General features: G+C 40.7%; 1 protein-coding gene across 2 annotated transcripts; it reads left to right on the top strand.

Annotated features, from left to right (window-relative positions):
* The first annotated feature begins 12,516 nt into the window (after positions 1-12,516).
* Positions 12,517-52,736, top strand: RASGEF1A (RasGEF domain family member 1A). 2 transcript variants are annotated; one of them, XM_044665800.1, is made up of 13 exons: positions 12,517-12,674; positions 19,196-19,378; positions 27,806-27,928; positions 35,725-35,862; positions 41,330-41,551; positions 42,436-42,510; positions 44,207-44,299; positions 45,978-46,080; positions 46,380-46,459; positions 47,517-47,708; positions 48,696-48,819; positions 49,641-49,713; positions 50,673-52,736. In XM_044665800.1, exons 1-13 carry the CDS (start codon positions 12,648-12,650, stop codon positions 50,695-50,697), a joined length of 1,458 nt encoding a protein of 485 aa, XP_044521735.1. In that variant the 5' UTR covers positions 12,517-12,647; the 3' UTR covers positions 50,698-52,736. The 2 variants fall into 2 exon arrangements, with proteins under 2 accessions (XP_044521735.1, XP_044521736.1); XM_044665801.1 differs by having other exon boundaries at positions 41,333-41,551.
* The last annotated feature ends 9,009 nt before the right edge of the window (positions 52,737-61,745 follow it).

A 61,745-nucleotide genomic window follows, 5' to 3' on the forward strand; every position in this document is an offset into this window, starting at 1 on the left:
ATTTTAATGGGGGAAGACAACATGCAAACAGCTCTGTGCAAATAAAATTTACACTGAATGAATGGGAGATTATCCCAGAAAGAAGACACCAGCAATGAAGGGAGAGAGGGATAAAGAGGAGGGAGATTCAGAAAAGCCTCTTGGAAAAGGTGGGATTGGAGCTGAGGCTTGAAGGAAGCCAGGAGGGAGAGGTGAAGGAGAGGATTCCAACCATGAGAGTCAGCCAGTACAAAGGCAATGTGACCAGGAGATTGAGGAGCGGCAAGGACATCTGTGTAGCTGAATAATAGATTACAGGGAAGGGAGTAAAGAAGTAAACTGGAAAGATAGGGACAGGTTGTGAAAGGTTTTCAAAGACAAACAGAAAGGATTTTATATTTGATCCTGGAAGTAAAAAGAAACCACTGGAGTTTGTGAGTAGGGGGATGATGACAAGGTCAGACCTGCTCTTTAGGAAAATTGCTTTAGTTGCTGACTAAAGGACGAACTGGAGGGGGGAAAGATTTGAGGCAGGAAAACCCACCAGATACTATTGCAATAATCCTGGCATGACATGATGAAGGTCTTTACCAGGGGGGTGGCAGAGACCAAGGAGAGAAACGGACTCATAGAGATGTTGTTCAGTCGTGTCTAACTCTTCATGATCCCATTTGGAGTTTTCTTGACAAAGATCCTGGAATGTTTGCCCTTTCATTCTCCTGCTAATTTTACAGATGGGGGAACTGAGGTCAATAGGGTTAAGTGACTTGTCCAGGATCACACAGCTGGTAAATGTCTGAGCCAAGATTTGAACTTGCAAAGGTGAGTCTTCCTGATTCCAGGCTTGGTCCTCTGTCCACTTCATGTCCAGCTGCCCTTTTGAGATAAGAAGGTAGAAAAGACAAGACTTCTCAAATTCAGCCTGTATCTTCTTAACTACAAGGGTTACTTAACTGTTGTCTCTCTTCACTCCCCAACTATACTATGAGCTCCAGTGGTTGCTTATGTGAATCTTCCACTTGTTAGATTATAAATTACTTGGAAAAAGAAACTATGTCCCATTCATTTTTGTATCCCTCACATGCCTAACAAGCAGACTTACACATAGTAGTTGTTAAATATCTACTGAAGAAATATAGTCTTCTGCTTCAGCACCTAACACAATACTATAAACATGGAAGACTATTAATAAGTACTTGGTAAATGAACGAATTAATAATGAATGAATGAATTCCTTGACTAAGCTAGATGGTACATTGAACAGAGTGCTAGGCTTGGGGTCAGGAAGATCTGAGTTCAAATCTGACCTCAGATATACACTAGCTTTGTGACTCTGGGCAAGTCACTTAATTCTGTTAACCTCAGTTTCCTCATCTGTAAAATGGGGACAACAAAAGAACCTATTTCCCAAGGTTGGTGTGAGGCTGAAATGAGATAATAATTGTAATGTTTATCACAGGGCATAGAGTAAGCATTCTATAAATGTTAACTATGTGTGTGCGTCTCGTCCATAGATGAAGTCTGATTTCCTGGACTCAGAAACACAGTTATAAAATGTTAGAGTTTGAATAGGCTGAGCACAACTCCGCCACTTGGATCTTGTTACCAGACATCATAGGTAGTAAATGACCAAAGAGTAATCCTGGGCTGTGTCTGTTTAGGACAAGAGGATAGGGACTGAAGCCAGAGGCAGGCGTACAAGGCAGCGTTTTCTTCTCCAACCTCAACTGGTAAATCAATCCAAAGCCTTGGAGCTCCAGGGCTGATGGGAAAGTTGTGGGAGCAGCTTCTTTGGCTCTCATCCCAACACTCCATTCAGGCCTTTTCTTCAACCAGCGTGTCTGACTCAGTGCTGAAGCCCTTGTAAAAGCAGGAGGTCCTGTGTTTGGGAACCAGATCATCTTTTACAAGGAGATTGAGAAAACTGCTTTGTGGCTCTCTTAGGAAAGATTTCAAAGACATGCAGAGTTTTTGTTGTCGTTCAGTCATTTTTCAGTTGTGTCTGACTCTTTGTGACTCTATTTGGGGTTTTCTTGGCAAAGATACTGGAGTGGCTTGCCATTTCCTTCTCCAGCTCATTTTACAGAAGAGGAAATGGAGGCAAACAGGACAAAGTGACTTGTCTAGAGTCACACAACTAAGTGTTCGAGACCAAAGTCAAACTCAGAAAGAAGGGTCTTCCTGACTCCAGGTCTGGCACTCTATACACTGTGCCACCTAACTACCCAAGTTTTTATAAATATATAGATAATGCACATTCCTAAGGCATGGAGGTCTTTAGGAAGTCTCTCTAGGTTAGCCTTCTCTAGATCCTGAGATGAGAGTGTATGTTACAGTCAAGTACAGAAAGACTTGGGAGATATGCAAAAGCACATCAATGAGATCTAGAGAAACACACAAACTTAGCTCTCACCTTGAGCTTTTTTTTCCTGCTGGAAGCCTATGGAAAAGAGAAAAATCTATGCTACCAGTGAACAGAAGCCCTTTTCTTACAGGGATGTACTCAAATGAGATCATACCAATTCATACAAGATGCTATTTTTCAACATGAACTTTCATACCTTGAAAATCGGAAAACTGCTGATTTTTTTTAGCTTTAAAGTGATGGAGAAAATGTTAATAATGCAAATAAATGAGAACTTATTGTTAATTATTTGCCATCTTCCATCTATAGCAATACTCTAATTTTCTAAGGCAAAAAAATCAAGACTCAAGACTCAATGGCATTGTTTCTTAACAAAGATTGGGTGATGTTCTACATGGCTAATAAAACAATATTATAAATGCATGAGACTCAACACTCTACTTTTCCTTAAAAAAAACTTCATTAGCTCCCTATTACCTATAAGCAGATGTCTTAAAACTATAGGTCTATAGAACACTGACCTTGGAAATCAGAGAATCATAGAGTTGGAAGAAATAAAAATCAATCAAATAATCATTTATTGAACCCCTACTATGTGCCAGACACTGTGCTAAGTGCTAAGGATGCAATGAATACAAAGAAAGACAGCATCTACCTTCAAGGAGCTTATTAACTAAAGGAGCTTATTAACTAAAATTAAACTATTAAATAAAAAAAGAGTCAAGAAGTGGGGGTGGGGTGGGGAGATGCTGTGCGGTTAATAGCAGGATGTATCTTGTTTCATGGAAATGAAACCAGGCAGAACAACAGAAGCAGAATGGAGTAATCTGAAAGTCTAGTTTCTGTCCATAAAGGAAGGTATTGGGAGGAGTTTGGGTTACATTCTCCAGCCCACCAATCAGAGAGGAGAAAAGGCAGAGGGAGGTGATATCTATCAAGGCTTGAGTTAGCAGGATGGTGGTAAAGTTAGAAGTATTTACGATATCCTTGTAAGAACATCTTGTGAAGTTGAAACCAGGCAGGCCAGCAGATGCCAAGTGGACATATCAGAGTAATTCCTTCTTTTAACATTTTCAGTGATTAGCCAATCAGCCTCCACTTTTGAGACCTTTAGTTTTTGAAAACTATAATTTCTCAGAATAGCTTATTCATCATAAAAAAGAATAAATCTTCCTTTCTATAAATTCAACCATTTCCCCCTAGATCTTTAGTCTGGGATTATGCAAAAGAAGCCTAATCTCTTTTTCATATGATAGCCCTACCAAAAAGTAAAGACATAGCATGTCCCCCTGGGTTTTTTCTTCTCCTCATTAAACACCTTTGATTTCTTCAATTGGTACTCTCATGGGAGGACTCCCAGTGCCCACACCATTCTTGTTGCCCCACCACACACACCTTAGCCTTGTGCAGAACTGAACACGATATTCCAAATTTTGGCTAACCGGGGCACAGTGCAATGGGATTGTTGCCTCTCTTATTGTGGACTCTATGCCTTATCAATAGAGACTAAGATCATGTGAGTTTTATGGAAACTCTGATGGGATATTGAGTTTACAATATGATAGAAACTTTTAGCTCTTTCTCTCACAAAGTATAACTATACTTCCTCTATCATTATCTTATTCTCATGATTTGTTGAACCCAAATGAAGGACTTTACATTTATCACAATTAAATGGCATTTCATTAGATTCAGTTCATTAAAGCTCTGATGAATTATTTTTTATCCAAATGCTACCACTCAGCATATTAGCTATTCTTTCCATCTTAATGTCAGAATTGGATAAGGATGCCATCTATTCCACCATCCAAGTCATTGATAAAAATTCAAACCAGCACAGACTACATATCTTTTAAATACTGACTCAGAGGTTCATAGACTTTAGAGGTAGAAGGAAAATTAGAAACCATTTAGTTCAAACTGCCATGCTTCACACATAAGGATCTTAGTGTCTGGAGAAAAAGAAGTTTGTCCATGACCATATAGCTATTAACTACAAGATTTAAATTGAGTTTAAAAATTCCAAATCTGATATTCTTCTTATAAATCAACATTTCACTTTGAGCAATTAACTGGTATACTTTGGGCTCAATCACTCACCCAATTTTGAATCCACTTAACTATATTATTGTTTAGTCAATATTTCTTTATATTATGCACAAGGATAATTTTCCTGATCTACTAGTCCAATAAATCAGTCAAAAAAGAAGTGAGATCAGTCTAGAATATCTTCCTTTTGGTGAAGTCATTCTGGATCATTGTAATAAGTTTCATTTTCTAAATCTTCATCATCTGAATAATGTGGTCAATAATTTTTCAAGGAATCAAAAAGTCAAATTCACTGGAGTGTAGGTTTCAAATCTCACTCTCTTCATTAAAAATAAGGACGATATTTGCCTGTCCACAAACCTGTGGCTCTTCTCCTGTTAAACATGACCTTCCAAAAATCTCCTAGAGAATATTCATCATCATCCTCATTTCTTTTAGGACCCTGTGAGGTAGTATATTCAGGACTGATGACTTGAATTCATTAAGGGCAACTAGATGTTCCTTGGCCATATCTTCAACTTGTCTTTTGTTTCTACTTTGCATTAGTAATTTTATTCTGTTGTTTTCATTCCAAAGACCATTCTTCTTAACATAAAAAATCATGAGGAAAATAAAAATTGAGTATAGCGGCTTCCTCTCCATCATTCATTATCATTGCCCAATTCATCTCAAGCAATGGCTTTGTCTTTTCTTTGATCTTCCTATTTATTGTAGTTGTTCAGTCACATCAGACTCTTCATGACCCCATTTTAAGTTTCCTTGGCAAACATCCTGGAGTCATTTTCTATTTCCTTCTCCAGCTCATTTTACAGATACGGGAACTGAGGCAAACAGGATTAAGGGACCTGCCCTGGGCCACACAGCTAGTATCTGAGGCCAGATTTGAACAGGAGATAAATCTTCCTGACTCCAGCTCTGGCACTCTATCCATTGTGGCACTTAACTGTCCGATCTGCCTATTGGTTCCTAAATTAAAGAGGCCCTTTTTGCTCTTCTATAGTCCTGATTAGCCTAAATTCATTCTGAGCTTTAGCCTTCCTGACCCTATTATTACAGGACCCTGCCTCTCTTTTTTTATTCATTCTCCTTTATTTGACATTGCTTCCATCTTCTCTGTATTCCTCTCTATGATCTGTTTGTTCCCAAATTATCTGTATATTCTTGGATGGCCCTCCTTTTCTTACCCATGAGAATCATTTGTATTTATGTTGTTAGTTCAAGAAATCTGGTAAGTTCCCTAGGACTAAATTCTTATTTCCCCTACAGAATTTTAGGCCACAAAATCCTATTTTCCCTTTCTTGAAACTATGAAATAAGGGTTCTCCAAATTTAGAATGTATATCACACTATTTATAGCTTTCTTTTCTTTCTCTAAGTCAAATTCTATCATGGATTGGCCATCATTTCAACTTAATCATGGAGTTCTTCTAGACGGATTGGAACTGCAACTAGAGTAGCCACTGTTTTCATCATTTTATCCACCTTTTTTGAGATTGGGAGCATCATTAGACCATCAGTCATTATCAGCTGCTGTAATTATAACTGAGACAGTCAGGATATATCCATGAAGTAGAAGATACCACCTACTCCCATCACTACCATACTCTACCTTCTTTTTAAGATTTTTTTTAAACCCCTACCTTCCGTCTTAGAGTCAATACTGTCTATTGGTTCCAAGGCAGAAGAGTGGTAAGGGCTAGGCAATGGGGGTTAAGTGACTTGCCCAGGGTCACACAGCTGGGAAGTGTCTGAGGCCAGATTTGAACCTAGGACCTCCCATCTCTAGGCTTGACTCTTAATCCACTGAGCTACCCAGCTGCCTCCATACTCTACCTTCTTGATAGGTCTATGATCTGTTTTCCAAACTCCTAACCTATTTACTCTTCCTATCCATTCCCAAAATATTTCTGTTTGTCCCTTTGTTAATACCCACCCAAATATTCTCTATCCTAGTTCCAGGATCTCTTTGCGAGAGTATATATTCTTAATATTTAATGCTACTACATTACCCCTTTTATCTAATTTATTCCTTTAAAAACATTATACCCTCCCAATGCCATAGTCTAGGCATGAGACTCACTCTACTACATTGATTCAGAGTCAAATTTGCCTCCTTACATCAGGATTTCTATTTGACCTTAATTACCCATTTTTTTTGCATTTGTGTATAAACCTCCAAGATGAAGCCTTTTTTCTGTCCAATGCTCTCTTTGTAATTTTTTGGTATGAATTACTCTTAGTTTTTACTGATCACCTTCTCGTTATCATGTACATTCTCCAAGATATGTGTCTTAGTAGAAACATGGGCAGTTTTCTTTTTTCTTTTGCAGTTTATAACATTCACTCTGTTGTATAAAACTGCATGCAAACAGATGTTACCTGAACTTTTTCTGGACCTCCTCTAGCTCTAGATAAGAGCCAGGGAGTATTGTATTCTAATCTGTGATCCAGGAACCCAATCACTATCAGACACCATCTTTGTTTTTTCATTTACCATTTTTTCTTTTTCATGGATTTTTATTGCTAGATTTTCTTTTTATATTTTCTAGAGTTGTCCCCTATATCCCTCTCCCTCTTTTCTACTAGATAAAATGAAATATATATATATAATATTCATGTATGTATGTATTAATTGATAATTTATATTATATATTTTTAATTTATATGTATAATACATATTACATATATTAAATATATAATTTATAATATATTATCAATTGAAAATTGATAATATATTAATTGACACAATATAATATATATAATATAATTTTGAAAAATAAAAGAGGAGAAAGGGAAACAAATTAGTAAAGCATATAGTATGCCCCTCCAAAAATCTGACCTTATATGCAATGTCTCACACTTGTGGACCACCCTGAACTCCAAGGAAAAGACAGAACCATCTTCTTAAATACTTCTCATATCTTCCCTTCTCTTTTGAGAAGTCCTTAACTTCGATAAATGTGTCATGTGAACAACACGTGTGTGCCTTACAGTTTCTTGCCTTGGAATGCCAAGGATGTCATCCAATACCTTCCAAGTGGCTGCTGACATTATCATTTTTTTCCTTATGAATCATCAGAAGTGGGTAGGGGTGTCGGATTTGAAGAGCCTCAACAGGCTGTCCGTTGTAGTCCAGATAGATACACATCCAAGGAAAATCACAGCCATCTCTAGTAACTGTGACAGTTGACAAGCATGGGTGTCTCTCAGCAGAGGCGTCTCTTCTTGTCACAAGTACTTGCCTCTTCTTTCTTTGATCGTGTCCAGTTGAACTTTCTCCTAGGAGCAACTTCTGAATCCACAATATCATTCTTTTGAACTCAAGAAGCGGTTTCCTCTCTATACTGTCCAGAACTACCCTCTATAAGGAGATGGAAGGAAGGAAGGGAATATTCATTTATAAAGTGCCTACTATATACTAGGCATTGTGCTAAGAAAGTGCTTTAGAAATATCTCATTTGATATTCGTAACCTTTTGAGGTAGGTGCTGTTACTCTTTTTCTTTTATAGATATGTAAACAGAAGCTTACAGAAGTTAAATGACTTGCCCACAGTCACACATGTAAGTGTCTAGGGCTGGATTTAAAATTAGGTTTTCCTGACACCAGAATTCTATCCACTGTACTTCCTAGCTCCCTTGGGGATAATAAGATGGCACAGGAGAGAGCCTCCAAGTATTTCTTCTTCTTCTTCCTTTCCTTCACTGAGTCACATTTCTTCTACTCTCCGCCATAAGAGGCAGGATGGTACAGTGGAAATAATACTAGATTGGGAGTCAGGGATCTGGTTTTTGAATCCTATTTTTCTACTTATTCTCTATATACTCTTGAAGAAGTCAAATAAAATCTCTAGGCTTCAGGTTTCTATAATGTGAAGTTGGGGTTGGGGTTGGAGAGGGATGACATAAAGGATATTCAGGATTTCTTCCATCTCTAAAACTGTGATCCTATAATTTGAAGCAGAATTCCTCTTTAGATTCTTTTTCTTCATTATTTCCTCTTAAAAGAACATCCATTTAAAAAAAACCATTGCCTTATATCTTAGAATTAATACTAAGTATCACCAATACCAAGGTAGAAGAGCTGTAAGAGCTTGGCAGCTGGGGTTAAGTGACTTCCCCAGGGTCACATAGCTAGGAAGTATCTGAGGATAGATTTGAACTCAGGACCTCCAGGTCTCATGGTCTATCCACTGAGAATGTCCACTCTTTTTTTTTTTTTTTGGCAGGGGGGAACTTCTTTTTTTTGGAAGGAATTTGCCATTCTCCCTAAGAACCTGGAGAGTTGGATAGGAATGCCTTCTGCCCTCTCACCTTTTCTGCTCTGAGAGAGATCAACTTGACTTTGTTCTTATATAGCTCTTTCTTCCCTCTGGCAAAAACATAAACATAGCACACTTTCATCAGATCCCTATAAAATCTCCTGTTGCATTCCAGACACACCAGCAATGTCAATCCCTTGTCATTCCTGTTAGTAGCTCTTGTGACTAATTCAGAGCCAACAAGCTTTTTTGGCATACCTATTAAGGCTGGCATTCATGGGGGGGGGGTGTTCTGAGTGAAGCCTTATATTTACTGATTTAAAGAAGGCTTCCTGCCTTTTCTCCTGATATGACTACTTTGTTCAGTTACCTTTGATGGGCAATTAGCATGTTTCTGCCAAGCCCTTATACAAACAGAAGCCACTTAGCCATATTCAAAGAGAAAGTTGAAGCAGAAACTCAATTATCAGTGGGAAGAAGATAGAACAGAGGGAGGTAATTAGGTTTGAACAAATAAAGCATACCAGCAGACTTGAAACAATACTTTGCCAGTTCTCTGGCCTTTGTCCCTGTTAACTATAAGGTCTGTGCTGTTCCCTAGATGTGTGACCTGTGTGCCAGTGAGACAAGAAACACAACCATCACCAAAGACTCAAATAAATATCACACAGAGAGCAAAGGAGACTTTGGGCATAGTGGGTCTGAACAGACTACAACATAGAGCCTATAAGGAACTTGTGAGGAAATGGATTAACAAAAACTATTGGCTGGTCATTTGGAAAGGGTGAAGAATGACAGGTGGAAAAATGGAGTGTTCCATTGATCACCTCACCAAGTTAGTAAAATTGGAAGATTCCTTATGGAGAACTTATTGGAGGACAGTGGACAGAGTCCTACAAGTTGTACAGGAATGGGTGGGTTATGATCCCCATTGTTGGAGTAATTTTGATCAAGATTTAACTGCTTTGGGTCTCTGTTTCCTTTTCTGTAAAAAGTGGTTGGATTAGTTGTAATCTAACACTGAATGCTATGATATGAGAAGTAGTATACCCTGAGGATCCAGTGCTAAAGGTCTAAAGCTCCTTCCACATCCAACCAGAGCACAAGGTGGAAAAATTGCTGGCTCTGGAGACAGAAGACCTGGGTTATTCAAACCCCACCTCTGGTGATTAATAGCTGTATGGCCTTAGTTAAATCTCTTATCTTCCCTTGGCTTCATTTTCCTTATCTGCAAAAGGAGGGAGTTGAACTAGATTGCCTCTGAGATTCTTTACAGCTCTAGACCTATAATCTTATTGTTCCACTTTCCTAGCTTTATTTCACACATTCTACAAATGAGCTAAACTGGGTGGTATAATGGATAGTGTACTGAACTTTGAAGCAGGATATAATGAAGGTCTTCCTGACTTTAGCATCTACAGATTTACCCTGGGAAAGCCATTTAACTGCTTTGGTACCTCAGTTTCCTTATCTGTAGACTTCTAGTTAACTTGAATGGTCTCTTCACTTCCTTCGAGGTCTAAATCTATGTTCTTATTCCTTGACTTCATCCCAGCTTCTCATACATTTATACAAATCATTCCCCTATTACTAGGATATATTTCCTTTTTATCCATGCCCTTTGAAGTCTCCTTTCAAAGCTAAGCTCAAGTGCCACTTTCTTCCATGAAGCTTTCCCTAATCACCTTTCTCCTGTCATCAACTAAAATGTGTTTTCTCCTTCCATAAATTTTTAATGTCTTTCTCTATCCTACTCTACTTTGTTTTATATATGTATGTATGTATGTCCGTACATACATACATGTATCATAACCAGGAGTGTGTTGTAAATGTGTAACAACTGGTTCTCTGAAGAAATTTTCTCTACATCGTATTTTCTCCATCACTTTCCAAATAAGCAATAAAGCAAGCCTTGTTTTGGAACTTTTGTGGATATCCAAGATGTAAATCATCACATGGAAAATTTAATCTCTCCTGAGTTGGTTCCTGCTCCCTTTAGCCCACCCCAGGTTGTATCCCTTCCAGTAGATTTCAGGCTCCAAGAGGGAGTGAATATTTCCCTTTTTTTATTTTTGATCCCTAGCTTAGAGGGAAGCATGATGCCTTATACTTTCTGTGATTTCATCCATGTAGGAAATCCCCAGTGAGGAATCTCCCACTAGCAAAGCAGATAGGCAGCTTTTCTCCTTATATTTTGACAGTTATTGAGGCACAGAAAATGTAAGTGACACTCCCCACGCTTGCACAGATCATCAGTGTCACAGGGAGCACCTGAACTCAGGTAATTTCAAATCCAAATCCAGCTTTCTATCTCCTACAGAAGCTCTCGTTCACGTTGCACACTATATATAGGTGCTTATTAAGTGTTTGTTAAATTGAAGTAAATGAAAGGTGTACTGGCTGCGGTTACTGAGTCAGGAGTGGGGGAGGTTACATCAGGCTCCAAAAGGCCTGGGGTTGAGATAATGAGAGTAAAAAACAATATTACTTAGAGACGTGGGAGGGGAGGGAATGTGTCAGATGTTTGGCTGCAGGGAACATACTACCTAGGCATATAGTCCAAAGAACTGGGCTCACTCCTCCAAGAGTCCAGCTATAGAATGAACCATACCAGTGGCTTCAGTTGTCTGGCCTGATGTTGGTATATCAGAGTGAGGGTAACCTTTGTACAGAGCAGAGGCAAAGCAGTAAAGCACCTGGAGGGCAAGGAAGGCAGATAAGAGAGAGCTCTCTTTCTGAGGGCTCAGAACTGAAGTCTGGTGGCTCAAGGGTTCCTTGTGAAGGGTCCCCCTTGCTCCTCCGTGGTGCCTCTGCTCTAGAAGGGGAAAAGCTTTCCCTAGTCTTTATTTCCTCTGGACTAGAAACATCTGAGAGAGAGGTGAGGACGGATAAACACTCTAGAGAAGCAGAGATGTGTATTGAGGGAGGAGGTGGGGCTTGAGCCAAGCTGTGGGTGCACTTGGACTTGGTTCAGTGAAGGATGACATTTTGAGATGCTGGCAGAAGGAAGGGGTGAGTATGCCTGCTAGAAGGGCAGGGAAAGGGGATAAGAATTCTTTCTCCTTTATGGAGTAAGTCTGGCATGGAGAAATTAGAGATGGAGGGATGAAGACTGGACTCTCCATTAAATTTGAAATGCCTTCTGGGCCATAATATCTGAAGGAAACAAGAGGAGGGGAAATGGAAATTTCCCTCTGGCTTTGGACAACCCTGAGGCAACCTTTTGGCTCAAGGTTCCTAGGTATAGTTGTGGGGAATTCATCTTATCCCCAGACTAAAAGTCCTGGGCTTTTTGTTACCATAGACAGCCTGAGATCAAAGCAGAGAAGGCGCTTGCTCTCCCTCTCTCTCTCTCCCTCTTTTTCTCTCTCCCTCTCTCTCTCTCCCTCTCTCTCTCCCTCTCTCTTTCTTTTCTTTTATGTTTCCTGATGATTGTTCTTGAGCCATATAAGGAATGTGGAAATGCCCTTTATTCTTTAAGGGGAAGTGGGGGGAGGCTCATGGGAGCTGCCTAACCTGATGCACAGGTTCCGGTTGCCAAAAAGAGGAGAGAAAACCAGGGCTCCCCCAGCTTCCCTCCCCCAGCATCATTAGCAGCAGCAGCATCCCCACCAAGCGGAGGCATGTGCCTGCAGCCCACGGACCCCACAGAGCTAGGCTAGGGCTGCTTTTGAATCAGGCAGCCCTCCCCTCAGCCAACCACAGGCCTGGGCAGGACCTGACGTCAGCTTCGGGCTCTCTGTTCTCTAGCCTAAAGAGCCTGGGGCGCTTCAGAGCCGAGCTGGCGGGAAGCAGAGAAGGCAGGCAGGCAGGCAAGCAGAAGGACGGGCAGGAGAACCACCACAACAAACAAGGAGAAAGAACCTGGGTTGGGATGGAATGAGGGGATGATTCTGGCCAGCTGGAGCTGGGGAACCCAGTGCTGACAGCCTAAAGCTCCCTCTCTGTCCCCGGTCACCACTCAGAGTTTCTTGCTGCCTGATCCCAGGCTTTTATGTACATACTGCAGAAGACAATGAGGGTAAGTTTTCTTGTCCTTCAGGGCACTGGGCAATGAGTCTAAGTTAAGGGGGCTGGGGTTTTGGCTAAAGGCATACTTCAGGTGTGGAAGCCTCCCAAGGAAAACAAAAGGATGGGGGCAGCCAGAGATCCCTCTGATCTTTCTAAAAATCCACACAGTGCTCAGGATGGATTTTCCCCCTGGTGTTTGGTCAGGGAGACGGTGAGACAGTAAGGGGCAGAATTTGCCTGGAAAAGACCTTGGCTCGAAGGTACACCTGCTTCTTTGGCATTTGAAGATGGTGCACTTTTTGCTCTGACTGCTTAGAGAATCATTAAGACCCTAGAATGATGGTTGGAAGGGACCTTGGGGGCCAACTAGTGCCACACTCTGACCCTCAGTTTTCTCATCTGTAAAATGCAAGTGACTGAGTGAATCAGCCATAGTTATAGGTAATACTGAGTGAAGATCGGAATCCTGGAATCCAAGTCCAGTGCTCTATCCAGTAGTCTGCTGTCCTCAGTCCAGGGGAATCTGCCTGGGTCAAGGAGGGGGTGTCACAGGCGGGCAGAACTTCTATTTCCTGGTCAGATGGATCTGTTGGGTTGCAGGGAGCTCAGGAGGTCAGCCAGAGCAGCTGGTCGGAGCAGAATGAGGGAGAACCTGAAGTTGGTGGGGAGAGAGGATCCTGCTCCATTCAGTGTCTTTGGGACAGAGGGAAATTATTCAATCCTAGTCAGGGATACTTAGGTTCTTGATTGAAAATGTTTATGTATATATTATGATAACCATATTTCAATGCAGTTTTCCTTTGTGATCCCATGTACAGTATTTTATTTTAGACGTTTAAAAATCTGATTCTGAGAAGGATTTCCAAGGCTCGGGATTTATAGCCTGCCAAAGGAGCATATGACACAAAAAGGATTAAGAAATCCTAATCTTGGGCAGATCTGGTTAAATTCAAGTGTGTTCATTTACATGTCTCTTTATTTGGGGATGAAGCAAATAGAAGAATACACCTTTAAGTAAAGGGTAACCCTGTAAACGAACCTTCTTCTGTGAATCCAGGAAGGGGTCCTTCTTGGTGGCTGGTTTGGGTGAGGGAAAATCTACCAGGGAGCAAGGAGTTAAGTAGGAAAGGGGACAGGAGTGATGAAATAGGCAGTGTATGCCCTAGAAAGCCACCGTTTATAGTAACAGATGCAGTATTCTCTGGGCTGGGAGAGAAGAGTTTTTGTTTGTTTGCTTCCAAGAATATAGTCACCAGAGTCACATTAGTATGTTGACAGTGTTATTTGTGTTTTGCGTTTTTGCTGGGAAGCCCCATGCTCAATAAGCCCCAGGGGCTTCTAACTCCTAGTTGACTGGGACCCCTGGGATCTGCAGGATTGAGAGACAGGCACAGCCTCTCCCACCTCCTCTCACCCTCCACTTTGTTGCTCCTCCTTCCAGATTCCAGCCAGAGCAAATAGCCTGAGTTCTGTTTAAAATTTCCAGGAAGCTGGCTTATTACCCAGTAATACCTGGGTAGCCTTGGACTGGACTTCATTAGCCTTGACTGCACCATTAGCACTCATTCATTTCCTGTCAGGGCTGATCATGAAGCATTGGGTTAGCCTACAATGTGGTGGTGGATTTGGATTAATGACTGTGCAAACCCTAATTATAGCCCAATTACCCAAGAGTCAAGGAGTAGGTGTCTGGGTCTCCTGTCCTAACAGGGACTTAATGCCACACGTGGCCCACGGAGACAGACACACCTGTGTTAATACAACAAGGAAGTACTTAGCTCTTTCGTTCTATTTCCTGCTCACATTCCATATCATTAGGTGGCATTTGCCACATTCTCTGCATTTTGATTTTACTCTGAAAGACTTCTTAGTCATGTTGTCTTGGAGTAAAAGCAAGCTGAGGAAGAAGTTCTCTGGAGGTGAAGAGATTAGTACTTACCTGTTCTGTAGGTGACAAAGAGCAAAACTATCAGCTGATGCCCCTGTACCCGTGTCCATGAATTTATGACCATCTCTTTGCTTTGGGGGAGGTCTAGATGCCAGGAGATCTGAAAGCATTTGTTCTTCTTTCCCCTCTTCCTACTCGAATGAAGCTGTTAAGGCAGGTGTTTAGGGGGAGTGGACAAGAGAATCCTTTGACTGGTATTTCATGGCCTTGGCATTGACTCCTTATTTCCTATGTAGGTGTGCCCTTTTGATCAGAGCATGACTGGGCTGTACAGTGTGTACACTGACCAAAAAGCACAGAGGAACAAACTATCCTCATCTTTCTAAATGTGGGTGGGCTTAAAAGATAACTTCCAGACCTTCCAGTATGCTCCTTAGACTGTTCTGACCCATGCATTCCGCTTGTTTAAATAATAATAATAGTAATAATAATAATAATAATAAAAATCCAACCAAAATGTTGGGGAATTTTCACATGAGTGGTTGCCATTATTGTAGTTATATTTTTAAATAGTAAATTTCATACTTTTTAATGTTTAATTTAATGTATAATTAATGTTTAATGTTGATTTTTTAATGTTTACATTAATTTAATGTATAATTAATGTTTAATGTTGATTGAAACCTCTGGGGAAGGTGAACTTTAAAACACCCACACGTATTTATGTTTGTGTGATTTCCTCATATTTTTGACCAATCAGAAGGAAGACCACACTTAAGGAACTTTGAAAAAGAACCATGGCCCCTCTAGCCCACAAATAAATGAAGTCTAGAATATTCCATTTTCTCTTTCACTTCTGTGGGACTCTCTCCAGTGCCAGGGTTGGGGAGACACAACAGTCAGGTTCCACCATCAACCAGTTTCTGCCTTTTCTGAATCTGGTTACCACAGGAGCAGGTAGGACTGGAATCAGAACAGGAATAAGTGTGGGCAGAGAGAATATTCATTCTCTGATGACCCAGGAAAATATTTACAGCTTTGAACACTTTCATTGTTTTTCTAGGGCTATCAGAAGGCTCAGATTCAGGTCCTGATGGTGACTGGGAGCTCCCTGTGCCTAGTCTGTTGGGAGTTTTTTTCCTCCCAACATTTACAGTCCTGCCACATCTTTACATTCTTAATTGGCAGGCGACATACAGTTGTTTATAAGCTTTTTAGAATCCAACATTTATAATCGGTAGAGGTGAAAAATTACACCCATCAAGGGAATCAGAAAGAAAAGGACAAGACTTCAGGTGTCACAGTGCTAACCACATAGTAGGTAATCAATAACTAATTGTTGAATTAAATAAGTGTCTAATGAGGCTTAAGGAGGGCTTTAGCCTGAGTAGAGGGCTGGTACACTGACTGCAGTGCTGGACTTGGCAGCAAGAAGACCAGGGGCTCTATCCATCCCACTTCTGCTATCTATTTGTTTTGTGGCCATGGGCAAATCACTCCAGTGGAATTGCCTGCGGGTGCATAAGGAGAAATAACCCAGGGCTACATTGGTGGAAGGATTCCCTTATCATGCTGAGGAAATCACTGCCTGGCTGATGTCTTTCAGGTGAGCCAGACAAAAGCCACCAAGAAATGGACAGTGTCTGTGTTACTTAGAATAACTCAAGCTCTGCCAAACTGAACTGCTTGATCCCTTCTAGGTACATTCCATACCATCCTGACTCCATGCTTTTGTTGTTCTTTATAGCTGGCATGAACTCAATTGGACATTCCCTTACCTTATCCATCCTTCTATTTATGGCCCTTCCTGGTAGCCCCCAACTACTCTTAGGAAGTGCCTTCTCCTCGGACATTACTTTATATTTGCTTTGTATGAATCTGTATGTGTGCCTGCTGTCTTCCTTGTTTGAATATAATCTCCTTGATGTTAAAGGCTTGTTCGAGTTTTGTCACTGAGCTTAACCCAGTTCCTGGAATATAGTAAGAAAAATTTAAAAATATTTATTTTTTAGTTTGTTTCTTACATTCAATACCCAGATAACTCCCTCCCTTCTTCTTAGAGAAGGCATCATTTGACAAAAAGATATAAGTAGATATAAAACTATGTCTTGCTTATTTCTATTTATCATTTCTTTCTCTGCGGGTGGACATATACAAGTCATTCTTCAAGAGGTATTTCTGTTGCTCAATATAATGTTCTGTTTATTCTGCTCTTTTCACTCTTCATTATTTCATGTAGGTCTTTCCATCGATTTTTTAAATTAACCTGATCATAATTTCTTACGGTACGATAGTATTCCATCACAATCACATGCCACAACTTGTCTAGCCATTCCCCAGCTGAAGGGTATTCTCTCGATTTCCAGTTCTTTGCCACCACAAAGGGAGCTACTATAAATATTTTAGAACATATAAGTTCATTTCCTTTTTCCTTGATCACCTACTTTAATAATTGTTGGTTTCTGGATTCCCAAGGCACAGGTAGAAAGTATTTATTTCATGCATAGGCAGATGGAAAAATAATATGGCACAGACTCATTAAGATCCCTAAGGAGGTGAATAAGAAAGCTTGGTAGTCGGTTCTTCCAGTTTCAGGTGCCTTATCATCCCTTGAATATATTTTATATTAAGGATTTTGAGGAAATAACACTTTGGTTTGGTATCTGAGTTTTAGTTTTTATGGTTTTGCCGTTTGGGTCCAAGGATTGAATGCCATTTTTATTTTTATTTTTTATTTTTTAAGGCTTTTTAATTTTTAATTTCTTAAATCTTTAATTAATTAAGAATATTTTCCCATGGTTACAAGATTCATATTCTTTCCCTCCCCTGTCCCACCCCCTCCCATAGCCAACACGTAATTCCACTGGGTTTTACATGTGAACACCATTTTAAAAAAAATCACATGGGGTAAAGTAAAAATGTGAATTCTCATGGGGCAGCTTAAAGGAATAGACAAGACTATGGGCTCTTCAAATATGTAGTGAGTTCTTCTGACCCATTACTAGTTGGATCCACTCATGTGCTCCAACAGTCCTGAATCTCCTTGATAGTGAACTTCACGGATTGAGGCAAGGAAACAATGTGGTCTAGAAGAGAGGGGGGACGATGGGGTGGGGAGGGGATAGCCTTGAAGGAAAATGGAGCCAAGAATATTGCTGAAATCCCGGCCTAGTTGGTGGTGGCAGTGAAATTTAGAGCCCACTTTGTTTTTAGTTTCTGGTCTTCACTTATACTGTCTAGAGTCTTAGCTGAAGAGGAGCCCACCAGGGCAAGCAAAGCTGAAATCCCAGCTTGAGTTGGGGCTGTGGACAGCTCAACTTGGCCAGCCAGGTTACCCATTTAACTGGGGGGGGGGGAGAATACCTCCACTCTTTCCTCTGAGAAATGGGGCAAAAGGAATGGGAAGGGCAGGATGAGAAGGGCAAGCATGCCCACATACTGGAAAAGAGAGCAAAGGAGGCAGAGTGTGGTAGTGAACGGGTCTATTGTCTAGTCCATAAATGCCATATTTAGAATGCTATATTTATGCTCACATACAGAGGCGGGATTGGAGGCAGGGGCTGGGCACGTGCCTGGGAAGTAAGAATGCCCAAGTTTTCATCTCCACTCTGACCCAGCCTAGCATGTGACTCCGAGCCTACCATCTTCCCCTTTCTGCATTTCTATGGAAACAAAGAAGGGTAACTTTCAGTCTGATGAAAGGAGTCTTTTTTTAATGATAAATATTAGAATCATTAGAATGCCTCTTTCTCACCAAAAGCCAAATGACCACTTGTCAGTGATCATGTAAAGGGGATTCTTTTTGGACTCGATGGTCTTGGAGGTCCCTTTCAATTTTGAAATTGTGTGAAGGTCCTCCTTGAACCGTGGTCCTGTGTTGCCTGTTTGAGTAGGGACCTCTGGTTTTCTGACCACACTGGCCTGCCAAGAGCTCCCCAGCTGAACACAGTCGGGGTGCACACAGTGGGTTCCCTTAAGAGGAAATGCAGTAGTAGCTTTCCAGGAAAATCCAACCCAAGAAAGCTTTGCTAGGGTTTTCTTCTGTTGGGTTTTTCAAAGGAAAATAAGCCACAGATATGAACTTGACCTGGCCCTCTCCCCTGGGATTAGCCCTCCCTCTCAGGCATGACAGATAGGGGCACATTCTGTCTACATCTGGTCTTGAGCTCAAAGAGTGGCAGTTATCACTTGCACAATAAACAGCAGAGGCCAGCGATCTCTCCCATGGTGCTGTTTGCACGGTCAATCTGCAAATTTCAAAGGAGCTGAAGTCCCAGACTGTGGGGTTTTTAGCTTTAAAAACAATCCCAGGGAGGTAAAAAATTTACCAATTGTTTGAAAGGAGAAAAGGAGAGCCTAACAGTTGAGAGAGAGAGAGAAAGAGAGAGAGAGAGAGAGAGAGAGAGAGAGAGAGAGAGAGAGAGAGAGAGAGAAACGAGAACACTGGCATTTCACTTCAGCCACAAAGGCATCTTGTAGGTGGGTGGTGGGATGCATATTTTCTTCCCTCCCCTAGCCCTTCTGAGATCACTCAAATATGTAGCTTCTGTACAATGCCCACATGCAGCCAACCTGAGGAGGAGGGAGCTCACATAAAGGGAGTCTTTGAGATGTCTTATGGCCTCTTATTCCCCCCCATCTAGGAAACTATGCCCCAGACACCAATCTTCTCCAGTATGCTCGGGTCTAGTTGTAGCGGACAGGTGCAGCCAGACATGGGTGAGCGGAGTGGTGGAGACCTCGTTTTCCAGGATGGGAATCTGATCTCCGGATCCCTAGAAGCCTTGATTGAGCACCTAGTCCCCACCGTGGACTATTATCCAGATGTAAGTAGACTGCTGGATGGGGGTGGGGGAGAAGGGATTGGGTTTCTCTGTACTTGGCGTGCCAGTCACTTTAGCACAACCCAACTTGAAGATTTGCTTGAGATTAGCTAGTATAGTTTAATCACTCTTCTGTTCCTAAAGTACAGGTAGGTAGAACCTGGCCACCTCCTTGGGATTAACAAGGGTGCTACCAAATCCTGTTATAAGGCAAAACTTAGAAAGAGAAGGACGTGGCTTCAGGGAGCACTCGGACTTAAGATGAAGGTGAAGCTGATTCCTAGCCAGGGCAGGAATCCAGGAGACCCATTCACATTAGAATTCTGGTGCCCCCTGGAGCTTTCCTTCAGTCAGTCAATCCACCTGAGAGGCAGAAGCAAGTTCACCTTCCATAAAACCTCCTGAAGGGCCAGCACTCACTGGAGCAACTCTCTGACTCAGCCCAATAACAGCTGCTCCTTCTTGACTTCAGAAGCAATCCATGGAAGGAGAGAAGCTTTTTGACCTAGAATGCTGGAGAGAGGTAGCTGGTGATCAAACAAAATGAACATACTCACCTTGGCCCTAATACTCCACCTGTCCTCCAAGAGCTTAAAAGCCTTCAGAGCCCTAAAGGAGGCTCTCTTTGCCTCCCTCTCTCCCCAGTTATTAGCATTCTCTTTCCTCCTGCCTGTGTCTGTGCTATTCTGTATACATGGCTGTTTCCCAAGAAACACACATTTATACACACATATGTCCCCCCACACAAACTGGTCTCCCTGCATTTAGCCTCTCTCCTCTCTCTAAACTACCCTGTACACACATCTGAAAAAAACTGATATTCCTAAAACCTGGATATATGATTTCAGAAATGCCATCTATCAATGTAGATCAGCACCGGCTCTACAGGGAAGGGAACAAGTGTTTCTAAAGTACCTACTGTGTGCCAGGCAATGCACCAAACATTTTATTAAAATGTTTTCATTTGATCCTCACAACAACTCTGAGAGGAAGGTGCCATTACTATCCTCATTTTACTGTTAAGAAAACTAAGGGGGGCAGCTGGGTAGCTCAGTGGATTGAGAGTCAGGCCTAGAGACGGGAGGTCCTAGGTTCAAATCCAGCCTCAGACACTTCCCAGATGAGTGACCCTGAGCAAGTCACTTGACCCACATTGCCCACTCTTACCACTCTTCCATCTAGGAGCCAATACACAGAAGTTAAGGGTTAAAAAAAAAAGAAAACTAAGGCAGACAGTAGCTACGTGACGTGAGGTCAGCTCTATGTTTACTAGATTGCACTGCCTCTCTACCAATGAAATCCATTTTTTAAAAAGAATAGCACTGGCCTCATCAAGCCCTAATTTAGCAGGTACTAGTGGCTCCCTCTTGTCTCTAGATGGGGGAAAAAACCCAAAAAACTCTTCTATTTGGTTTTTGAAAGCAAATACAATCTGGCTTCGGCTTACCTTTTTCAGGCTTCCTGAATGCAAATCTTCTCCTTTACTCCCTCTGTATTTCAGTCAAACTGGCTTAATTGCCATTCCCAATTCATGACATACCATCTCCTACCTCCACACTTTTGCATAGGCTGTGCCCTAGGCCAGGAGTACACTCCTCACTTCCACCTTATAGAAATCCTCTCTTCCTTTGAAGCTTAACTTAGGTGACATGTACAGGAGCCTATCTAGATTTCATATCTAATAAGCTGCTCTTCCTCTGCTGGAGGCAACTAGGTCATGCATTCAGTAGAGTATTGGTTCTGAAGTCCAAAAGACCACAGATATTTACAAACTATATGACCCTGAGGAAACCACTTAATCTGTCTGCCTCAGTTTCCTCAACTATAAATTAGGAATCATAATAGCACCCACCTCCTAGGGTTGTTGTTCAGATCAAATGGGATAGTATTTATAAAGCTATTAGCACAATGCTTGGCATATAGTAGGTGCTTAATAAACGTTCATTCCCTTCCTTCCTATAAATTCCTTTTTTATTTACTTTGTACATATTTTGTATATAACTTTATACATATATTCCTCCCTCATAGAATGTAAACTCCTTGAAGTTATAGACTGGATCATTTTTTACTTTGTGTCCCTTAATACATCACCTAGCATAGACATAATTGGTGCTGAAACCCTATCAAACTGGAGAATATATTATGGAGATGAGGAAATCAAGGCTGAAAGGGTAAATGACCCACAGCTCAGGTCACTGAGCTCACCCTGGACACTCAGCTCAGAACTATAAAAGGCAATGATTCAACCCAAGCAAGGACTCCAATTCCAGCCCACTTTCCTGCCAGGCAATAAGAGCTGGAGGAATGCAGAAGAATGCCATTTACTCCCTAATCCTGTTACCAGCCAAGGTCATTGAGCACCAGAACAATACTTGACCCTGAGGAACCCCCCAATTTTCCAGGAATGGTAGAGCTGTAAAAGATTTCAACCTTTTCTTAATTATCTTTGATCCTAGAAATGATAGAGCCTATAGATAAGCAAAATCTTCAACAGACTCACTTTAGCTCAATAATTTTATAGAAACATCTGCTAAGAGGACCGGTCAATCTATGTGGCATTTCTTTTTCCTTCTTGAGTTCACTACCTGTTTAGAGGTGAACCCAAAGACTAAATAACAGTCATGAGGAATAGAAACAAAGATGGACAAGTTAGATCTTTGATCTCTGGGTAATTGAGAGAGAGCTAAACTCTTCAGGGAAGTCTTAGACCAAAAGAATGGATAAGAGAACCATGTGGGGATGGTAGATGGATGTGTTATCAGCTCAGAGCTCAGGGAAGTTGGTCTGAGCAGATGGGAAACAGGCATAACATATGAGCTTGTATCTAAATTGGGAGGTTTGTTTTGTACATGGAATCCTCTGTGCTGGAGTGTAGGAATGGAATGTACTGGTCCCTGCCACCATCATGTCTGAAGACGCATGGCAGACGGATCCCTTACAATACAGACTGGGCAAAGGGAGCAAAAACAAAACTTTTTTTCCCCATTTCCCTCCCTCTTCATCTCAAAACAACATTGGTACATTCTTCGAACATAAAGTAATAGCTCCCTCTTTGGTCCTGGGCTTTACTTCCCCACCCCCTCCTCCTTCTCTTAATTAATGATGTCTCTTAGCAACCCATGTAGGCATCAGTGGTATTTGCCTGCCTTTTCACTCAGGAAGCACTAACTCCTTTTGTGTTGGGTTGAACAGTTCTGAGTGCAGAGTATTTATATAGGTTCATTCTCTCTCTCTGTGTCTCTCTCTCTCTCTCTCTCTTTCTCTCTCTCTCTCTGTCTCTCTCTCTCTCTGTCTCTCTTTCTCTCTGTCTCTCTCTCTTTCTCTCTCTCTCTCTCTCTCTCTCTCTCTCTCTCTCTCTCTCTCTCTCTCTTTCTTCCTCCTCTTCTACCTTCTCTTTCTCCTCCTCCTCCCTCTCCCTCTCCCTTTCCTCCCCCTTCCTAGATCTCCCCTCTGCCACCTCCTTCCACAAATACCTGTTGGCTTTTGTGAGTGATAAGTGGGGCCACAACTTCACCCTCACTGTGGGGAAGGAAGCAGTAAATAACTACAGATTCTCTTCCATTTAACTCTTTGCAGTACACAGGGCTTTGTATTTCAACTCTATTGATGCCTCTTTCACCAAGAAGAGAGTAGGAAGAAGCTAAATTACATGAGCAAATCAGACACTGACAGCTCCCAAAGGCTTTCAAACTACTTAGCTTCCAGTAGGGATGACCCAAATTATTCTGCTCCATTCCTTCCTTGGGGACCAGGACCTCATACTCTTGGCCAAGGCCCTATTAGGTCAGCATTGGAGTGGGCACAAGTTTGACTCAGCTGAGGGTTACAAATATGCTTGGAAAACTGAAGTCAAACACTAATAAAGAAATCCTGGGTATATCCAAGGTCAGAAAAAATGTTTCAAATCTACCAAATTGGATGCATTTTCCTAAACTACTGAACCCCTGCCTAGGAGAGGTGGGGGACAGGGGCTCAGAGAAAAGAAGAGTCAGGCCAAAGGTTTTAGGAGAATTTAGGAGATAGCTTTATGGAGGGTTAGCTTTTATTTTATTTTATTGTATTGTATTTTATTTTGTTTCTAATAGTCATTAGAAAGCAAGAAATACCTCACGAGGAAGGAGAGCCCATCAGTCAACCCTGCTCTAGTGATTAGTATTTCATGGTGAATAATGACTAGTATTGCAGACGTGCAGTGACTAAACACTCTCCATCTTCCGTATTCCTATGGGAGTCACTCAAATATGTGCCCTCTGTAGAATGGGCAAGTTCTTTCTTCTTGTTCCCGTAGGAACGAAGACCTTTTGCTAGGAAAAACAAACAGATGATCTAGACCAGCTGGCCATTTCCAAAAAGTAGGGCTTTGCTACTTCACTCCTCACCCCAAACCCAGCCTCCAAAAAGTTCCATCCATGCAGGCGCCCCCGTCAGCCCCTGGGCAAATGCCCTTTGAATTTGGGAGAGAAGGAGGTGGAGTCTCAGAATGAATAGACCCAGAATGACCTCTTGCCTTTCTTTGAATTCATCCTATCACAGGATTTCCTTCTAACTCTTAACTTTGCTTATGTCCCTCCCTAATAAGCTCGGTGATTTCTCAGCTAAATTCTCAAGGAGATGGTCATAGGAGAACATTAAAGGGATGATTCTAAGTAATTAATAGGGTGGGGCTCAAGACCAGGAAAAGGACCTATTTCAGGGCTATAATAATAAATAAATGAATCTATATTATTTATATAGTACACATTTTGGTTTATAAAATGCTTTGCCTATATTTTCTCATCTGATCCTCACAATAAGATTGGGAAGTAACTGCTATTATTATCCCAGTTTTACAGATAAGGAAACTGTGACTTGTTCAGGATCACATAGCTAGGAACATAAAGTACCATTTGAATTCAGGTTTTCCTGACTCCAAATCCAGCACTATATCCACTATGTACTATGCCACCTAGCTGCCACATGCTAGTGTGAAAAAATGAGGCAGAGGTTGCTACCTCCTGATATCCCATGTGGCCTCTTTTTTTTCTCCAAAGGACATGGAAGACACAACTTTTCCCTGTGACCACTAAGGGTTTCTTTCTGACCAAAGGCTGGTGAGATTTCTCAGGTGTAGCTTAAGCAAACAGGACTATACTTCAACCCTCCCTCTAGGGCAGTGGTTCCCAAACTTTTTTGGCCCTACCGCCCCCTTTCCAGAAAAAAAAATATTACTTAGCCCCCTGGAAATTAATTTTTTTAATTTTAATAGCAATTAATAAGAAAGATAAATGCACCTGTGGCCATCACCACACCCCTGGATTGCTGCAGCACCCACCAGGGGGCGGTGGCGCCCACTTTGGGAATCACTGCTCTAGGGGAACAAAATATTTTGCGTGGGGGAGTCATTCCCATTTTCAAGTTGTACAAACATACCCAGTGCTTCAGAGAAGGAGGAATCACCTCAATAGCCCTTCATCCTCTCAATTAAGCTACTTCCATAATCAATTGGAAATATTAAAGTCCATAAAAAGTTTCTAGATATTAGTCATTCTGCAATTATAGTAATCTTGTGTAAGAGATGACACTTCTTTAGGAATTTAATATTTACAAAGTTTTTTTCTTGTGTGTGATCTGATCCTCACTAAAACCTTGAAAGGCATCTACTATAGGTATTACTATCTTCATTTGACAGATAAGGAAACTGAGATTCAGAGAAATTAAATTATTTCCTTATGATAACATAGATAGTAAGTGGGGAAGTCAAGATTTGAACTCAGATCTCCCCTGCTCCAAGGCCAAGATTCTTTCTACTATGGTACACTGCCTTTCATCTGCAATTTAACTCAACCAGTTTTAATCACTGGAGCATTTATAAAAATTTCACCAGAGTGATTCTTGAATCTTTTTCTCTGCTCCACCTAGCCTTGTCCTTTCTAATCTGTTGTTCTTCCTTACTCCTAGCAATGTTCTGGTCAGGTTGTTTTAGCATCATCTTTCCTCTGTTCAATAACAAAGAATCTTGGTTTAGACCAGTGATGATGAACCTTTTGAAGATCAAGTGCCTTAAGTGCAACCCCTCACATGTACGTGAGCTGCCCCCTTACCCCAGACAAGGGAGGGAGAAAGTGCTCCTGTTGGATTGCTGAGCAGAGGGGTGGGTGAAGTGGAAAATGTCCTGAATTGAATATAATAAAAGCATGTGGGATGATAGCAGTGGAGAGGGGGAGCAGAACAACCCCCTCTGGCACATGTACCATAGGTTTGCCAACATGGGTCTAGACTAAAGCTTTCCCACAGGCTCTGGCCCTCCCTGAGGTTTCATCTGTCACTTCTTTCAGGTTCATCCTTAAAATAAAAATAAACAAAACCCCTCTATGGTCAAAGGCTTAATGATCCCATTCATAGTGAGATTCGACATCTGAATGTTAGAAGCAAAAGGGAGAAGCCACTGTTTCAACACCTGTTACTAAAAAAGGGGAATTACCCCAGCTGTAAAATCAAAGGGTTCTTTATCAAAAGCAGAAGTTCTGTGTGAACCATGCACAACATGGAAACATGGGTGAATAAATTCAGAAGTTCCCAAGTTTGTTTTTTTTTTTAATTACAAACCTAGTTCTCTGACGCTCACGATGACTCATTTCACCACTTGCCACCCAGAGTTCTGTTGGTGTTTCAGTGGGTATTTGTACCCTACCCCAACAAGTAACAAGTGTTGCTAGGTAACACTCATCAGCGGGGATCAGATGCTGTGAGTAGGAGATTTGCTCCAGTCATGATGTGGTTTTCTTGTTCTAATGGGTAGGTGGTTCACAGCAAAGCTCAATATGAAATACATCTTAGGTCCAACTTGTTTCATGCAAATTTTCTTGCCTGCTTTTAAACCAGCTATTTTGGACCCAAGGGGAAGCAGCAGACGGTCTCACTATAAATTATAAGCTAGAGTAGCTGGCTCCCTTTCTACTGGCAAGTGTTTTCCAAATGACACGGTCCTTTGGACAGATATGTCATTCGAGAGCATCCAAACAACACAAATGTTAAGTTTTATGCCACTCCTTCCTTTGTTTCTATTCAAATAAAACATATTCTCTTCATGATTATCAAAACTAAATAAATAAATGAGGCATTTGAAGGACTCCATTTGGGACAAATCTTTTTCATAAACAGAACCACATACTCTTTTATGAAATTTCCAGAAGACAAGTCTTATTTTTTTTTTCTTCCTGGACTTAACAGGCTCTTGAAAAACAACATTTGTGCAGCGAAGGTGGTCCTATTTTGAAAATGCTTGAAAGGATGCCCCCCGTTGTCAAATAAATGCTTTTGAAATGATGATGAGATACTGACATAGCCAACGAGAAGGACCTAAATTCAGCACTAGGAAGAGCCTCTCATCAGACAATGTGGTGTGCAACCATCTCCACACAAAGTTACCCTAAGCAATGCTATTAATTTTTTAAACCCTTACCTTTGATCTTAGAATCCATGCTAAGTATCCATTTCAGGGCTAGGCAGTTGGGATTAAGTGAGTTGCCCAGTCACATCTCTAGTGTCTGAGGTCAAATTTGAACTCAGGACCTCCCATCTCCAGGCCTGACTCTCTATCCACTGAGCCACTGAGCTGTTCCTAAGCAGTCATTTTTCAAAATGTAATGTATTCTAACTAAAATGATGTATAATATGTGAATGTATTATAACTAACTCCTCCTATAAAGATGTAGAAGCTCAGTATAATGCTGGTCTTTTTTTATAGTTTATAACATTATTTCTTTTGTTTCTTGTAACATCATTTCACCTAGTATCATGGTTGTGAAACTGATTAACAGTGTTAGGGGCAGCTGGGTAGCCCAGGGGATAAAGTGCCAAACCTAGAGTTGGAAGGACCTAGGTTCAAATCTGACCTTAGACACTTTTTAGATGTGTGACCCTGGGTAAGTCACTTAATTCCCTTTGCTAGCCCTTGCCCTTCTGTCATGGAGTTATTACTAAGACAGAAAGTAAAGATTAAAAAAAACAGTTTTAGGTAGAGTATGTCTGACTTGGAAAGGACCCTGGACCAGGAATTAGAATGCCAGAGTTCTATACTAGGTCTACCACTAACTAAATCATTTTGCATCTTGATGCCTCAGTCTCTTTATCTTTCAGATCAGTGGCCTGGAAAAAGATAGTATATCTCAGACTTTTTTTTTTTTTTGCTTAAGGCATGATATTATTCTTTGCCACTAGAAATCTTGGCAAGCTATGAGAGAGTCAAACAACCTGGGCCTGTGGTTGCAAATGTATGTTCCATAAAATCTGTGGCACATCTTTCAAGATCTCACAGAACCTTTGGAAACCACTGGACCAGATTCAGAAAAGGCTCATAAGAAAGTGAGAAGTGGGGCTTTATTCAACACCACTGGGGAAATGGCTTCCACCAAATACTGAAATGTTTCTTCTTTTTCCCCATCTTGACAGAGGACTTATATCTTCACCTTCCTGCTGAGCTCTCGTATCTTCATCCCTCCATATGACCTTCTGGCCAAGGTGGGACAGATCTGTACCAAGCAGAAGCAGCAGCTGGAAGCAGAGACAGAAAAGGTAAAGCTTGGAGCCACAGGGCTCTAATTCCTCTATCCATCTTGAGCAGAGGGATTTTTGATTACATTCTTAACTTTGCATTTAACAGGACAAATTGAGACCATCATAGGCAAGTCAAAATCGGAGAAAGTTAAGGCTGGAGGGAACTTTATTATTTTTTAAAAGAAAAATTATTTTTATTTTAATAACAAATTTCCACATGAGTTTCCTGAAGTTATATAATCTAAACTGTCTTCCTCCCTTCTTCCTTCTCCTCTCTAGGAGCTGGCAAGCAATTCAATCTGATTTATATGTGTATTATCATATAAAACGTGTTTTCATATTATTTATTTTTATAAGTGAATAATCTTATAAAACCAAAACACCAAAACGTATACCCAAATAAAGGATAGATCATATGTTTTCATCTGCATTCCTACTCCAACAGTTCTTCCTCTGTTATAAGTTCATCAGAATTGTTCTTTGTATTGCTGTTAGTAGCCAAGTCTTTCACAGCTGATCATTCCACAATATTACTGTTACTGTGTACAATGTTCACCTGGTTCTGCTTATTTTGCTCTGCATCAGTTTATGTAGGTCTTTCCAGCTCTCTCTGAAATCATCCTGTTCATTGTTCCTTATAGCACAATAGTATTCCATCACCATCATATACCACAATTTGTTCAGCCATTCTCCATTCAAGGGACACCCTCTCATTTTCCATTTTTTTTTTTTTGCCACACAGAATGGCTATGAATATTTTTGTGCAAATAGGTCATTTGCCTTTTTTTTAATTTTAAACATTTATTAATACTTTGCCATTTTTTAAAAATCTTTTTGGGATACAGACCTAATCGTGGTATTGCTGGATCAGTTGTTTTGTAGCCCTTTGCGCATAATTCCAAATTGCCCTCCAGAATGACTGGATCAGTTCACAACTGCACCAGCAATGCATTAATGTTGCAATTTTGCCACTTCCCCTTCAACATTTATCACTTTCCTTTACTGTCACCTTGGCCAATCTATTAGGTATGAGGTGGTACCTCAGAGTTGTTTTAATTTGCATTTCTCTAATCAAGAGTGTGGAGAGAACTTTAGAAGTCATCTCCTAACTCCTCTTCATTTTGCTGTTGAGAAAACTGAAGCCCAGAAAAATTAAATTATTGAACATTTAAGTGCTTACTATATGCTAATCCTAGAGATATCAAGACAAAAAATAATGTTTGATCTCTATGAATGAGAGAAAACATGCACATATATAGGTGCATGTAAGATAGAAACCAGGGGACACCTAGGTGGCTCAGTGGATGGAGAGCCAGGTGCAAGAGGTCCTGGGTTCAAATTTGGCCTCAGGCACTTCCTAGCAAGTCACGTAACCCCCACTGCCTAGCTCTTACCACCCTTAAGGCCTTAGAACCAATACATGGTTTTGATTCTAAGACAAAGGTAAGGGTTTTAAAAAATGGGAAGCAGATCACATGTGGGGGAAAGGGGATTGTAGGCAGGATCATCCATGGGGGTGGGAGAGAATTAGGAAAGTGTTCATGTGTATCAAGGGTGGCACTTGATAGCCAGGGATTCAAAAAAGCAGAATTAAGCAGGATGGGAGTGTCATTTATAAGAGACCATCCAAAGGTCAGTTTAGATGAACTCAAGTATGCATGAAAGGAAATGTAATGTGTAATAAAGCTGGGAGCAGATTGTGAAGGGCTTTAATGCTTCGAATAGGCACTTGTATTTATAATCTAAAAGATAATAGGGAGCCACTGGAGTTCACTGCAGAGAAAAGTGACATCGTCAAACCCTCATTCCCCAAGACCAGAAAGTGATAATGGCAGAATTGGAATGACGATGTAGATCTCTTGACTCCTAAGCCATCATGCTTTTCGAAGCCTAGGATCAAGGACTTTCAGCATCCTGCAGAGGAGGCCAGTATTAGATTTATGGACATTCAGGAGGTTAAACTGCATTTCTGCCCATAATATAGTGAAGAGCTGGTCTCTGTAGTCATGTATCCTGAAGGTTCCAGACAGCTTGCGGTTTGGGGTTTTTTAATGAGAGGATGCTAGAATTTAAAGCCTCCTGAAGTCTACTGTGTCTTGTTTCCAGTTTCCTTCAGTTTGAATCTTCTCTGTCCCAATAATTCTGGCCTCTCCCAATCAAACCCATAAGCCATGGAGAAATGTCTACTCTTGATGCAGAGTGAGGCTCATGAGTGTTAGAAAGAAATCATTGCAACTAAGAGCCTACATGGCTGACGTCCTGATCAGAAGGGGTATAAGTTATAAGGCTGATCCTGGGCAAGACGAGGAAGACTCAGCCCTTAGCATTCCTTTGGTTTGGATGGTATCCTACGGGGACTGTCCCAGTAAGGCAAGCAGCGTGACAAGCAAACTTTTCACAGAGTTGGTTTTCTTGAATTGAACTGCTCTATAAGCCTTGGAGGATCAAAAGATAAAGAGCCAGACCTAGAGACGGGAGGTCCTGGGTTCAAATCTGGCCTCAGACACTTCCTAGCTCTCTGACCCTGGGCAAATCACTTAATCCCCAATGCCTAGCCCTTGCCACTCTTCTGCCTTGGAAACAATTCTTCACAAGGATTCTACAACAGGAGGAAAGGTTTTTTTTAAAAGCAATATATCTGTAAACTTTGAGAGTGATGCACCTTCTCCCCTAAGGGCCCTGCATCTAAGAGATGGAAAGAAAGATAGAGACAGAGATTGCTTATTGTTCTCTAAGTTACATTTTGTTCACTGCTGCAATTAGTCTTTCTCTGCTTAAAACACAAAATTTGTCTTTTGAAGAATGCGAAGTCCACAAAGGTCTTATTAGCAAAGGGACCAAATCTCTGTGTAGTGGATTCTGAATGAAGCCATTCCTACCCTGACCTCTGACAGGAATGCTTGAAGGAAAACTGATTTTCAGTCAAGGAGCAGACAAAGCACTTCCAACTCTAATGCAATCAACTCCAGTGACCCTACTAAAGCACCCTGGGATACAGTGACACATAGTGAAAGAGAAACTCTGTGTTTGCTTCATCGTGACCACATAATTTCCTTTTCAAAGCCTAGAAAGGCACTGGTCTTGTTCCCAAGTACTGATTACAGGTCCTAGCCAATTGTGGCAGACCAAAAGGGATGGTCCTGTTTCTTGGTTCATACCGGAATTTACAATACACTTAACAAGGAGGGTTGTTCACCAATGTTTGGTTTCTATTCGATGACTGAAACGAACTTCTACTTTGCAATTGTCAGAAAGCCAAATAGTGAAATCGAGGTACTCAAGATGACCAACTTAGAACAAACATTTTAGAAAACTGAAAGGTGCAAGCAATGACGAGGTCACTGGTAGGAAGTGGAAACCTCTGTCTGTATATACAGAGTAAACATGTGATGCCTCGAGAGCAGAAGTAGAGGAAGACAGTAGCTCCTTCCCAGAGAGTAAAAGTCCTGGGCTGTAGAGGCTGTCAGTTCACACTCCAGGCTTTAGCCCTAAATCCCTAAATCCTCTTCTGTTCTCACCTAGTTTAACTTGAATTTCAGATGCTAAGCCCATTTGGATGCCCCTAATCATGGGCAAGATAAAATCACCAGGGTCAGGACTATTTCTCATCTCTTTAGATCTCTCTCTACCTTTCTATCCATTTCTCTGCCTCTGGGTCTATATCTTTGTTTCTCTGTCTCTCTCTGTCTCTCTCTCTCTGTCTCTCTCTGTCTCTCTCTCTCTGTCTCTCTCTGTCTCTCTCTCTCTCTCTGTCTCTCTTTCTGTCTCTGTCTCTCTGTCTCTCTGTCTCTCTGTCTCTCTGTCTCTCTGTCTCTCTGTCTCTCTGTCTCTCTCTCTCTCTCTCTCTCTCTCTCTCTCTCTGTCTCTCTCTTTCTGTCTCTCTTTCTGTCTCTGTCTCTCTCAATCTGTCTTTCTCTCTCTCTCTTTCCTCTCCATAGGGCAATATTTCTATACCAATCCTACTCTCCATAGGCCTATCCTTGTTGTTGTTTTTGTTGAGTCTTTCAGTTGTTTTGATTCAGCATGACCCCTGTAGTAGTGCTATAGTTAACTCTTCTTTTTCTTTCCAAACTTTTTTTGGTTCTTACGGTGATAGAAAAAGAGCTGTGCAATAATCAGTTTCCCAGAGAATACCACATGTTTCCTAAACCCATTATTATCTCAGGCAACCCTTATGACTATCTACTCCCAACCAAGACCACTGCTGCTAACCCCATTTTGCAGTCAAGATCACTGAGGCTCTCTGACTGAAAAATGGGTGGTATACTGAATCTACAAATTGAGGGGAAAAAACACTTCTGAGCCCTTAGTTTCTCTGGAATAGGAGAGAACAGTTCAGAGACCTTTTCAAAGACTTTTGACTAAATGATGGAAGGAAATGGAACATATGCACTCTGGAAGGTAATATGATCTAGGAAAGACAGAAGGGAATAACATTCTCTTCCCTGATAAGAGAATTAGTTATAATAGTCTGCCTCAGAGCTTGAGGCAGAAGGCTAGGGAAGGACATGAGATAGAGTGGGGGAGACTATAGAATGGCCCATGTGAAGGAGAGATGACTGGACGGCACTGATGCTAGGGTGGTAGGATGCTTAAAATGACTGCCTCACAAAGTTTTGGTCATTAGTGAAATTCCTCTCCTCTCCCCCCAGTCTATCCTCCCACTGGTTCATGCTTCTCCACCCAATGTCTTTTCATAAATGACTCAGAACAACAAATGCAGTCGTTTGCTGAGAACTGGTCCCTAGACAAACATTTCCCATCTTCCCTCTCTCTGCATCTCCTATGACACCACATTATAGGTAATAGCAGCCTACATTTACATTTTAAGCCTCAAGCCAAACTTTGAAAGGGGGATCATTTTAATTCACTATGACCAGAAATGTTTTGAGCCCTAGTTTGTTTTTGGTCACTGACACTGGCCTCTGTCCAAGGTGGCTGAGTTCAGGATGGGTCAAATCAAATTCAGAGTGGCAAAATTCTACACCAGTAAGATCTGAAAATCTGAAAGAAATACCTGAAAAATAATACGCTGAAAAGAGAAATCAATTTGAAGTGATAGATAAATCCATAATGGAAACTAAGATGTTTAATGATTTTTCGCACATAGAAAGTCCTTTGTAAGTCTTAAGACACTATGCAAATGTGAGCTACTGATGTCATACTATGTCCTTAATTCTCAGATTTCCATGTGAAGAGGGCAATGCTAAGATTTCCTGGTGGGAAGTCCCTAATCTCAGGGGAAATTTGGCTGAAAAATAGTTACTCTGGCATCTCTCTAGTCACCACATTCTCTGTAATAGAAGCATACATTTAAACTTCCAGTCTGAAAGCCAAATTTTCTTTTCTTTTCTTTTTTCTTTTCTTTACTTTTCTTTTAAAACCCTTACCTTCCATCTTAGAATCAATACTGTGTATTTGTTCCAAGGCAGAAGAGTGGTAAGGGCTAGGCAATGAGGGTTAAATGACTTGCCCAGGGTCACACATCTAGGAAGTGGGAAGCCAATTTTTCTAGAGCTCATCTTTGACTCACCACCCACAAGAGATGCCCACACCATGCCCTCAGACCTCAGGAATATTTGTGGTCCCTAACTAACACTAGCTTTTTCTGCCCAATGTACTCAAAGGTCAGAAAGAACTTTTCTAATCTATTCTAGATATAAGCAAATATATCACTTGATTTCCTAGCAGGTCTACATTTAACTCCCTTTCTAGCCAGCTAAAAAGTACCCACCATCCAAACCTCACAGCAGACCAATGGGTCTCCTCCTTCAAAGAGAAACCTAAAACAAGGGACTAAAATCCTTGGCTGCCACAGCAAGCTTGTGATGAAAAGATTAGGAAGATTTAATATACGCTCATATCTAGACACCTAAAATGGAATCATTCTGGAGGCAGTTGGGCAGTTCTGGGGATTAAGAGCCAGGCCTGGAGATGGGAGGTCTCAGGTTCAAATCTGACATCAAAAACTTTGTAGCTGTGTAACCCTGGGCAAGTCACTTAATCTGCATTGCCTAGCTCTTACCACTCTTCCGCCTTGTGGCTGATACACAGTATTGATTCCAAGATGGAAGATAAGGGAAATAAAAAATGAATCATTCTTTCCTTATTCTCCCATCAGCAAGGAAGAGGAAATCACTATCACAGACTTCTAGCCATTTTAGTTCCTTGTTCTCTGTGACTAACAAAGCTGACCTAGATTTGGGGGACCTGGTTTCTCTTCCTCAAAAAGGTATAAAACAGAGCAGATTTGGGTGCTAGATTCATGAAGCTAAATTTCCTCTTTTTCCTCCTTTAAGCTCTTTCCCTTTCCTTAGGAATAGAGATCAGAAGATAAGAGATTTAGGGCTATAAAGCAACTTAAAGGTCCTCTAGTCCAATCCCTTCATTTACTAGTGACTAAGTTGAGATCTAGTGTGGTCATATGTCCACATTTGGTCAAAGCAACCAGTTCCTCCTAGAACCAACTTCCTTGAGAGCAGGGATTGTTTTTACCTTTCTTTTTCTCCCTGCCACTTAATAAACCTGCTTGTTCACTTACTTTAGGGTCCATCAACTTGTTTTTCAAAGGTTTTAATAATGGTATTTTAATATATTTGCTTTTCATTGTGATCTTGTATAATGTAGTCTATGAATCTAAAAACATTATTCTGAGAAAGGGTCCCCAGTTTCTACCAAAAGGATTTATGATATAAAAAAAGGTTAAGAACCCCTACTTAAGCAAGGAAGTAGCTAGGTGCTCAGTGGATAAAGTGCTAGGAATAGAGATGGGAGATTCTGGGTTCAAATCTAGCTTCAGACACTTCCTAGCTATGTGACCCTGGGAAAGTCACTTAATCCTAATTGCCTATCTGTAGCCACTCTTCTGCCTTGGAACTGATACTTAGTATCAATTCTAAGATAGAAGATAAATGTGTTTTTTTAAAAAACACCTAAACTAAAGTTTACATTCTTTTCCCTTTGCAAAAATAAAGAACAGTAGCCTAAGTCCCTAAAATCTAAGCCAAGATAGTTTGGACCAGCTTGTGAGAGCCCGTTGTTAAATTTTCAGCATGAGCATGTTATACTTTAGAAATTAGCAAGCACTACAAATCAGGGCTTAATTTATTTGACTGTCTGAGCTTTAAGAAGTGATAGAGAAAATGTTAATAATGCAAATTAAACATAAAATATATCATGTATCTTTTCTTTCTGAGAGCTAGTTCTTAAACATTTACCAGCATATCCTAGCATCTAAAAGATGGGCTTCTATTATTCTAGCCTGATTGGAATCATTGGGTTAAATGTTAGCTTTCCCCCAGCTTTCATTCCTGGCACTGAGGCACTTGTACTGGATAGAACTGGTAGTTTGCTTCAAAGACATTTTGTTTGGATGTGTAGGAGGAGTATGTACAGAGATGTCCTCCTGGGCTGGGGTTTTTTCTTACACACAAAGCAAAAAGTCTGGAGCGCATACAAAATCAAACTTTGCACACATTCCTTCGGAGTCTATCTTCCATGGCATTTCTTGCCTAGAAACAATAAAGCTCAAACACTTCTGCTGTGTGTACATGTGGCTTAACACACTACTAAGATACTGTTGATTTAAGCAACCAGTTCCTGTGGATTTTTATTTTTTTCCCCCAGCACTTGTCATTGCTCCTGGCACCTCTTGAGACCAACCCAGTCAGGACTTCCAAGCAAGCCCCTCCCTACCACTGGCCTGCCAGTTCTCAGGTCACTGGATCATCATAACTCACTGTCTTCTCTCTCTCTCTCTCTCTCTCTCTCTCTCTCTCTCTCTCCCTCTCTCCCTCTCTCTCTCTCTCTCACAGGCAAAGCTAAAATCTTTCACTGCCAAGATTATCCAGCTCCTAAAGGAATGGACTGAGGCATTTCCCTATGATTTCCAGGATGAGAAGGTCATGAAGGAACTAAAGGAGATCACTCATAGAATCACGCAGTGCGATGAGGTAAGGGAATCTCTCTCTAGTTTTTCCTTGCCTTCCAGGCCATTTGGAAAACAAAGCAACTTCCCTAAAGATTTTGCTAGGCTGTGGGGAGGGAGGTGGAGTGTATATAGGGTCCTCAGGCTGTGCCTTTCAATAGGGTCACACAGAGAAGAGCCTTTGTTTCCATGGCCACAGACATCCTCTGGGTAATTTTCCAAAACTGAGTCAATGATTGAGTTCAGCAAGAGATTAGGGGAAGTTCAGTTCAACTCATCCTCCACCTTTCAGAAAACAATCCAAAGTCCATATCTTGTAAAGGAGTAAGAGGTCATAGGATGACCCGATTGAGAACTGGAGAGGACCTTAGAGAGTATCTCGAATTGCATCTTCATTTTATAGATGGAGACACAGAGACCCAATGAGTTAAAATGACTTGCTCTAAGTCAGAGAGGTGGTTTCTTGACTCCCAATTCATTGGTTTTTCTGCTACAAAAGCATTTTTAATACTGTATATAATATGCTTTGTAAGGCTTTAGCATGGATAGGAAAAGAATGAACACTTGTCAAGGAGCCAGAGTGTCTAGCTAGGTGGTCTCAATGGTCAAGATGAATAACATTGGGCTTCTGATCAGAAAAACTCAAGTCTGAACCCTGCCTTAGACATTTATTAGCTACATGAACCTGGATAAGTCATTTGACCACTCGACTTCAGTTTCTTTATCTGTAAAATTGTAATAATAATAATAGCACCACCTTCACAGGGTTCTTATAAGATGAAATGAGATAAAATGTGTAGAGTTTTGCAGACCATATAAAACTATCCAAATTCTAGCTATTGTTATTAAGTACAGGTGGACAGTAATAATCATTTCTATTAATAAAAAGTTGTTTTTCACAGCACTCCAAAACTTACTACTCCATTTGATCATCAAAATCGCTAGAGCAGAACTATCCCCATTTTACAAAGGAGTAAATTGTTTCAGACATGTTAAGTGCTGTCTGTCCCCTACTTAGGATAGTGAGTTGGAAGCAGAATCAGGACTAGAACCCAAGGCTTTTGACTCTCAAAGGTCAGGCCTTTTCCACTGCATTATTTTTATGCCAGTCATTAAAATCTGGCAGTCAAAGCGGAAGGGAACCCCAAGCCAATTGAGGTCAGCGATCAGATTGAAGGGATGCTGATAAGAGCTTCTAGGAAGCCATTGGAACAGAGCAGCATGGATGGCTTCAAAAGAAACCTTAACAGGGATGGTGTGAGAGGCTACATATAGAGGACTCTGAAACTTCAAGAAGACACATTAAGTGACACTCCCCTAACAGGTCAATGGGACATGTGCTTTGGAGAAAACCACAGAGATAGGGTTCTTATTGCCAAGACTCTTTCTGAATCATAATTTCCAAATTTATAATAATTATACATTCAAATAATATTATTATATTGTATATTACTATACATTATCAATATAATTAATATTAAATTTAGATATAAAATTTTATATGATAAATTTCTAATTTTATAATAATTTCCAAGGCTCTTTCTGAATTCATTTGTGACCCCATTTTAGGATTTTCCTTGGCAAAGATACTGGCATGGTTTGCCATTTTCTTCTCCAATTCTTTTTTACAGATGAGGAAACTGAGGCAGGGTCAAGTGACTTGCCCAAGGTTATACAGCTAGTAAGTGTCTGAGGCTGGATTTGAACTCATGAAGATGAGTCTTCCCAATTCCATGTTCATTGCACCCCCTCACTGTCCTATTATCAGAACTAATTGTATCCTCTCCAGGTTAACTACTTGTTTATTAGTGTCCAGTCCTCAGCTACTCAAATTGGCATGTGTAATACATGCATTATTATTTCTTAATGAGAATCTCTCAGCAGCACAGTATAATAGCAGAAAAAGTGCTCAAATCTAAGCTGTCATACTAGCTGGTTCACCTCTCAGAGCCTCTTGTTTCCTCATCTCTAAAATGGGAATAACGATCAGATCATTGCACTCCATATCTCACAGAGCTGTTGTGAGAAAGTTTTAAGTGCTAAACAAATGTGAGGAGGAATTTTTACAGCTGCTGCTCTTATCATTCTTTGGCCTCAGGAAGGATGGCTTCTGGAAGTAGCCAAGAGTTAGAAAGTCAATTAGAACTCCCAGAAAATAAGCTCTGGGATTGTAGAACTGGTGGACCTAAAAAAGCAGAGATTTAGGGCACAGTATGGGCAGTCAGGCATTGCAGTGGATAGAGTGCTGGAGCTGGAGTTAGGAAGACTCATTTTTTCTTGAATTCAAATTTGGCCTCGGGCACTTAGTAGCTGTGTGACCCTGGGCAAGTCACTGAACCCTGTTTGCCTCAGTTTCCTCATCTGTAAAATAAGCCACAGAAGGAAATGGCAAACCACTCTAGTATCTTTGCCAAGAAAAATCCCAAATGGGGTCATAAAGACTCAGACAATGACTGAACAAAATAATAGAGCAAATTAGGCAGTCGAGCACCCAGGTAGGGAAGACACAGGTGAGTTATTCAGGCAGATGCTCTTGTCAGCTCACCTTAGCTAAGCTCTCATACACACCAGGGCATGATTTAGGAGATCAGCTGTGAAGCAGGGACTGAGACCCATTTCTCACACATACTCCAAGCCCAATCCTCAACACTACTTTTTAAAAAATCAGCTTAGAGCAAGCCCAACCCCTCCAATCAACAAATTTCCTTAATCACCATGAAGGAAAGCTTCCGGGGAGGCAGGAAACAAAGCCAAGTTAAGAAAAAGCTATAAAAAAGGACTCACATCCCAGTGCAGGAGTGATTCAAGAAATGGGGAGCAAGAAGACCATGTTGGTAAAGAGATGACATTTGTTTAGCACTTTGTAAACACTAAAGCATTTTGCATACCTTTCTCAGTTGACCTTTACAACAACCTTGCTGGGTAGGTCCTGCAGGTATTATTATCTCCAGCTTGCCCAAGACTCCAAGTCCAGGATTCGGCCCATTATTATTACACAGCTTCTCTCTTCAGCAGCAAGCATTTGGTCACTTGCTAATCCATAAGGCACTCCTGGGTTTGACCTCCTAATCCCTGAAATGAATTCATCGTGAGTCCAATTCCGTGGAAATGTTTATTAGTCTGTTTCCAAAGTTTCTCCTCACTTTTGAGGATGGCCTCAAAGGAACAGAAAGCAGAGAGAGTGTCATCAGAAACCCTTCGTCCCATCCCATGCCCACTTTTCTCATCCTGCATCTCAGACCACAATTCTGGATTTCCCAGGTGCTAATGTATTCACTTAAAAAATATAACTTAATTTTTTAAGTTTATAACTCACTTAAAAAAAGATTAGCAACTTCCCCAGCAGTTTAGGATTACCCACTTCTCTTCTATAATTTGATTACTGACTCCCAATGAAATAGTTCTGACTCCATTATCTTTCTTTGATTTGCCTAAGGAATCCACTGCTAGGTAATGTGAAAACTTGTTTTAACTGGAGATAGAGAAATGAGAGTTCGGTCACTGCCATTAGGTAGACTCTGAGTTCCCCCCCAGAAGTTGTCAAAATAATCAACCTCTCTTTGGTTCAGGGATACTGGAATCGAGAGTAAACAAATGCTAAACAGTTGGAAGAAGGACATGGGCTTGAATGATGGCTGTTCACACAAGAGAGACTGAACTCAATTCTGATTATAGCTCAGTGACTCCTTCCTTCTCAGACTCTAGGCATAGATAGAGTATCACGTTTCATTTTAAAAAGTTAATCTAAAAGCCATAGGAGGGTTCTCTGTTTCCAGAAGACTGTGTTGATATTGTTTTTTGCTTACCACCATTCCCTTCTCTCACTATTAATGGGCTTCCTCTTCTGCCAGGAAAGACGTTGGGACTGGCCTTCTGCCAGGACAGGTGGTGACTAGATGCCGAGCTCCACTGAGCATGATTCTGACTCCTGCCAGTCTCAGTCCCTAGAGAGGGTCAGCTTCAGGAATTTGTCCAAAACACATGCACACAGATAAGACAGAAGCCCTGGGACTCGCTCCAGGCAGAGTACCAGCTGCTGTCAAGTGTCTCCAAAGCAGGAAGGGAATTTCCCTGATGGAGGTCCTTCCATTTCCTATTCCCCAAGGTCCAGCTTCTCCCCTCTCCCCCTAGCATGGAGGGTAGTTGGCAGCACATGGGTGCTGGAAGTCAACCTCTGGCTTTTATGAGCTATATGCCGATGGGCAAGTCATTTACCTTTTCAGAGGCTCCATTTTCTCATTTGTAAAATGGGGATAACAATACCTCTAGGGCTGTTGCGATGATTGGATGATACATGAAAAAATGCTGTAATCGTTAAAGCACTCTATCAAGCTAGCTATTAGTAATAGTAGGGGCAGCTAGGTAGCACAGTAGATATAATGCTAGACCTAAAATCAGGAAGGCTCATCTTCCTGAGTTCAAATCTGGCCCTAGACACTTACTAGCTATGCGACCTTGGGCAAGTCACTTAGTTCTGAAGCAAGTTGCTTCAGTTCTTCATCTGCAAAATGAGCTAAAGAAAGACATGGCAAACCATTCCAGTATCTTTGCCAAGAATATCCCAAACGGAGTCCTAAAGAGTCGCACGTGACCAAAACGACTGAACAATGAGACGTAGTAGTGTTGGCAGGGGAAGGTATAATAATAAGAGGATATCTTTATTTGGTTGATAATTTTTACCCTTAACACTGTGAGACCTAAAAGAGATAGGCACGTGGATGATGACACCTTTCTTCAAGGAACCTAAGTCTCACTGAGGACAAATAATACAAAGAGAACAATATATATGTAATTAAAGTGCTCAATTGAATGGCTCTGGAAGGGATGATGAACAATATCAGGGAATAATAACAATAACAAAAGGATGATCAGGAAAAGCTTTGTTAAAGAAGTAGATTGGGTAGACTTTGGATATGTAGGGAAAAGAGGTGGGGGAGAAGAAAGCCTAAATAAAGGCTTAGAGTCTTAGGTGTATGAAATGGTTTAGGAGATAACAAGAAGGCTAAAAATTTTATGTTGGAAAATAATGGGAGAGATGGTTGGTAAAGTAGACTGACTCTAGGTTAAAGGGTTTAGATTCCATGTCGTAAATAAAGGAGAAGCACTAGAGGTTCCAGTCAGGAGAGTCTTAGGTGGTCTTAATGCAGAATGAATTAGTAAGGGAAAGTCTGAAAGAAGAGCAGCCAATTTGAAGGCTGTTATGGAAATCCAAATCTGAGGTGATGAGAGCCCTGGAGAAGGGGACAATATTAGGGAGGAAGGAAAAAGGCAAAAAAAAAAAAAAGAGAGAGAGAGAGAGAGATGCCCAAGGTACCTGGGAAAATCCCCTCTTCTTTGCCAATAAACACATAATGATGAAGGGTTTGATCATTACTATTTCTTGGATAGGAAGTGACATTTTCATCTAGGGTCCTCCAAATCTACTAAAGGAGCAACTGGGTAGACCAAGGAGTTCTCCTAGCTTAATGGAGCTGTTCTCCCTTTCTTCTTAGGAGAATGGGACCGTGAAGACAACCATCACCCAGATGACCCAGAACCTCATCCTGTCCCTTACCACCAGGAACCAGTTCCAAGAGATAAGGGAGAAGTTCCGCCAGCCTGTTACAGACAAAGGGACCATTCTGAAGTCAAAGCCCCAAGCAGCCCAGAAGGATATCCTGAGTGTGTGTTGTGACCCGCTCATTCTGGCCCAGCAGCTCACCCACATAGAGCTGGTCAGTGTCTCATCTTCTCTCCTCTTGTAACCCTCTTTTCAGCCTACAAGACCTCAAGGATGTAGTTCTCAGCATACCCTCTAAACCCCACCCCCAAAGCTTGGAAGCAAAGGCTTTGAGATTGAACTTCTAGCATTCGATTCATTCATACTGTCTCCATCTATCTTGCTGATCTCTATCATCCATATATGTCTATGTCTATATAACTCTATAACATATAATATCTATATAATGTCTATAACATATACAAGACAAAACTATGAATGTCTGAAAGGATTGTTAAAGTCAACAGGGTTGGGTCAGGAAAAGAGGCAGTTTATAGAGAAAATAAAATGAAGATGATGCCCTACATTGCCTGCCCCCCAGACAACTCCTTGCAATGCTAAAGGATTCCAACAAAAAAAAAGTATATAGAAGGTATTTCTGTGGACAGCTGGGTGGCTCAATGGATAGAGAACCAGGTCTAGAGATGGGAGGTCCTAGGCCTCAGACACTTCCTAGTTGTGTGACCCTGGGCAAGTCACTTAACCCCTTTTGCCTAGCCCTTACTGCTCTTCTGCCTTGGAACCAATACATAGTATTGAGTCTAAGATGGAAGGTAAGAGTTTAAAAAAATGGCCCCAAAATACAAGAGTAGGGATGCTGGTTGCTCTGATAAGCCTAAGAAAAGTCAAAAAGTGCCTAGGTATGTTCATATAAGAAATACCTATTAAATTATGGGGTTTGCTATTTTGCACAATTTTCAGCTTATGCAAAGGGTCTTGGAGTGTATTGGTCACATAAAATGAGGTACTAGGGTCATTTAATATACAGATTTAGATTTATTAGCACTTTTTTAAAGCAGCCACCTTTTCTAATCTTTTTCCTCCCCAATTCCATTCCAGGAAAGGGTCAGCAACATTTATCCTGAGGATCTGATGCAAATAGTCAGCCACATGGACTCTCTAGATAATCACAAGGTGGGTCTTTTTTCTTTTCTTAACCAGGGGGAAAATTGGGAGGCCATCTTCCTGTTTCTTATAGATCTAAGCAGACCCTTAGCAATGTTACACAGAATTTGTCCTTCAAAACCCCAAGAGAAGGCTCTATTCTTGCACTGTGTAGAGACTGTTTAAACTCAGAGTTCTAGATATCCATTCCTTACCCTGAGCCTCCTCAAAATGACTCATTATTTTTGGCATAGCAGGGATGCTTGCTTCCATTATCAGGTTTGGATTTTAGAAACAAGAGTATACAGAAGACTGGATCCCCTCCCTAGATGAAAGAGCTCTTCCCCTAATTCTCATTCTTTTGTGCTTTAAATGACATGCAGAAGATCAGGAGGACACACAGAAGCCATTACTTAAACCTGAAAACCAAACATCAAAAACCACATATATTTTTTCCCTGTTCGCTAATAGGTTTCTTTAAAAAAAAATTTTATCTTCCATCTTAGAATCATTACAGTATATTGGTTATAAAGCAGAGGAGTGGTAAGGGCTAGGCAATGGGGATTAAGAGACTTGCCAGGGTCACACAGCTAGGCAGTTGTATGAGGTCAAATTTGAATCCAGGACCTCCTGTTTCTAGACCTGGCTCTCAATCCATTGAGCCACCTACCTGTCCCCAACACTAATAGGCTTTTTTTTTTTTAGACCCTCGTACTTCGGTGTATTGTCTCATAGGTGGAAGAGTGGTAAGGGTGGGCAATGGGGGTCAAGTGACTCGCCCAGGGTCACACAGCTGGGAAGTGGCTGAGGCCGGGTTTGAACCTAGGACCTCCTGTCTCTAGGCCTGACTCTCACTCCACTGAGCTACCCAGCTGCCCCCACTAATAGGCTTTTAATTTGGGTTCTGACAATGTTTGGTGTTAGGGATTCTATCCTCTTTGGGGTGATATTATTACACCCCATAAAACAAATCAAGCCAAGACCAAGGAAGAGAAATGGACCATCGCTGATGGAACAGAAATGGGCAAGGAGAGGGTTAATTCCTTACCTGAATGGGAAAGCCTTTTCCTCTACTTAAAAAACACTCTAGGCTCATTGTACTCCTCACAGAGCTCCAGCCTCTTTGTTTGCCAGACCTGAAAGAATCACTAGGATGGGGGGCAGCTGGGTGACTCACTGGATAGAGATCCAGGCCTGGAGATGGCAGGTCCTGGCTTCAAATCTAGCCTCAGACACTTCCTAGCTGTGTGATCCTGGGCAAATCACTTAAACTCCATTGCCCTTATCACTCTTCTGCCTTGGAACTAATATTTAATTTTGGTTTTAAGACAGACACGAAGGGTTAAAAAAAAAAAAAAAAGAAATCAGTAGGGTAGTGGAATCGGGTTTGATGTCAGAATTGGAGAACTACAGTAGAGTTGCCTGGGGAAAAGCAGTGGTTAACCAGGCAAGGTAGGGGCTACTCTACAAGAACAATAAATCCTATAATGCTTGTTTCCAAAGAAGACAGATGAGATCATAGGAAGCTGACAGAGAAAGAGCTCCCCTTCCCAACTCCACCCGAATCTATTTTTTTCCCCAAAGGACCTTTCCCCTCAAAGGAAACTTGCCTCTCTCTTCTTGGGTAAAGCCAAGAGAATTCTATCTCTCTTATGAGAAAGAGGACGAGTTTTGAATTCCCTTCTTCTCAAAGGTGAGGACTGATTACTGATCTCTTATCTCCCAGTGCCGTGGGGATGTCACCAAGACCTATACCCTAGAGGCCTATGATAATTGGTTCAACTGCCTGAGCATGCTGGTGGCCACAGAGATCTGCAGGGTAAGTGACTGTGTCAGATCTTGTTTTGAACAAGAGCCGATTTCCATATATGATCATCTATACCACCCTGTCCTATAAGCAGATTCCTTAGCCCCTCTCCCACCCTCTGATTAAATAAATACACCTTCCATATACACAAGGATAGAAATATTCTCCCTGTCACAGCACTACATAATGGAAGACCCAACTCAAACCTTCAGTTTCTGCCTTCTCCCAAAAGTCTTCCCCAACAAAGTAGTCCATCCTTTCTGTCCTTTCTGACTACCACAGCAAGGCCAGGTGACACAGTGGATAGAGCACTGAGCCTGGGTTCAGGTAGAGCTGAGTTCATATTTGGTCTCAGATACTTATTGGGCGTGACCCTGGGCAGCCATTTAATCTTTGTTTGCCTCAGTTTCCTCAACTGTAAAATGGGGTAAAATAATAACACCCATTTCCTATAGTTGTTTTTTACGTTTCCTTTTATATTTCCTATGCTTGCTGAAAATCAAAGGAGACAAACCCTGAAAAGCATTTAAAATGGTGCCTGACACATAGTAAGAACTATATGAATGCTGGTTATTATTGATTTCAGTCTCTTTCCCCCCTTTTTTTAAGCATCTAGAGCCCCAATTCATTCCCATTTGGGGCAATTGATAGCATACAGCCTTGCACTGTTTTGTGAGCTGTGTGAACTTTGTCTCTCCTGCTTGGCTAAAAGTTTGCTAAAGGAAGGGATTGTGTTTCTAGACTTCTCATCTCTCCCCGTGGCCTTAGTCCAGTTGTGGTCACTCAGTGGGTGCTTAATGAGCATGTATCGGTCAGGAGTCACATCACTAGAAACAGCCTGGGTAAAGTGAACCTGAATCAACATGCTGGGGCTAATGTGTTTATCCTGCCCAGCCCCTAAGCTGGTTTGCTGCCAAAAGATGAAGGTGGGCACATGTGGCTATGAAGCAGCGGCTTCCAGTTCCAGGATGCCAAGAACCCCTCCTAGGAGTCAACCCCTTGGCGTAGGGGAGAAAGTTGCTGATACTTTCCTGCTGCCGGATGGATCACTTTACAGCTGGATGAGGCGGGCTGCCTGGGGAACACCCCACCCCTGGAAAAATAAATTCAAGCTGACCTTCCCTGCTTCCTCTTTGTCCTTGAGATTGCTCCTTCGAGAATACCATTTAGACCAGTATTTTTGAGGGCTGAGCTATTGTGTTAAAATTATCCCTTCTTACCGACTTTGGGGAAATGACTTTTGGGGGAAATCTCAACAAATATATTACTCTTATTCACCTCTGGGATTGTAGGTACATACACAGATGTTATATCAGTGTCTAGCTAGAGTTACATTTTTAAAACTGGGTTGGTCAACAACAGACTCTTAAAAAGAGATCTTTGAATAGGAAAAATAGTTATATGCTCAAAAAAACCATAGTTCTAGTCCACACTTGGGTTTTCTGTAAAGCACATTTTGAGTGAAAGCATGACCTATATTTGGACCAACGCAATAAATATGTTGTTGTAAAGATATATGAAAAAGACAAGTGAATTTTCATATCATCAGATGGCCTCTAAGCAGTCCATAGAGCCATCTCAGGGAGAGAAAACAGATTAATTACAATATTCTCTGAAGTGTCACAGAGCAGAGGTTGTAGCCTTTCTATTGACCTGAAGGACTTAACTGGAAGCTATATCTTTCCTTCAGGTGGTGAAGAAGAAGCAAAGGACAAGAATGGTGGAATTCTTCATCGATGTGGCAAGGGAATGTTTCAACATTGGAAATTTTAATTCCATGATGGCCATTATCTGTGAGTACCAAGCCCTCCCTGCCCTGTGCCGCCATCTTGTGGCAACACTTAAAACCTCTCATCCTTTCAGTGCTGAGACAAGTCCATCTTTCTCCTTTGTGGGAAGTCATTTACTGATCATAGCTGGAAGCTTTTCCATTTCTCCCAGTTCTTGTTGGAGTTCTTCCTTTATCGGCATTATCCCTCTTCCATCTCAGTCCTCCAAATTGAAACAGCACTCTTTTCACAGATTATAGTATCATTTTCATTGGAAAACTATCCTTTGGGCTGACGCCATGGTGCTTTTCTTCCTCTTACAGCTGGCATGAACCTGAGTCCAGTGGCACGATTAAAGAAAACATGGTCCAAAGTCAAGACTGCCAAATTTGATGTACTGGAGGTATGCCCTGGATTTCTTGGCATAGTGCCTAAGACAGAGATAACAGTAACTTTGTCAAAGAAATATAAACATAGTGTCCTAGAATACGATGAAGCTTAAACCGGGCATCCTAAAAGCAAGCATTTAAGATATCCCTCCCCAAGTATTTGCAGGATCTCTCCATACATGCAGACTTTGAAGCTTTGGTAATCTAGCCTAGAAGAAGCATCCATAGGCTGCTTCTGTGTTTTTTTTAGGACATAAGGAAGAAGACAACACAAGCAGCTGAAACCCCCCTCATTTCTTTACCTTTCCCCATTCCGAGGGCCCCCTCTCCTAAATGGATAACACTGGAAATTCCACCATTATTACTTCATTTTTATCATTCTTAATGTGCAAATGATGTTGGAGGATGACATTTTAAGATGGCATCAGTATGGACAATCTACTGGAAAGGAAGAATTTGAGAGCAAGGGTTGATGATGGGGTAACAGGAGAGCTCATGAGAGTATTAAGTTGTTCCTAGAAGCCAGGAATAGAAACTAAACAAGTTAGATGATGAAGTCTACATGGTGTCTCTATTTCTGAAGTTGTTGGGTTTTTTTAAAATCTCCTTTGTCATTTGCCCAGCTATCTTTCTATAATGTCTCCCAAGCAAATACATCAGCTTTATACCTGGAAATTCCCATCCCTTATGGTTGGTTTGGGAAGATTCTAGGAGAGATTTCAGCTTTTGCTGCTACCAAGCCACCATCTTGTCTCCGCCCCAGCATCCCATCCTCTGGGTATCCATTTGTTCTCCTTTTCCCCATTTCCTCTCTTAGGGTAGCTTTTCTTTTCATCTCTTTTATTAGGGAGTCAGAACCTCTGATTCACAATAAAAGGCTACCCTCTAGTGGCAGGATCTGAAATCAGGCTAGGGTCCATTTTTTTTTTCCCCCAGAAGAGGGACTAGAGAGTATCTTTCTATAACTGCAAGAAGTATAATGTGTTAGGCCATAGGAAAACCTTAAGGTACAGGACTTGACGACCTTAAGAGTATGGCTTTTGGCTAATGTCCTATCCTTCCCACTTACAGCACCACATGGACCCATCCAGCAACTTCTGTAACTATCGCACTGCCCTGCAAGGGGCCGCCCAGAGATCTCAGACTGCCAACAGCAGCAGGGAGAAGATTGTCATCCCAGTTTTCAATCTCTTCATCAAAGACATCTACTTTCTGCACAAAATACACACTAACCGCCTGCCAAATGGCCAGATAAACTTCAAGGTGAGCCCTGGGAGCTGTCAATTAAAAAAAAAAAAAAAGGAAAAAACATCCATACTGTATGTAGTAGGGGAGAAGAATGATGAAATAGAAGACACCTTAGAGGTGACTTAGGCCAACTCCTCACTCACTTCATGAATCACTTTTACAATACCCCTAACAAGACTATACTCACTTATCTAAGTGCTGGACATATCATATAAGTGAGCACAGGAAGCCATTAGGAGACAGTTGAGTCCTCAAATGAGAGGCACTAACCCCGAGTCTAATCTTAGCATTCAGAGAAGGGAGATAACATTAAAATTACTGAATGAAAGGTGTCTTAGAGATCATCTAGGCTAATACCTGCTACACACACACACACACACACACACACACACACACAACTTTAATAAAGAAATTCAGAGTGGGTGTGATTTTTTCAAAAACACAATCCAGGATGAAACTTAAGTTCAAATATTCTGTTTCTTTGAGACTACAGGATAGGATAGGATAGGAATTAGAGCCCCAGATTCCCCCTAAGACCATGAAATCAGAAAATGTGTATTTCCAGGCTAAAATCTCCCCTACAAAGAAAAGGAAGCTATCCACCATTAGTAGATTGTTTTGTCTTTTGATGCTCAGTTTTGTGACTTAACCACCTCAGTCCAAGTAGACAGCAATGTCTCATAAGAGCCAGTCTGAGCTCCCTACACCTACCAAGCAGATCTATCTCGGGAACAAAATAGTTTGGAAAGATAGACAAATAGCCACAAAAAGGAAAAAGGCAATCAAATGAACAGAATTCTATACTTTCTTACTCATTATTTCACCTGATCCTAACAAGAAAATCTCTGTGTGATATACAGAGGTTATCATCCCTATTTGATTTGATAAAGACTCATATGTTAAATAATTTCCCCATAGATCACAGCTAAAAATACTGCTCTAATACTTTACCATTCAAATTTTTTTTTTTGGTATTGACTGACTGACTCTTCTCCTTTGTAGAAATTTTGGGAGATTTCCAGACAAATTCATGACTTTCTGACATGGAAACAGGTGGAATGTCCATTTGAGAAAGATAAGAAGATCCAGAGTTACTTACTCACAGCACCAATTTATAGTGAAGAAGGTAAAAATCTTTCATCTATATCAGTTCCCATCCTTAGAGGAAGGGCAGTTATATGGAGGTGTCATGGAGATAGCTTGGGGTGCAATGGCTCTTCACAAATGATTTTTTTTAGTTAATTAACTTATTTATTACCAGTTACATGTTACAACAAATTTCCACACAATTTTTCCCAAGTTATATATTCAAACATATCTCCTTCCCTTCCTTCTCTTCCACCTCCCAGTGTTGGCAGGCCATTCAATCTGGGTTATACATGTATTATCATGTATAACATAATTCCATATTGTTCATTTTTGTAAGTGAGAAATCTTATGAAACCCAAACCACAATATTGGTGTCACTGTGAACACTGTTCTCTTGGTTCTGCTTATTTCACTCTGCATCAATTCATGTAGGGCTTTCCAGCTCATTCTGAAATCATCCTGTTCATCATTCCTTATAGCACAAATGTATTTCGTGACTATCATATACCCCAACTTGTTCAGCCATTCCCCAACTGAGGGACACCCCCTTAATTTCCAATTCTTTGCTGCCACAAAAAGAGCAGCTATAAATATTTTTTGTACAAGTACTCTTCACAGATTATTGACCTATGTGTTGAAATAACTCCTTTCCACCACCCCCAGTCTAGTTGCAAAGCAATTAAATTTAAACTTTTGGTCCTGAATTCTCTGCACAACCCTTACTCTCTCCGCACTGCCACAGGGGAAACTGGGGGAGACCTTCATTGCCTTCTTTTGAATTAATGCTGGAGAAAGAAGAATTATGAACTTGGTGAAAAATATTTGAGCGCCCAGCTCTAATGAGTGTGTCTTTTCCAGCTCTGTTTGTAGCATCCTTTGAAAGTGAAGGTCCAGAAAATCATATGGAAAAAGACAGCTGGAAGACACTCAGGTATGCAGAATTTACTGAAGAAAACCACTCAAAAGTATGAGATAACAACCAAGAACATTACTACTAGTTTAAGCTGCATTATAAGATTGTGCTCATCTGGAGTATTGTGTTCTGTGCTGGGAGTTATGTTTTAGAAAGGATGCTGATAAGCTTTAGTGTCCAACCGAGGACAGACAAGATGAGTAACTGTCTCAAGTTCAAGCCATCTGGGATTTGGTTAAAAGAACTGAGGATGTTTAGCCTTGTTTACTTAGCCTTGGGAAAAGATTATGGTAAGGAGTCATGAAAGGTGTCATTGTGCATCTGAAGGGCTATCACTTGGAAGAGGGGATAAATGTGTGCTTCCAGATGTCAAAGGTAGGAGCAATGGGTGATAGTTTAAAATTAAGGGGTAAAAGTTAGGCTTCACATAGAAGTAATAGCAAAAATGGAATAGTTTACAACCATTATTGGGTACGGTCATTCGTATGCAAAACTTCCTAATAATTTTGAGCTATTCCACATCACTGGAAGTCTCCAAGTGAAGGCCAGATGAACATTTGCATTAGGTCGGATGTAGAGGGGATTCTTATTCAAATATGAGTTGGACCAGAGGACCTCTTGGGTCATTTGTGCTATTCAGATTCTCTTGGCTTAGCCCTATGGTCGGTCTATCCATCTGGGGATTCTGACTGTGACAGCAAGGAATGATGTATAGTAGTAGGTCAGTATTGGCTTCCATGATTATATTATTGGAGATATATCTCAGGTAATGCAACCTTCCCCTCAATATCTAATCTGTCATTGATTTGCCACTTTTCTTGGCCATGTCCTTATTTCTGGTTACTCCAACCAAACTTATAGGAAGGCACAGTACTATTCGGGCCTCTTTGTTTAATCTCACATTTAATTTGCAACTAAAAAGGAAATGGATGCTCTTATCACCTGCCTGATATTTGTTTCTTTTTCCTCAAATTTAGGACAACTCTTCTTAACAGAGCCTGAAATTTCAGGGTGAAGCATATAGAAGTGGAGAAAAAAAAAAAAGCACATGAATGAACCAAGTTTTTATCCTGAATGACAGGGGTTGAGATGAACAAGACCTCACTGGTTGAGGTCTGTTTTGTATATACCTTTTGTGAAAAAAAAAAAAAGGGTAAATATTTCATGCATCAACCTTTAAGGCACTTAAAAAATGAAGGTTTTTGTTTATTTTAATATCGGGGCAGGGCCCTGTGTGGGGACAGGGGGGATTATCATGGGAGATGGTATCCATGGTAACGTCTTAAACTAATAAAATGTAGATTTTTATTTTCCATGTTTGATTACTTCCATCTTAAAAAAAAAAGTTTAAAAACCCAACCAAATACAACTTGAACACTGCACAGGTTCAGTGCCCTATCAGACAGTGTCTATAGCAGTGTCTCTTTTAAAGTCGGGGACTAGTGCCTTATAAGGTACTGAAATTGTCTAGTGTACCTATTCCTTTCAAGCTGGAAGTAAGCAAATTCAAACCAGGAGGGATGGAGACCCAGAAAGCAGCTACATCTTTGTAAATAAATGGGGAGATATTATGGCACATGGACTAGAGCATACCTACCTATAATATCAAGAGAGCAGCATTCCATTTTTTCTTATCTTGTTTGAAGAATGGGATAACTGCTAAAGCTATGAGGGGTTTTGTGTCTGAATGCTTCTGGAAATGATTATTTGAGTTTGGGCTGTCAATAGTTTACATTTTCATTTTCCTTTATCAGGGATTTATTGGGAGGGGGGAAACAAGCTTGTATGTAATCTACAAACCACACATTTAGATACTGAATTTTCCCTAATGGTATGTCTGGCAAATTGTTCCCAGGAACCTTTCCGAGGAAAGAAAAAAAAAAAAGAGTGAATCTAAAATAAGGCAAGGGAGGTAGATGCAAAAGAAATGCTGGTTTTAAGGTCATAGCAAGAAAGAAAAATATACAGTATCAGAATATTCTAGCATTTTAAACCATCATTTGAGCCCCAGTGCAAGGTCAAAATTAGGCAAGTGATACCAGACGATTACACCTTGCTTCCAGCCATTCTCAGATATATTTAATTGGGACACTGAAAAACTGAATATTAGCAAAACCACTGACAAATGTAGCCATTCATATGAAAAACTGCCCATCTTTAGATAATATTGTCCATATCCCAATTAGAGCAGTTAATTATTTTCCCTATATCCCCTTCAAACGAGTATGTCTTGGCTCTTCTCAGTCATGAGGAAGTATCAACTTCACCCTATTCTATAGACAGATGATCTCCTATAAACCCGTGCTTCAAGCACATCTTCTTTCCTTGTAGGTTTTATTTCTAGGCATTCATTTTTTTCCCAGAGAATAAAACTGGAAAACCTAGGTAGATGTATTTTGTTTCCCATTCCCATAGCACCGAAAGAGGAACAAATACGGAATAGATGCCTTGAAATCCGATGCTCAGACGGGAGGGGGTAGTAGGGAGGGCTGGCTTAGCAAGACTAGCCTGGAGAGTGGAGAAGGAAAGTGACTGTTTTTGTGATCTGCTGCTATATTCCTGTGCTAAAGAACAGAATTCTCAGCCCTGTGGTAGAGTAAGAATATTTATACTGTATTATTACAGTGTTTTGCACTTTTCAGAGACATTCTAGATCGTACATATTGTCAAACACTATAAAAGGAATTGTATATCAGCTTTGTTTATGTATTTGAAATAAAGAAAGGGATGCTTAAAATTTAAGAAAAAAAATATATATATATATTTGAAATGCAATTTTAGACCACTTTCTGTACAAGTATTAAATCGCTTTCACATAAATGTGCACTTCCCTGGTCGACCAGTTCCAGTGTATACTTGAAGTTGACTTGGTGTCTCCATTTGTTACTTTCTTTTCCCAGTTCGATCCATTCATTCCTTACTTACATAAGGTGTTTTGCTATTCTAAGATGAATTACAGAGTATAAAGCTGTACCATAAAAGCAGGATATTCTGTGTGTGACTGGGTGTGCTTGCATCAATAAAAAACAAGTTGTTTCAACCTTGCTGACTCTGGCCTATTCTTATATATTAGAGAATTCTCTCAATGAATAAGTCAGTTTTCTGGGGAATTGTTTATTAAATACCCTTTAAAGAAGGCAACAAGAATCTCTTGCTGTAATCTCAAAAGAAGAAATAAAACACGTATGCCTGATGTATTCTCTGGTCCACTATGGGTCTTAACCTTTAATCCAGGAGCATAAAGTCTTTATAACTTTTCAGAGGATTTCCACCTTCATCTTATCAGTTCTCCGTCACAACAGCCATGCGAGATGGGCAGGAACACATTTTTAATCTCCATTTGGCAGATGGTGAAAACCAAAACTCTGAGAAGTGATTGACTTATCCAAGGTCAAATAGCTAGATAAAAACATTCCTACAGCTTCTCATTTGGGGTTTGGTTTTTCCTGAACCCAAGTTTGTGAGTGACAAGTTACTTCAGACAAACGTAAGATTTTGGACCATTAGCAATGGATAGTGTAATGGAGGATTACCAGGGATGTTAACTTTTATTATCTGTGGGTTCTCAGTGGGCGAGGGAGACAGGAATGACAGATGACAGGACCAAAATAAGGTCGGGAGACCAGGTTTTAGTGCCAAGGAGGTGACTGCCACTCTGCAGTATCAAGACTAGGCCTATGGAGGCCAGCAAGCAAAGGCAAGGTTTATAACAGTTTAATTGGGGAAAACAATAATAAAGGATGGGAATAAGGGATTCTACACTTACAGTTTAATTGGGGAAAACAATAATAAAGGATGGGAATAAGGGATTCTACACTTACAGGGTCAAGGGAGGGACTTATCTACACTAATGTAAGACCTAAGCCAGGCAGGGCCCAGAGAATAACGGTACTGGAGTGGGAATCCTCACAGTAGAGTCCAGAGATGTTTTCAGGATGCCAGGAACCAACTCCTCCAGAACTGATGGTCCAAAGCAGCGCAGTAGGGAGAGAAAGTCTGCAAGCTGTCTACCAAATCACAAATCGCTCCCTACTCAGTGCTGTTGTGCAGGATAGATGTCCTCTGCTTCCAACCTTCACCCCACTCCAGGATCCCAGGGAGTCAGGGTGCAACTGCACTAGCACTGAGGTCTCCCAGGGAATCAGTTACTGCCTATCCCAACCACCACGGAGTCCTCAGAGAGTGCAAGCCACTTCCTGCTTCCCCATTCCATGTGGAATTCTCCAGCCCTTCCTGCTAGGTCTAATACTAATACTAAGCTAATAACTAAGTAATAACCTTCCTCACAACATTAGCAATCATCAGAAACCACTTATTCCCCATAAGCTTAGTAACAATACAAATGCTAGTCTTTTCAAACCTACTTAAAAAAAAACTAAATAAACTAAATAAATGATTTGCCCAGGGTCATACATCTGGGAAGTGTCTGAGGCCAGATTTGAACCCAGGTCCTCCCAACTCTAGGCCTGGTGCTCTATCCACTGAGTTATCTAGCTGGCCCTGGGCTAGCTTCTCAAAAAGTACATTCTCCATCCTCTCATTTTCTTTCTTGTCCTAATCCCCAGACTACCTAAATTGTAGCAAGATATGGTATGCCGGCAAGCTCCCCATTGCTCCAATGCAAGCAATTGGACATAGCCATCTTGCATCGGTTTTGTCCCTGAGTAAGACAAAGCAGCTGTGGGGTCTGTGTACACCAGTCTTTACAAAATAGGGATTTATTAGCATCCACCTTTGACTGGTTAAGGGAAATGGAATGTTCAAAATCTATAAATCAGAGTCGTGAAAGGATTCCTTTGTTCTCAAATGAATCAATAACACAGACAGTGCTGATAAGAACAAATGGAGGTGGAGTATCCATAAATTCACAACAAATATCATTACATTTCATCTTCCAAGCAAGCTCTCATTTTTGTCTTTGAAGAATTAACTAACCACTATTATACATGGACAATAAGAGCAGCAAAAGTGTCATCCCACTCCCACCTCCACTAAACTCCAGGCAACTCATAAAACTACAAATTCCCTGGGAGTCAAATATGACACGATCATAGAATGCCAGGGCTGGAAGGAAGCATAGAGATCATCTAGAATTAATCCAGTCCTCTCATTTTCCAAAAAGTGACAAAAGTAAGGCACAGAGAGGCGATGGGATTTGCCCAAATAATAGCAAAGCCAAACCTTGAGACCCAATCTCTCCATTGCACCAAGCTCCAGATATCATACACGTATCATAGCACATCAGAGAACTTATTCTAGTGGTAAAAGGCTATTGACCACATTCATTTGGCCTCAAAACCAAACAAATCAACCAACCTTCAGCTGTATGGACAGCACACTCATAGCATTCATAGGACTGCTAGTTTAAGACATGGTGGTGAAAAAGATACAGCTTATGATGTCTGAGCTGGAAACATTACAGATGTCAGAGTGATTTCCCTTTGGTCAAGATGTTATTTGGGAAATCAGTGAATTCATCCTTAAATTTCACAGTCTTGCACTTTGAAGTCTGGTCTGGAACTAACAGATGGTTTATAAGTCTTTATGAATTCATGACCAAAAAGATTGTGAACACATTCAACATTGCAAATACACTCTACAAGTGCTCATCATTGAGCTGCACTGATATGCTATCCATATACTGATTTACTAATGGGAGGAATGTGCTCTAGGACTGTGGTGGCAAACCTATGGCATGTGTGCCAAAAGGGCACTCGTAACTCTTTCTGTGGGCATGTGAGCCATCACCCACCAGAGTTTGTTACTAGAAAGGCAGAGGGACTTGGGGAGAGCTGCTCACTTCCCCTCTTCACCATGCTGAGGACATTTTTTCACTTCACTCACCCCTCTGCCTAATAGCCCAATGGGAGTGCTTCTTCCTGTCTGGGGTAAAGCAGGGGTGTTGGCACACAGGGCATGTGTTTTAGGGTCTCTGGGGCAGCATGGTATGGCATGCAGTCTATAAAAGGTTCACCATCCCTGCTCTATGAGATATTCTAGGAGGGTCCTAGATATGTGCCTGATCCCACAATATTCAATGTCCCACTGGAAACCAAAGGCAAGTATCTGTAACCAAAGATGGTGTTGTATCCACTGACATGACATAGTGCACAGAAATGATCTAGTCCATGTGAGTTTGAAGCTAACACTTATTGTTTTTAATAGCTCATATTTTTGCAGAGTCCCAAAAGTCTTAGCTCAGTTTTTTTTTTTTAACACCCTTACCTTCTGTCTTAGAATCAATATTGTATATTGGTTCCAAAGCAAAAAGAGCAGTAAGGGCTCAGCAATGGGGGTTTAGTGACTTTCCTGAGGGCACACAACTAGTGTCTGAGGCTAGAATTAAATACAGACCCTCCCATCTCTAGGGCTAGTTGCAATCACTGAGCTCCTCAGCTGCTTCCTTAGCTCAGTTTTAAGAACTAATGGCTTACAAACTGGGCTAACTGCCTATCATGAAGTTTCTTTCACCTCACCCCCATACGTGTAGTGTTCATTTTGGTCTCTACACTTGCCGATACTGTTTCTATGCACAGGCTCCTCCACATCACTTTTTAAAATCTTTATCAATATTATTCATCATTCAAAGAAAAGCCCCAGTCATGTATTAATCTTACCTCCCTAATTAAATCATAAACTATGCAAGAATGTGTTTCTTCTGTCTTCCCAAATACAGAACTAGCCTCATTAGGTTCAATTAGGATTTAAAGATTAATTAACTGAAACAGTAAAAATAAAATGGATTTGACAAATGATTAAAAAAACCTAAAATCTCAAGCCTTCACAAAGTCCTTTTCCAACACTCTATCATGGCCATCACGTGGAGTGCAAGCTCTTTCAAATACTGCCATTTTAGTACTGCTTTACATTTTTGTTGTTATGGACCATCTTTAATGCCCAAATAACCAATCTAGCTAAGTACTGCTAGGCTCATCATCAATTAGCTAAAACATTTAGTGATGAATTATTCTGGTCAAAATTATAAAATGGTATTCAGTTCTTAGTGGCTCCCTCCCACTTCTGCAGTAATGGTGGCAAAATGGCAAGAAATGAGGCAAAGGGCTCAAAGAGTCAGTATTTTTAGACAATCTATAAGCACTAATGACTGGTACTTGAAATCAATGACCAGTGAAAGAGCATAGTACTGGAGAAGTGAATCACATCTATCTTGATATCATCACTACTAAAGGCTTCAGAAAACAAAAGGAAGTTTTATAGCTCAACAGAAGAATGCTTGGGCTCTCCTCCAAAGGCAAATGAAGGGAGTCAGCAGATTTGATTTCATTATGTATCCAGAGACAAAAAGAAGTGTTTCCTGGGACATTTAATCATCCCTTATTATAGTGTTCATGATATCTGGGAGAAAAAAGCCCCATAAAGTTTATGCAGCTTGCGTACCAATGTCCATTGAGGAGGAGGTAAAGAAATTTTGCAAAACAAGATTCTTCAAATAAATCAATATGTATTTAATATTCACAGATGACCGTGCACTCAATGCAGCCTCTGAGACTGAGATGCAGACAGGTATGGATTGATTCTCTGTCACTTAGGCTAGTTTTGGCCTGAGAATTAACAATGGGAACACTGAGGTTATCCACAAACCAGCACCACATCATCCACACGTGGAACCATCTGTCACTGCAAATGGAGAAATTTTGAATGCTGTGGATAAGTTCCCTTCTCTTGTTAATATACATTTTTAACCCTTACTTTCTGTCTTGGTGGTCTTAGTAACAACTCCAGGAGAGAAGGGCAAGGGTAATAAGGCAAATGCAGTTAAGTAACTTGCTGAAGGTCACACAGCTTAGTAGCATCTGAAGCCAGATTTGAACTCAGGTCTTCCTGACTCAAAGCAGAGTAAGCAGCAGTTGGGCATAAGGTCATTCTTACAACCAGATTGTCAAGATCTCAACATAGTAAAATATTGCCCAAATCTAACGAGGTGAAATTCAGTAGGGATAAAAGTTGTATTACCAGAGTGTTTTTGTTTTTTTAAATCAAATTCACAACACACTAAAAAGTTTGGTGGGGTGGGTAGGGTGGTGACTAGATAGTTCTTGAACAAGATCTAGTTTTTCTCAAAGCGAGTGGTTTAAATTAGATTCTGAGGGGGGCAGCTGGGTGGCTCATTGGATTGAAAGCCAGGCCTAGAGATGGGAAGTCCTAGGTTCGAATCTGGCCTCAGACACTTCCTAGCCGTGTAACCCTGGGCAAGTCACTTGAACCCCCATTGCCTAGCCCTTACAGCTCTTCTGCCTTGGAGCCATCTAAGATGGAAGGTAAGGGTTTAAAAAAATAAATTCGATTCTGAGGTGAATCTTAATATTATTAATAATAATAGTATCTAGAAATGGAGAAGAGCATTCCCTATTTGGTAAATGGGTAAAAAACAGTGACCAAAAAGTATGTCTGCTTCATAATCAGTAGCCCTTAGTCTCTATTTTCTTAAAACTTAATTAAGGTATTAAGAACAATGATACCTTGCAACCCCAAAAAAGCACCTATACAATTTGTACTTATTACAAAAGTAATGAAAGTGTACCAGACCGTTATGTTTTTCACACAGAGGCAGCATAATATCTAATCAAGTGATACAATTAGGAGGTTCAGATTCTTCCTCGGAAGCTCACAGGTGACTGTGGGCAAGTCACTTAATCTTTCAGGGTCTTGGTTTCCCTACCTGCAAAGGAAAAACAAAATAGCATCTATAGTACAGGGTTGATGTGAGGATCCAGTGAGATAAACATAGACCTTGCAAACGATAAAAGATCTCTACAGACTCCGATGACCATCACGATCCTGATACTGCAATGATCCTAGTAAAAGCTGTAAAGGACAGCAGAGAGGCCAAGGGAATGAGCAAGACTGCAGAGCCCTGGAAGGCAGTGGAGCGCTCGCCCCCTCTGGTGCTGACAGGAAGTCTGCAGAGAGCACAGCACTCTCCCCCTGGACCAATCCCTTCAGCTCACTAAGGAAACTGCTTCCTTAAGGGCTTTACAGCTGCTGCTAGCTTGATGTTGGCATTGTTATCCTGAATATCCTGAATCCCTGTGAGCTCTGAGACTTGTTATGAAAGACAGCTTCAGATTCAAGGGCTCAATCTGAATACCCCGGAGGTCCAGCTTTTGGCTGGACTCTTCCGTGACTGCCCCTTCTCCACCTTGGCTTTGGCCAGCACAGGAAAGGTCAGTAGTTGTTGTTATTCATTGGACAGATTTACTATAAAGGTAAATAAACAGGGCATAAGGTAATTAGGGAAACCAAGGGAAAGGGAAAAGGGTTGGGGAGCTTCTAATCTAGTTCAGGATCTAATTTGAAAGTATTAAGATTCTGTTGAATATTGGACTGTCTGGGCAGGGGCCAGCAGGCCTGCTCAGGGTGAAGCAGCTATTTGTTGTCTTGATCAAAATACAGCTTGATGATAACATGATGCTCAGTTGATCTTCTGTGAGTATGTTGACTTATTGTAATAAGTTGGAAGATGGTGTTGATTGGCAATATGAGCATAAACTGAGGTTACTGTCCCTATGAAGTGACAGCTAATCCCTGGTCTATGAAACCTAGTTGAGAGGAGAAGGATCCGTCTACCCAGACCTCCCCCCTAACTCTGACTGAGTCCCAGAGGCTTGGGTTCATCTCCTTTTATAGGGCAATTTCAACGGTCAACAGGTCTCATGTCCTGTATGCCAACCCAGGAACATCTTAGCATTCTGAGCTCTCAACTGGTAAGTCCTGCCCCAACATGGCTTCTTGCAAATCTGTCCACATCTTACAAAGGCTTATAAGGATTGTTGAGTAATTCATCTACCTGACAATTCCCTTATATTACAGGTCTCAATTTATACCAGTGGCACAGGGCTGATTTAATATTAGAAATGTAAGTATATTAACAAAATAGACAAAAATCATATCATTCTATCAACAGATTCAGAAAAAGCTTGATAAAAAAAATACAACATCCATTTCAGTTAAAAAAAAACCTAGAAAACATAGTCATAAAGGGACCTTTCCTTAAAATGATAAATAGTATATATCTAAAACCAAGAGTTATTATGTAAAAGAGATAATCTAAAATCCTTTCCAATAAATTCAGTAGTAAATGTTTACTGTCGCTACTTCTGTTGACATAGTACTAAAAATGATGGCAATAGTAATATGATAAGAAAAAAAATTGAGGAAATAACCCTAAGTAAAAAAAAAATTTATCACATTTTGCAGATGATATGAAGCCTAAAGAAGCCTGAAGAGTCTACTAAAAATTAATTGGGATACTTAATAACTTCTACAATCTTGCAGGATATGAAATATGTCCATAAAAGTCATTACTATTTTTATATAATATGGATAAAACCCAACAGGAAGAGATATATAATTTCCAATTAAAATTACTACCAAATGTAAACAACACTTGGAAGTCTACCTTTCAAGATTACGCAAAAAAAAAAACTATACAAATGCAACGCTGTTCAGGTCATTTTCAGTTGTGTCCTGTTCTTTGTGATCCCATTGTGGGTTTTCTTGGCAAAGCTACTGGAGTGGTTTGCCATTTCCTTCTCCAGTTCATTTTATAGATGAGGAACTGAGGCAAACAGGGTTAAGCAATTTACTCAGCTAGTAAGTGTCTAAAAGCCAGATTTGAACTCAGGGAGGCGGGGTGGATCTTCCTGATTCCGAGCCCAGTACTCTCTCCACTGGGTCACCTAGCTGCCCTATAAATGAAACTACAAACAATTTATAGAATTAAAGATGGATCTAAATATAGGTAAACCATAAATTGCTATGTATAGGACAAGCAAAAATAAAAATAACAATTCTACCTAAATTAATTTACTTATTAAATGCCATACTAATACTTTAACAAAGGATTACTTTATAGAACTAGAAATAAAATTCATTTTGGGGGGCAAGTATCTCAAGAGAAATAATGAAAAGAAATGCCTGAGGGCAGTGCCATATCTGAAACTGTACTACAAAGCAATGATTATCAAAACAATTTGGTACTGGTTTGATACTGGTTAAAAAAGATACTGATGGCCAGGACAGGGAAGTGGGGGGGTGGGGGAGGAGATGGCTCAATGTGTAGAAAGCCAGGCCTGGAGATGGGCGGACTTGGGTTCAAATTTGGCTTCAAACACTTTCTAACTGTGTGACCCTGAACAAGTCACTTAACCCCAACTGCCTAGTCCTCTTGCTCTTCTGCCTTGGAACTGATACTTAATATTGATTCTAAGACAGTGGGTAAAGATTGTTAAATCCATATATGTTATATATTTTATTTACACACACACACACACACACACACAGATTAGGTACATAACATACACAGAAGCAAATGTATCAAATACCTCATTACTCAATAAACTCAATGACCCTACTACTGGGAGAACCATTATTTTACAGAAAACTGCTAGGAAAATTGGACAGCAGTATAGAAGAAATAAGATTTATAGCAATACCTCACATCTTATACAAAGAGAGACTCCACATGAGTTCACACCCTTGATATGAAAGGTCATAGCATAAACAAATTAGATATATGAGAGGAAATTACCTATCAGATGTATGAAAAAAAGGTCCATGACTAAAGAAAGAACAAAGAGAATCACAGAAGATAAATGGATAATTTTGATTACATAAAATTTAAAAATATTTCAGACAAACAAATCTTTTTTTTTTTTTAAACCCTTAACTTCTGTGTATTGGCTCCAAGGCAGAAGAGTGGTAAGGGCTAGGCAATGGGGGTCAAGTGACTTGCCCAGGGTCACACAGCTGGGAAGTGTCTGAATCCAGATTTGAACCTAGGACCTCTCGTCTCTAGGCCTGGCTCTCAATCCACTGAGCTATCCAGCTGCCCCTTAGACAAACAAATCTAATAAAGCTAAGATTAAGAGGGAAACAATTGGGGGAAAAACTTTATTGTAAGTTTCTCTGACAAAAGTCATATTTCTAAGACAAATAAAGAATTGATTCAAATTTACAAGAATAAAAGCTATTCTTAAATTAAACCTAAGGATACAAATAAGCAATTCAAGGAAAGAATCTCAGGTTAT

This window comes from Gracilinanus agilis, chromosome 2 (assembly GCF_016433145.1).
Source record: "Gracilinanus agilis isolate LMUSP501 chromosome 2, AgileGrace, whole genome shotgun sequence".
Classification (NCBI taxonomy): Eukaryota; Metazoa; Chordata; class Mammalia; order Didelphimorphia; family Didelphidae; genus Gracilinanus; species Gracilinanus agilis.

Excerpts from the sequence above, each read along its gene's own strand:
- RASGEF1A (XM_044665800.1), top strand. The coding sequence starts at position 12,648 with ATGTACATACTGCAGAAGACAATGAGG. Across the intron at positions 41,552-42,435 it reads AGCTCACCCACATAGAGCTG|GAAAGGGTCAGCAACATTTA; the intron begins GTCAGTGTCTCA and ends ATTCCATTCCAG. Across the intron at positions 48,820-49,640 it reads ACCAATTTATAGTGAAGAAG|CTCTGTTTGTAGCATCCTTT; the intron begins GTAAAAATCTTT and ends TGTCTTTTCCAG.